The 68092-nt window shown below is 33.2% G+C and overlaps 1 long non-coding RNA gene across 1 annotated transcript; it reads left to right on the forward strand.

Annotated features, from left to right (window-relative positions):
- The first annotated feature begins 24768 nt into the window (after positions 1-24768).
- LOC133199295 (uncharacterized) lies at positions 24769-51060 on the forward strand. The gene is made up of 2 exons (XR_009722785.1): positions 24769-25713; positions 51021-51060. It is a non-coding gene; the product is annotated as an uncharacterized LOC133199295 (long non-coding RNA).
- The last annotated feature ends 17032 nt before the right edge of the window (positions 51061-68092 follow it).

Here is a 68092-nt window from a genome sequence, read left to right on the forward strand (position 1 = left end):
TAAGCTAGATAATACCACCAAATAATTCTTTTTCATTATATCTATGGATATTATCCGTATCAAGGATATTAGTTACTACTGCTTGATACTTCAAAATAAAAATCACACGTTAAAGTCACACAAAATAACATGCAATAAAAAAGAGATCAACCTGAATGCCATTATACACATGATCCGGAAAAAATGCTATCTATCTGGGTTCATGATCGTTTATTTAAAACAGCGGGAGGAGACATAATAATATGATAATAGCGTAACATTAGGCGTCGAAACTGGGGAGATGGTGGGGTTAGCTCTTTTTTGCAATGATATACCCCCCCCCCCCCCCACACACACACTTTTTTTGCAAAGATATACTGTATAGGGGGAAAATAACTCGCGGTGTTAATATTCGCTATATTCACGGTGTTAATAAATCCGTGAATTCAAGAAACAGTGAATAAGTTTTCAATAACCTCCATGTTTTATTTGGAAATTTGGAAATAGACTACGGTAGGTATTTTTACGTGCAGTACATGGTCATTTCAGTAATTACGAGTAGTACTTGTCCTTCAATTATTTTAATTATCACGCTTTACTTTAATTCAAATCAGCAGATAATATCATGTGTTTGTCAAAAAGCTGTTTTAATAGCCAACGTTACATGTTTCGTCAATCCAAACACGTGGGTCATGGGTTTTGATTACCTGTGCGTAACTACATGTAATGTTACCTCGTGTATTTGTTACCTGCATTATTATGCGTAATAGTTTTTATCGACATTTTGGTTTTAAAAAATCACTCAAATAACTATCGAACTTGCTGAAGATGTGGAAGGATATTATTTCGTCGACATACATTAACACATTTATTACCGTCCAGTGGTTTTTCGCCGCGATGTATTATTCCTTTGGAAAGAAGATCTCGGGTTGTACATGCACTCATCGTAATAGCATATAGGAAAGTCATTCGACGTTTATAATCAAGGACTTTTAATAACTGCACTTGTTTTAATTAATCGTCAAGTAATTATTAAATCTAACTATTTTTTTTATAAACCTACCCTGTTGTTCCTGAAGTGAATACATAACGCTGATTAATGCCGCTCTAGCTATGCTATTAATAAATTAAACGGATATAGACAAGGGAGGTAACTGTTATTATATACCAATTCCGCGAATTCAACAAACCGCGATCGTGTCAGAGGAGAGAAAACCGTGAAAATTACAACCCGTGAAATTAATCCCCTATACAGTACATAACACAGGTCTTGAAAGTTAGGGCTTACCTGTTTTTTTTTGGTTTAGCTCCCCCAACCACTTTCAATCCCCCCTTTCAATTTGCTTCCGACGCCTATGCTTGATACATTGGCGCGTTTACCGAAGGATACTTTTTTCGCAATTTTTCTTTATGAAGAAAATTAGAATGTTAGAAAGTTTTTTTGTTGTTCATAACTTAAGTTATCCGACTAAGAATTTTGCACGCCAGCTTTGAACTTTGAAATGATGCAGTCAAAATTAACGTAAGTTTTTGTTTTTGTTTTTATCATTCGAGTCAAGAAAATGGTATCAAGGGGGAAAAGGCAACTAATTTACTGGCATTGAAGTACGGTATTGAAGTGTTTTTGTTCTAAAAGCTAGGTTATGCATATTTATGTAATGGTAAGTAAAAGTTTTGATAAATCATTTGCATGAGTGTTGTGATAATCAAAATAATTTTTTTTTCAATCTATATTAGATGAAATTCCGCGCAAGCGCGGGGAATGGAATTTTTACCACTGCCGATAGAAAAAAATTCTAATACTATTTATTGTGTAGTTTCGACTGACAATTATAAACAACAAGGTTATTAAAATAATTAGTTCAAAGTTACGCAGTTCTGGAACAAGGAAAGATGTAGGTCTCCTCCCTTCCCTTTGAATAGTCTCGGTTGGAAATAACAATCCTAACTCATGTATATTATGTTATACTTGTTATACTATGTTACGATATTGTACTTCTTATTTTATTTCCGTCAAGGATAAAAGCAGGAAATATTCACGTTTACTGATTAATTATAATTTTTTGGTAAAAATAATTCATGTTTTTTATCTCTGGTTATAAATAGCATGTAAAATTCCCTTTACAATCCCGTCTTTCATAAAACAAATACATACAAACGTATCAAAAGCGGTGCGACTTGCAAACGATAGATAATTTATAACAACGTAGCGATGTTTTAAATTTACCTAACTATAACACACGTGACTAAATTTGGGTTCAGCAAGGGTCATACAGGTAATTATCTCTCCTTTGAAAACTTTTAATATATCACGTCCAGCCTATTGTTCTGCAATTTTCGGATGACGACCGACTCCTAGCACACTGAGTGGCTTTGTTTCTTATATGCATTAAAACTTATTTATTGTTATTAAAACTGTGAGATGCATGGATAACTGTTTCATTTCAGTCATCAATTTACACATTTTTCGGGGGCCTTTAGCATGTTATGACCCAAGGTAATGTTTTTTAGGACAAAGGTCAATCGGTTTTGATGTGTTGAAATCATTTCAATAATTCGATAAAGCGAAAAAATCCCATGTACTAAAATATACGTTTATATAAATTCAATATTTCCTTTTGATTCAATTAGATCCTGTCTGAGATATTGTTTCATGCCAGTTTTATAAGAAAGCCTTGATATCCTGAGAGAACGATGGAATAATCACTATATTTCTAGAAGTAGGCACGCAGTATGTCTCGAATGGAAGACCTTCATTTTTATACAAAGTACCGGAAAGTACAATAATTCAATGCAATAAGCAAGGAAAACCCATTCGTTAATCATTGTGCTTTTGTTGCAGATCAAAGCAATTTCAATAATAAATGGTGAAGCATTTTTGCATAATTCAGCAAAGATAGGATTTAAATGGCACCTTACGTTCTATAGGGTTTGAGGATTGCATATTTCCCGTAGATCAGCGCGACATTGAATTTGCTCTTACACAATGTGCTGTTACTTCAAGAAGTGGGTCATCAGAGTTTGACAGGCATGTAGAACTCTTACTGAGGGAAAGCAATTGGGCAGATACAAGCGACTGGAAGGATGCATTATTTTTTCCTTCTCTCTCAGCACAGACAATGATGATCTACTCGCATTTAATCCAGAACTCCTGCATTTACTGCTCGACTTATCTTGTTATTTACTGCTCTTTTGCATAGCGAACGAAATTTCAGACCCCGCTGGATCTGTTGTATTAATATCAAAGGTTTAAATGGCACATGAATCGGAAAAAATGTTAAGTTAAAAATAAAAAAAAACTATTCTTTAATGTTATAATTTTTTCCTTCCTAAGACTACACCGAAAAATCCAAATCTCAGACATTTTAAGACAATATAGAGACATGCATTCTAATAAACACAAATAATCCCAGCATAAAATATTTACTTAAGTTCTCATGAATCCGATATTTTTATGCATTAAATTGTTCGAAAAATTCCAGTTATAATTAAAAGAAAACCACCAGGATATAAAGAAATAATCTATAATTACAAAAATAATAATATTTAATTATTCAGCTTTTTATAAAAATAAAAGAATTAAAAGTCCTTCTGCTGTAAAAATTGATAATCTGCTAAAGAAGATGGGCGTGTTTGGCGTGTGATCTGCAGGAATAAGGCGTACGAAACATTATAGTTTAAATGTCTACGATTTGGTCGGTTGACCACAGCTGGACATACTTTACAAAGTTACGCACATGGAAAAATATTACAATTAGTTTGAAATACTTTGTCAAATTTAATATATCACTCCTCTCATCTTAATAATTACTAAATGTAAAACTTAGTAACGCTTCACAAAAATAATAAACACATATAGGGTATAGTTAAATGCAATTACAAGTACATGTATATATCAAAGTATCAGTAGGATGGAAGAATTGCTTTCGCTTTCGGTGCAACAGAACCAGAATTTATTTTAAAATAAATAAGTACATAGAATTACACTGACACAAGAAATGATTGTTTGTACTAAAAAAAATATTAACGCTTCATGAGGGGATCGAACCAAAAATATTTCTTTTTCATTGAACTGGACGGGTAACGCATACTACTGAGCTATCACCGCTACAGAGACTTCAAGGTTTTTAAAGCGACAATGAAGCACCGCATTTACACATTGAAATTTTTTGGGGAAAAGTTCATTTTTTATCGTCTCTGGGTCTTCTCTCCATTTTTTACAAATGTTTGTTAGTTTCTTTGAATTAAAATGCACACAAATAAAGTGTCAAAATCATGGAGAGATGACCCAGAGATAGCAAATTTTTAGAAATGTAACATTTTGTACTAAATGACTCATCTAGCCAATTTTCAAGTTCTTTTTTAGCAAATCAAAATACAATATCGGGAAAATATTTCCCTTTCCTATTTCACAGGAACCCGATATACGAAAAGAATGGTAAAATTTAATGTGACAGATCAATGAAAATTTCACTTTTCAAGTGCGCCCAGATTCCTGCCGAATGCCAATCAAAAGCGCCCTCGTTCTTTAAATGAAGTTTTTTTTTTCATCGCAGAAGATATACCTTATTAGCAAAAGACTACATTCGCGGTGTTTTCCTGAGCTTGACGGAAATGCCCTAGATGCAATTGAAAAATACTTTATCCCTTTAAAAAATTTGGAATTTTCGGTTGATTAAGGAGTTGTCCCTATAGAATTAACTACCGGAAGCCTGAACTTGACAAGACATTAAGATGCATGCGTAACTCGTAAGGAAATCAATAAAGATTCACGGAGGTACATGTAACTTAAGGCTAAAACCACTCTAGAAAATATATATATCAAATAACATTAACTGTTAACATCCTTTTGACTAATGATTATTTCCACTATTATTACAACCAGAATGGAAATAACATTTTTCATTCAAAATGACCACCACAATCGAAACACTCAATGGTCACAAGTTATAGCTACACACAAAACTCCGGTGAAATCAGACAATGATAAATGGAACATTAAGACTTTTCATAAAATTTCACTCGCACTAACACACATGCACAATGAACAATCAGTCGTTGCCGGCTCCGAACGAACTCGATCTCACATAAGACTACATGTATTTCTAAATGTCACTATTCAAATAACTAATTAAAATATTAAAGCACTTCTTAAATATTCGACACATCATAAAATTAAAAAAAATACTTTTTTCTCTGAGAAGACAATTTCATTTGAAATATCATTTTAGTTTAACAGTATCGATAATAATAATAATAACAAGTATATATTTTTCATTAACAATTGTTTACAATGCCTCAAGTTTGTTACTGAATGTTTACGACTTAGAAGGTATTCGAGTACAACACGAAGAATAAAAAAATGATTGATAAACAAACTAATCTTATTTATACATGTAATGAATAAAGCTTATAATAATTATGTTAAAGGCAGGTGATACATAGAAAAATATGGATGCCTGAATTGGTATATATTTGTTAATTATTTTTGAAGAAAATAATTATAAAATAAATTTCTAAGATATGAAGGCATTTTCAAATTTTTACTATGAAATTTATGGAGATAACGAACAGTTTTCAAACTCAAAAGTCCATTAAACAATACCAATCAGAAGCAAAGCAAACACCTGCCCCTTTTCAAGATTCTACACCTTTCTACAGCTATGAATTTTTGTCACTTTAAATTCAGATCTTGTGAAAATACTAAATAAAATATATATGCCGTTATATTTATTAATTGCACTTAAATAAAGCCGAATTAGGGTGTAATTTTTAAATTTTTGATGAAAGTTTGCATCATCTGTCGTTAAAATTACAAATTGTATATGTCTGAATTACAGGACTCAGAAATATTTAGTCATATGTAATATTCTTGTATCTCATGAAAACTCTACCTTGGGGATAGGGTATCTGATCCGGTTTTAGTGCTTGAGAGAAAAGCTTTTTTAAGCAATCTTTGTGCGAATCTTGAAACAAGGCGTAGTTTTGAGTAAGTCCATAAAATAAATGTCAAAAGGAATATAAAAAAAATAGTTACGGAAATAAAGTGTGCGGTTACGGCACACAATACACGTAGGTCTGAACACACGGGCATGGCATTGAGTAAAGGACAAACAAGAATCATACTCGCCACAACTCTCACCTGGGACAAATTGGCATATAAGGATCATTTAGTGTTGGTTTGCTTAAATACTTTTATCTTTAATTCCCCATATATATCTGTATGAAACTTGATTTCCTGAAAAGTGTTTGAACAAATTGAATCTAACCTAGGTAATGAAGATTTCAAATGTTAACCTTTTAAATCGAGGCCCAGTGGTTTTTAAGAAGACTTTTCCTATATTATATGTATTATTATATTCCGATATAAAATTTTACCAATCACCATTCCCACTTAACATTGGATCCCACCCTACCTACGCAGATCAAGACTGAACAAACTAGATTATAAACTTAAACTTTTTCTGGCCTATTTGGTGGTTCTTAAGAAAACAGGGCGTAGCCACGCATTTGAACAAACTAGAATCCTGATCACTTAGAATACGATGGCGGATATGAGCCGTCAAATTACAAATAAGAGTAACTCTATTATGTACGCAGAAATTAATGACTTTAACAGTACTACCTGTATCATTTTGTACATGTACAGTTTTGTCAATGACAGAACGCATCTACTTGTAATATATTTGTACATGTACACATCCTAAGACAAAATACACTTGAGGCAACTTAACCTTCCATAGATTTCTGTGAACTTAGACGGAAACTGAACAAAAACACGTGTTATGTTTTCCTCTCTCTTTATTTGGATTGGGTAAATAAATGACGTATGCCTGATTTTACATCGTCAGTGATCTTAACTGTCGGACGTTTCCGTCATTGAGGGCACATTTCGTGAGTCTTTATTCAGACTCCATAGTTAATCAGCTGCATCTTTATGTAAAACGTTTATATATTTCGTCCATCTATTTTTTCCTCGTTCCAATGAGAAGAAATATTGAGGAAAAAAAGAAATAGGGTGAATTCACCATGCATCGGACACCCTCGCACTTCAACAAGTTCTAGCGATACCGCTACCGACCGAATGTCATCAAAATGGAACTTAACATGTAGTATGTGGTTAAAAAAAGAATTTTTGACATAATCGTACCCTATTTATTGAGAAAATATCACTAAATACAGATTTTTTCTAAATAAGTCGGAATTCACCATGGATCGGACAATATTCACCATGCATCGGACGTACGATATTTAAACCAGGAAAATATCATACCTTGATCTCGGTGCTTTAAAATCAGTGATATCGAAACATTTTTATCTTTTATTTAAAAATTTACCTTCTAATTAAATTTGAATGACTATTTCGATCCAGAAATGTGGATAGATTTTAGTTGCATCACATCACCTTAGAATGGCTTTACAATGCTAGTAATATGAAAACTCGCGCCTTTGTCTCGTGGGTTATCATCATCTAGTTTACAGAAATAAATTGAGCCCACTTATAGTCGTCATATATCGATAATTTGTATTTTCTCTGAAAATTAAGAGTTTCTATTTTCTATTTCCGTTAAAAAAAAACCAGCTTTATTTGGGTTTTATATGAAAGTGAATACCCATGCATCAGAAAGTGTCCGATGCATGGTTAATTTGTGTCCGATGTACGGTGAAATAAACATACTAGTTAAAAACAACTCTAAAAAAAAATATTATACAAACATTGAAGTAAAATTTTTGAAAAAGTTCTGTAAAATTATCAATCATTGACAAATTTTACGTGGGTCGGACCCGTTCCGTTGACTTCTATTTAAAAGAACGACAACTCTAAAAATTGCAAAATCGTAAAATTCTGGTTACTCCCCTTTGATGATGCAAAATATGACGTAATTTCAAGGCCATTCTTGTGGTATTTTTATCACAACATAAAATTGAAAGTCGGCATCATAAAAAAAGTTTAATTCTTCACCTTTAAGACAGAAACAAGTAAACACACGGGGTGACTCAGGTTCAATGAAAGTTTATTGCTTAAAGTTGTCCGAAGCAAGGTATGTGTCCGATGCATGGTTAACTCACCCTATGAAAACAAGGCAAATCATAGAGTGAAAAAAAAACATATTTCTTACGCAGATCATCAAACGACAGATTTTCAACTGGCGGGTAAATAAATACATATAATAAGGATGCAGCATCATTGTTTCTGGCATATTTAACCAGTAATTTGGGGGCTACGTATGAAGGTTAAGATTTTGCTGTCGTGAAAGTTAAAATAAATAAAATCAAGAGGAATCTAATATAGATACTTTCAAAAAATTCTATAATGGAAACATTTATATTTTGAGAAAACGAAAATAAAAACAATTCCGCTGCATATTGCGATCAATTGAAGTAAGGTACATAACATTTATTTAACAACTGAAATACATAGGAGGAGAACAGAAGAAAATTGAAGAAAATCAGATACAGATGTTTTTGATTTAGTCCATTCTAAGATTACAGATATTCATCCAAATAAATCTAAGGAATGTTTAGTAGCCTCAAGTGTATTTTGTCTTAAGATTTGTACATGTACAAATTTATATTACAACTACAAGCGTTTTGTCATAGAATAAGCTAGACATGTACAAAATGATACTGGTGATACTATTAAAGTCAATTAATTCTGCGTACATAATAGAGTAACTCTTACGTGTAATTTGACGGCTCATATCGGCCATCGAATGCTTTGTGGAAAGTTGTTTGGTTTGAGGTTGGTCGGGAATCTGAAAAGTTTACATAAGGACGGACTTACAACGGACACAATATGATAAGAAAACCCCTTCTAGCCATATCAAATTTATCTGCATCCTGAACGTCGATGGAGATGTAAAGTTTGTTGATGCAGGTCGATGCCGTGGGGAAATTTTGCTCCGAGAATCGTATAACTGGATGAAGGCTGTATCCCAGAACAGGTAGTACAGGACCTACTGTTACAAAGCTGAGCATCTTTTTATTGATACTTGTCCCCGTCTTCCAGCTGCAAAAAAGTTTCTTTTAGGTTACTGCTGTCAAAATCCTGTAATAATACTTTGCCATGCAAGCGATTAGCCATACGTGCAAGATAGAACTCGGATGATTTTAAACTCACCGTATACATCTCTGGTATATCGCAGGAAAAAGCGGTACGCCGCTTCTTCCCGCACCCGTGCGTTAGACCCTTCCTCTGAGAAGCAAACACTATATATGGATAAAAATGTCTGTACGCTTAGTCGAGCTTCTTTCTCAAAAAAGAATTTCAGGGTTGGCTTGGCTTGACATTATACATAATGCAAAACACATGATAAAGTGCTATGTATGTTTATTTCATAGACACCTCCCTTACGGGTAAGGATATGCTTTGTTATACTCACGTATTATGCATCATTTTACATATGTTGAATGATATTTTGTGAACTTAGAAAATTCGATCGCAATCACGCAGAGAAAAAAAACAACATGCATCAGCTTACCAAATGAATATGTGTTAATTTTGTTTGCCCTTTTACGTAAAAACAAAAGACTTTTCGAAAAAAATTAATGACAAATGTGTTTATTTGAACACTTAACATTGAGTCACGATAGAAAATGTTTATCATTTCTCAAACAATGATGCAACATGGATGCAAAACACACACACACATACATCCTCTCACACCCATCCTCCCCCCATTTTGTGTCCTATTGACCGCTGCTGAGTATACTATTTAAAACTTTTTCACCCCGAGTCGTTTAATTTCCTTTTAATTTTCTTTTCTGCTTTTTAAATAATAAATTATTTAGATGAAGAGTTTCTCTGATTGGCTACTTATATTTTTATATTTTTTGCAAGACTGCTGGTCGAGTTTCAGAATCCAAATACTAGTAACCTAATTATATTAAAGCACGTCAAGTGAACCAAGGCCTGTAACATTCACGGCATTGGGGATCATAGATGTGTTTGACGAACAGGAAATAATTATCGATATGAATTGAAAAATACAAAGAAGGAAAAGGTAAACTATATGTTTTCATTTACATATTTTATTTTGTCCTATTTTTGAATTAAAATAAAAAAATTTTAAAAAAAAATGCTTTTTGAGCAAAGGAAAAAAAAGAAACGTCAGAATTGTGAAAATCTTACAGATGACTGACAAATGGATCACGGACAAATTTTGATCAGTAAAGCTTACTTGACTCTGAAGCAGGGTTGAATCAAAACATTTTTAAGATTTTACCTGATAAATTCCAACCCTCTTCATCCCTTTCTGAAACTGATCCTGTGCCTGGGATTCAGTTTCTGCCATGATTGCCGGGAAAAAGTAGGGGATCTCTCCACCTTCAAGAATCCCGAAAGCCGCATTGAATTAACAAAGATCTTTAATAAAATGAAAGTAAGTAAGTGCTCCTACAAAATGACAATATTAATTATTTTTATAACGGACTCAACCCAACATTCTTCATTCATTTGGAAAAAAAACATGATCAGATGACATTTGCTTTCTTTAAAAATTCTTCAATTTTTCCACAGAGATATTGTTATGGTGTATCATTTTTGCAAACAAAAAGATTTTATATTAACCCGCAAAAAATTATGTATTTTTACAGCAACTAAACAACAATAATTGACCTTTATTGGTATCTGGAAGTTTGGGAATACTTACAGAGAACAACACCTGAAGACAAAATAGTAGCTTTTGGCAATAAACTCATCAATTACTCTTAGCTTCGGTGATCCGCTCTCCATCGTATAAGCTTTGACTTTGTCTCTTTCAAGAAGAGGGAGAAAAATTCCTTTCTTGGTCCACCAAGATCAACGGCTTGTTCTCCATAGAAGACAACTTCTATGGGGAATCTGATGTTTGGTAGGGTTGCAATTTCGTCAATTGTATCCTCGAAGATGTTGACACGACTGACAAATTTGCCAGACGTCTCCCCCTCTACCACATCGTCCTCTGAGACGACATCTAATGGTCTCCCTTGTATGAAGTATTTTGGTATGCTTGTAGAATTTTCGTTGGTTCGGCACTGTTTTTTTCTAATAACAATTAAAAAAACCCAGAATAATAGTATGAAAAAGGTAAAAAAAAAAAAGTACGACGAACTGCAATTATTCTCTCTCTCTGTGTGAGGGTGTGTGTGTGAGAGAGAGAGAGAAAAAAAAGAGTGTGTGTGTGTGTGTTTTCGTAAACCCTGTCAATTGGACACGTGCTTTAGACTGCACACGTTTAAATGAACAAGGAAAAATCCAAATGAACACGAAATGGTGGTGTTCAGTTGGATTTTGTCATAAATCAACTAGAAACTGTCCTAGGATGCATCTGATTTCAAAAAATTGAAGTGTTAATTTGACCGGATTCTTGAGATCTGTGTAATGAGTGTGTATAAGATGTGTGTATAAGATGACCACCGATCCATCATTTTTTCTTCTCGGCGAGACTTGCACACATTGCAAGTGCGCATGCTCGTTACATCAAATGACGTCGTAAATGACATCATAATACAGTACCCGTTTCACACTTAGTCATGTACATGGGGACGAAGTCAACTTTGTAAAAGGTAAGTACAAAATCTGTAAATAAATTAAATAAATTTAATGTATTAAATATGGCCTATGAATTGTGTCCATTATGACATTAATTGTATACTCTAGAATTTTCCTACGGTATGTATACATGTATATGCTGTATAATTACAATGTGCATCGTTGCATAATTGCAGTATAAATGGTAAAAACCAATTTACTAAAAGTTATTTTTATTAATGTCAGTAAAAACATAAAGAAATCTTTTCTATATCTACATGTATGTCTCTGGGAAGGTAAACAGGTACATTCCGTATTGAACTATGTACGTTGTACTCGCGGAGAGAAACTATTTCTGCATCAATTTTATTGAATCAACGTTGATCTTTTGCATTGTTATGTAGCACAATATACTGTCAGAAATTTTAAATGTTTTCTTGTGTTTCGCATCTTGTTTATGTGCCAAGTTCGAAGGTTTCATATTAAAAACGAAAGTAGAGTCGGTCACGCCATGAATAATAAGTGATGATGTGTTATGGGCCGGGGAACCATTCAGTCTGTCTGGCTTATATATAGGTACGTGGGCTGTTAAAATCATTGTTAATATTGTGTACATATTAAGCTGTCAACTAAAAATACATGTACGACTGAGGCGTAAACATTAGAAATAATTCCTGCAAGTTTAAATGATGAAGGGGGGGGGGGGGGGGGTAGCTGTCTACTTCTCCCAGGGACATATAATGATATAATTGTTAAGCATGTAGAGGTCCCTGCTTCAACGTGGTCTTCTAGCCCTTGCAAACTGAGGGTATAGTGCAGCTATATAAGTTGATATTAATGTCAAAGACATGCTGTGTATTTAGACGGTGACATGTCACATGCCCTAATTTTTATGTACAAAAATTTCAAAGTATGAAAGATTGATACTTTTCATTTTTATTGACATGCACTCATCATTGCATTGGGGCAGTTTTGAGAGAATATGTAAATATAGCTGTGATGATTCATGAATATGATGCGACTTTTACTAATTTTAAGTTACAGTAATTAATTTTTTTTCTTCCTATTTATCATGGAATTCATGCATGTTTTAAAACTTACATGTATATTATAATACATTTCAGGTAGAAACATTGATTTTGGATGAGAAATTATTAATGTTCATGGCTTCTCAGAACACGGCAGGGAGAAGTTTACGGTATGAATGCAATATTATATAATATTCATTTAATAGTGAAAAGCTACATGTCAGGAAAAAAACAAACACTACCTGAAGTTCTAATGATCTGAGTTCATGATGATGTGTTTGTGTATCAGCATGATCTGTAAACCTTTTCCTGTCATGAATCAGTACTGTTTAACATGTAATACCTTAACGACAGTCTGTCGGCCCAAGACCGGCAAATATTTGGGAGGATCAATAAATTTGAAATTACATGCAAGTCTGTATGTTATCAGTTAATTGTGCCAGTATCATAAAAAAAAAATCAAAGGTTCAGTTTAAAAGACAAAGAACTTCACCAATAATAGTCCAGATAAAAAGTAAAATAAAATTATTTAAAAAGGATAAAAAAAGAGATGTTTTGCAACTGACTGTCATACCGATAATTTTCATCATTTAGCTATTTCCATTTTTATAAACGTGTACAGGACAGATAATTAACACTACACCATTGACTATTGTTGTCGTTGGGGCATACCATGTAATGTATTAATATATTAAACAAAATAATATGAACTACTATAAATTCTCTTTTATGGTGTGCACACTTTTATTTTCAGCAAAACAAAACAAAAAGACAAAGAAGAAGGGGTACACACTATACAATCATGTTTTTAATGGGGTATAATGCAACCACTGAAATTCAAAATGAAGAGACTTACTTCCATTCAGGGATTTTTAAAAAGACTTTTAAAATGAAAAGATTTTCCAACTGCAGAGAATTCAATTATGTTATATGGAATTATGATTGAACGTTTACAATATTTATAAATCCTTCAAAATGTTTCTGTCATCAAGGGTGTCATAGAGACATAAATAACAGAGATTTGTAGCATGTGTAGCTGTTTGAAATCTTGTAAATTTTCTAACTCCCTCCCATTTTAACATGAGGCACTGGAAAATGCAGGGAAAAGTCAATTTTGTTTTTTGGAATATGTTATTAATGTGCATAAATTACTGAAGCTAACATTGGCATTATGTAAAACTGGATCTATTCATTCTTCATGAAAACTCAATCACTGGTCTGAGGCCATATTCCTATAGCCTAAGGATTAACTAGGGGCAATTAAAATAAAAAAATCAAAAACCTCAACAGGTTTTATGATTCTTCCCCTCAAAGTAATAAAAAATGTAATCACACTAGATGACTTTGCTCATCTACATTTCCAATAGAAAGGCCAGAGAAGCTACATTTTATATACATGTATGTATAAACAATATATACTTTAAAAGCAGATCGAATTATATTCCTTTATTTCGACAGTTGTTTGTCGTTAACATTATCATCGAAATTAAATCCCCACATGAAATTTTACATTACAATATAATGTGTAGGGTTACATTCGTAACAAAGAAATTTAATGCCCACAAAACCTTCTCAGATTCAAATCAACAAAATTTTATCCCCACGAAAATTTGTGCTTCGATCTACAGTATATATAACCAACACTTTAATGTGAGTTAAACGTACAGCAGATTGCATTTAGTATTTTTAAGTGCGGTGACTGGAAAGGCACAGTAATTTCAGACCAAACTCAAGTTTACTCATTATGTAGTATTTAGGAACAAGTTATTTGTAAGTGTATCAAAAATAATAAGACAAGACATTTAAATATACCTGGGGTACAACAAAAAATATAAAGGGCCTCATAATCTTTCAGAGGGACTCTGTTAATTAATGTTTGATATCCATTGGCAAACTCTGTAAGCCTGAGTGAATAAATAATATGTTTGTTAATAAAGAGTATCTAGATCTGTTTACAGTTACCACTTAACCAGATTATTAAAATTTAATTTAAAAGGTAAACATGTTGTTGATAGTGAAGAAGTCTGTGTGCCAAGAATATAATGTGTTATTTCAAATGAGCAAGAAATGTTACATCTGTGTATTACTTAGATTGCATAAATTAAGTTTTCTTTATACATTTTGTGATGGAATTAGAAGAAATCTGAAAGATTGTAACCCCCCCCCCCCCATTTTTTACCCTCCATGATTATTTTAATTTCAGTTTTCACATACAAATTGATAACACTCTAGTATATACTGCACACCAAAGAGCTCGGATTTTTTGGTATTTTATGGAGATGGAGACTTATTTGCCCTGGGATCTAAAATTTATTAAATTGAAAATTGAAATCCTAACAGTCTGTTACTGAATTTCAATTAATGCAAGCATTCTTAACAATTGAATGAGAAAATCATATTGTATAAAGGTATAAATAATGAGCTAATCAGATCTATTTTATTTTCTTGAATATCAACATGTTCAACATAGGGTACATGGCATATTTACACCCTAAGAAAAATATTCAAAGACATTAAAGTATTGATGAACAGAAATCTCTACACATTGTTTACTTGAGTGAGAAAGCATGTAAATAAAGTGTTCAACTTATTTATCTTGGACTAAAAACATTTTTAATTTAGTGTATAGAGCATGATAGAGGGTCCTTAACAGCTAGTCCTTGGTCTTCATTCTAATCGGGATCAGTATTCAACTTAACGATCACTTTCATTTTAATCATGCGAATGTGATTTTGACAGCTGACAAGAAAATGTATGAACTGGTTGAAAAACTTTGATGAGGGTGTACAGTATGAGATATGTACATTTAACGTCCTCTACACAAGGAGAGTTTAATTCGAATTAAATGTAAGTTACAGCAGATTAAATTTGGACCACATTCACTCGGAGAATTTAAGGAGGAACAGGGCCTTGAGCTGAAAAAAATCTCGTCAATGAATTTTTTTTTTTCATATTTTGTATATTTTTAACTTAATATGTCCTACACATTTTAAAGTAATTCTGCGTTCAGATTTCTTGACTTATTTAAGTGATATCGCCATACAAATATTGCTCTGCACAGTGTCTGTAAATAGTTTTGGTTCTTCATGTTTACCAGTGTTTACGGGTCCATAACTAAGTCTAAAATGGAAATCTTTAAGCACAAACAAAAAATATGTATGAGGAAATGCATCTCTTCAAGTATTCAGAATATATATAGAATTTAAAATTCTTTAAGCATTTTTGCTATTTCACAATGTATATGGATTGGATGAATTACGTACTTTTCAAGACATCTTCAACGATGAAAAATTCATTTGGGAAATAATTCTTTCAATAAATATTTGAAGATTTACGATTGAACTGAAGTCCTTCTTCATAGTAATCAACTGTAGCAATATCGTAAGGTGAAGATAATTACCTCATTATCACAGTGGACAGAATTGAACAAGACATAAGCGTGGTAAAAACGCTTCATCTTTACATTTTCAGAGTACGGGAAAAACAACTGTGACGTCACAGGAAAACTTACACAACCGAAATGAAATATTAATTCAGAGAATCTTTGCTACTAAACACGTAAAAATTATTTTTGTAGTTCCTGCTTCAAAAAATACATCACGAAGCATTGATTGTGATCTATTTCTATGTTATTAAACTTACCAGGTCTTACCAGGTTACCAACATGTACTTGATTTCACTGCACTGAGAGATCATGTATGACATCACTGACTTATAAGACTGTAGCATAAAGAAATAGACGGGTGGATCGACCAATTTCACAATTTTTAAATATTTACACGATCATTTAAAACTCTTAATTATTTTACATTAAATGTTTAAGCTTAACAAGTAGAACAAAAATTACACAAAAAATGACGATTTTAACAACGTTTAGCACCTACATTAACAGTGACTCAGGGGATGACAAATCCAATTGCCCAATGCCCGTGACTAGTGAATTTTAAGGGTGGGCAAGTGAAATTTTATCAACCATTTGCCCGTGGGCAAGTGACTTTAAAAAATTAAATCCATATGTACTGGTAAGTCATAGACTGAAATAAAGCTAGATACAGGGGCTTGCATGATCTACTCATTATTTGTCTTCCTATTTTTTGAAATATATATAAATATATACAGTATTAGATTATGGTCATGATGGTGGGGCAAGCAAAAATTCAGGTAGGGCAAGTAAATTTTGACCGGGCACTTGCCCTTGGACATGTGCCTAAAAATCTATTTGTCAGCCCCTATGACTATGAAGCAGTCAATTCAATCATGTGATATGTGTCCTGTCTCCCCTTAATGCGAATAATTCAAATTAATTTACTGTGCATTAAATTTCTTTGCATTAACTCCATGTGAACACCAAGCAAAGCTATAATAATTAGAATTAAATTTTGATGCATGCGTAATTATAGCACAATTAAGCCACATGCCATATGTTGATGGTCAGGTACATTATTTGCATGATTAAATACAATGAAACAAATGAAAGCCACCAGTCCTCCTCAATTTTTGGAAATATAGGATTTTTTTTAATATTATGACCTTAAGTTGAAAATACACTATTTTATAAATAATTATATTTTGTATTTTCTATCCTATACATACTAGTCCGGTACATGATTAGATATATTATGTACATGTAAATATATTGATGATGCTTTATCAATGGATAGTAATTATTCGTTTTTATTCCTACATTGATTTATTCAGGTGTGACAGGTCAACAGAGGATGCTTTCTCCTCCTAGGCACCTGATCCCACCTCTGGGATTTCCAGTGGGTCCTTGTTTTATCCAGGCTCTCACAAAGAGCTAGGTTCACTTTATGCATAAAATGGCCCTGTAGATATACCAATTTATTGACTAACACTTTATGTTCCATTTTAAACATCAAGATAAAGTAGAGACTTAGTGCTTTCATTTTCTATTAAAAATTTTCTACTTAAAGCCAAGGTCTTGGAAACAGGCTTCATGGAATTGCAATGTTCCTGAATTTTAAGGAAAACAAGTATATTTGAGTACTTTCACAGAAGAGAAATAATATGAGCGCACCCTCTGATCTAAAAAATAAAACATGCTTTGTAATTTTCAGAAATAGTTTTATCATTTAATAGATGCATATTTTAGATCAGAGGTTGCGCTCTATATTAGATATCGAAAAATAGCTTTAAAAATTGGCTGTTTTTGTAGAATTTTTCAGGATATGAAGAAAATGACGCATTTCATGACGTCATAATGCATTGGCTAGCCAGAAAATTACGTCATTTTTGATAGATACGCAGTCATCAAAGTTTTAAGTGATATTTGATGCATTGTCAATGAAAACCAAGCAGTTTCACTTTTTCTGAAATTCACAGGGCCAAAAAAGGCCCTAAGTGAACCTTGTTCTTTGTATTGTTTATAGATTTTTTGAGATTGATCACTGTTCATTATACATGTATTTAACTTTTTTTACATGTGTATTCACATGTATATCCCTTTGAACTCAAAATTAAAGACACCACAGAGGCTGATACATCTGTTTCATATTTGGATATTTTACTAGATAAAGACATTACCATTACCCTTACAGAAATTTCTGATAAGTGACTTATAAGTGATTTATTCTTTTACTTATAAGTTGTTTATACTGGACTTATACTTCACTGATACATTTAACTTATAAGTGACTGATAAGTGACTCATTAGGATTTTATATGCAAATGAGGTGTTTGACTTATAAGTGACTTATAATTAAGCCAAGTATTAGCCACTTTTGCTTTATGCAAGTATAGTCACTTATAAGTGACTTATAAGTCAAGTATTAGCCCCTCATACTTTATCCAGTATGAGTCACTTATAAGTTACTTATAAGTGAAGTACAGCACTGCCTTGAAGATCTTAATTTAGAACAGAACTTCCAATCATGCAGGGGTTGCATGATGTTCAAAGTTTTTTTTTTTTCACATATATATACATATGCATCTGCACTAAGATGAAATAATCAAGTTAACATTTTATGAAAAAAAAAATTCCCTCTCATATGACATTCTTTGATAATGCAAACTTCATATATTATTTCAGTACACAAACAAAAATGTTGGACAAAAAGAAATCAGTTAAGATTTAATGACCTTGAGGCTTCTTCAAATTTACGAAATCTGAAAGCAACTGAGTCAATTGATTCAAAATTTCAGGCAAAGGAGGTTAAAATGAAAAGATGTGAATAGAACCTACTTGTTGAACCTGATGTGAAGGCATACACAAAATAAATTTAAAATCACCAACAACATCCTTTCACAGAGACTAACTTAGTTTCAAATTCTTGTTGTTTATCTCTGCAGAGACAAAGTTTATGATTGGTTAGCTGGAATACCCACAATGCAATTCAAGAGAAGTCTAGTATAATGTAAAAATTCTAAGTCCACACTTATTCTGGCTAATACCATACAGATCTTCACTTATAAGTTAAGTATAAGTGAAATATTCACTGATATGTGGCTAATCTTTACTTATAAGTGAAGTATTAACAAAATTTGTTCCTCACTTATACTTACTTTGATTTATAGTATATTTTAAAACTTATAGGTGACTTATAAGTTGCTTATAAGTGAAGTATAAAACACTTACAAGTTTCTATTGTTTTTTTCTGTAAGGGTAATGGCAAAGTAACGACTAAACTTTATTATAAACGCGATAACTTTCATTTTTCTATTATTAACAACCCTTACTTATGTAGCATTATCACCTGCATATGGAGTTTATGTCTCCCATTTGATTCAAAGGGCAAGAGCATGTGTACTATGTGCAAACAATTACTAAAATGAGGCAAGCTATTGGCAAATAAGTGTATAGCCAAGGTATACAGGTATAGGTATAGCCAGCATTTTGCAAATTCTGTGTTTGCAGGTTTTGACACTAAGGCATGTCCAACTGACCCAGTTTAGTAAATGAGTGGTTCGGTCATGTCAAATGATCGTGATCTAGACCGACTGGTTGTGTGGATGAAATAATGTTAACTCTCATTTCAGTTTTTCAAATAAATGTTCTATAAACTTTTTAAACAATTTTTTTTTATTTTTCTGATAGTAAACACAGCCATCGCTCTGAAAAAGAAAACTTCACGGCATGACACAATTAATCCTTATTTTTATCCTGGCTGTAATAGACAATTTGCGATCGAAACTGGCTTCATTCAGTATCAATTGGTATGAAAATTATTGAATAATATATATCGAATAATATATTCTTTAATTTATTTATATTTACGGTAATAATTTTTTAAAGTTCCTTATATGTTCTTTAAAGCCTGGTTTCGAACTTTTTTCACTAAAATACCAGGTTATAAAAAGAAAAAAATTTTAAGTTTGGTCGGGGCTAGTGATTTTACGGTCAGGCCTAGTCAAAATTATGGGAAGTAGCCCAACTTGTATAGTACTCATAAAAGAAAATGTCAAACCCTGGTTTGATACAATGACCTTGTTAACAAATATAGTCTACAGATAAGTCAAATGTTTACTGATCTTTTTCATACATAAAGTGTTAGGCCATTATTTTTATACTGAATTGTCTACAGATTTATCCATTCTCCCTATTATGACAAGGAGCTCACAGCAGGATTCCCTGTAACCAGTTGACAGGGGATGCTTATTTCTCCATGACAACTGATCCCACCTCTGATGTTTTAAAGATCTATGTTTGCTATGCTCACAATAAGTAATGTTTCAATGCACCTTTGAGCTTAAATACTGTTTGTAATCTTCATATTTCAGTAAATTCTAATAGATGGGAAACAATTTGTCTTTTCAGTCATGAACATTTTTTTATCAACAAACCCTGTAAAAAGAAGGACCTCTGTTCTACAGCTTGTGGTGGATCATATAACACATGATATCAACCAAGTTTTAAAGAAGGATAGGTAGCCACAATAGAAAGATTTAAGGATTGTGAGAAACCAAATATGACACAATTCAGAATAAAGTCCATGGGAGTGTGAAAAAAAAAAGAATAGTAGAGTGTAATCCTAAGGACTTTCTTCAGATTTCCACAAAGTCAGGAAAATACTGTTGAACTCATGAGTGAGTGAGCGACAAAATTAACAAAACTCATGATTTTCAAAAATTCAAGGAAGATGTGCGAGTTGAGACTAAGAAGGATTTTAGGAGTTTTGATGACAAAGATTCAACCATTGGAAATATGGCTATCTGAACTTGGATCTCATTATTGGTAAGTGAATTAAACATTTATATTAATTAATTATCTTGATTGTTAATGACCTAGCAATTTTAATTACTACCATTTAATTTTAACTAATTTTTACATGTAGCTTCTCACATTGATTTTTTTTTTGAAATACATGAACATATATTTTTAATTTTCATGAAAGCTAATGGACAAGGTGCATGTGTGACTTAACACCCCCCCCCCCTTTTTCCAGTTTTTAGCTCACCTGAGCTGAAAGCTCAAGTAAGCTTTTCTGATCACACATTGTCCAGCGTCTGTCCATTCATCTGTAAACTTTTCACATTTTCAACTTCTTCTCAAGAACCACTAGGCCAATGTTAAGCAAAGCTGGTACAAAGCATTCCTGGGTAAAGGGGATTCTAAATTTTAAAATGAAGGGCCAAGTTTCCCTCCAAGGGGAGATAATCAAGAAATGCAAAAATAGGTTGGGGACATTGAGACATCTTCTTTCAAGAAGATAAGCTTTCTGAGGTAGTATAGATTATAAATTATTCAAATCTTGCCCCCGCGGGGCATGATGGGGCCACAAATTAGGGGATGAAAATTTTACAATGAAATATATAGGAAAAATCCTCAGATATCTTCTTCTCAAGAACCACTGTGGCAGAAAAGCTGAAACTTATATAAAGGCTTCCTAAGGAATATTAAATTATAAATTGTTCAGATCATGCCCCCCCCCCCCCGGGGTAGGGTGGGACCACAATAGGGAATGGATGTTTTACATTGAAAATATAGGAAAAACATCTTTAAAAATCTTCTTCTCAAGACTACTTGACTATTAAAGATGAAATTTAGTTGAAAGTTCCTGAGGTAGTGTAGATTGTAAATTGTTCAAAACATGTCCCCTGGGGGTAGGGTAGGGCCACAATAGGAAATCAAAACTTTACATTAATATATATATACATATATATATATATATATATATATATATATATATATATATATATATATATATATATATATATATATATAGGAAAAATTTTAAATATCTTCTTCTCAAGAAATACTGGACTAGAAAAGATGAAAATTAGGTGTAAGCTTTCTTAGGTAGTGTAGGTTTTAAATTGTTCAGATCATGGCCACTGGGGGTAGGGTGGGGCCACATTTTCAGGGATTACATTGGATAAATCTTTAAAATGCTTAATTCTTCTCAAGAACAACAAAGCCACGATGAAACATGATAATGTAAGAAGCATCCTTTGGTAGTGTAGATTCATTTTTTATTAAATGATAGCCCCTATATATAGGGTTGGGCCACAAAAGACGATCAAAATTTTACATAGGAGTACATGTATATTGCAATGGGGAAAAAATCTTTAGCAGAACAGAAGGCCAAAGTGACCAATAGGTGAGTGTTGTTGCCCATGGGCCTCTTGTTTTGTCAGCCAACTAGCTTTGTTTTGAGTCTATATAATCTCATAAATGCTTTCTCATTCAAAACTTACACAAAGTCTAGAGTAAATATTCATTTAATTAAAAGTAGGGATGAGTATCAAAATGCAAAAAAATTTAATCATGACAATATTTTGACTTGTGTTTTATGATGATGATATATATTGATGCATATCCCTTAATTTTTACTTTTGTTCTATATGTTCTATAGAATATTAAAAAAAATTCCTAGAAGTGTCCACTGTAAAATTGTGAAGAATAAATGTATTCTTCAATCATTATGAAATATGGTTTGTTTATGAATATAATTTATCATGTTTATAGAATCAGTAATCCAAAATTCTATATCTAAAAAAAAAAAGTACATTTGTAAAGTACAGTGAAGTTGTACTTTAAGATGACTTGAATTCTTTTCTGATTTTTAAATTGACAACAAAAAAAGAGATAATCAAGAAACGACAAAAATAGGGTGGGGTCATTAAAAAATCTTCTACTCAAGAACCACTGGGCCAGAAAAGCTGAAACTTATGTGGAAGCATCCTAGGGTAGTGTAGATTCTAAATTGTTAAAATCATGACCCCCAGGGATAGGGCGGGGCCACAATGGGGTATCAAAGTTTTACATAGAAATATATAGGAAAAATCTTTAAAAATGTTCTTCTCAAGAACCACTGGGCCAGAAAAGATGAAACTTATGTGGAAGCATCCTTGGGTAGTGTAGATTCTAAATTGTTAAATCATTACCCCTGAAGGATGGGCGGGGCCACAACGTGTATTACAAGGGGAAATCTGGTAAAGAACGGAATGTTTAAAGCTTCTTAGGTGAGCGATGTGGCCCATAGGCCTCTTGTTTAAAGGTCAGAATCATTATAAATGAACTCAGTCTAATGTACATGTGTACAAGCATCTTTTATGTATTATTTGGAGAATGAGACGGGTTCTGTATCGTAGATACAATTTGGGGGTGGACGAGTTCGTAGCACGAGTCTTTACCCCCAAATTTGTATCTACGATACAGAACCTGTCAAGTTCTCTAAATGATTTGTGACACGATCGATCAAAAATAGCTCCGCCCACTTTATATCTGTGCAGCATCCAAACTGCAGTCAGAGTTCTCTAGATGAGGCCCCGACGGGAAGTACGCATCCACTGCATATATATATTTCCAGGGAAAACAAAATGTTCGGTCAGATTAGTTTTGACAATTTTATGGGGTTGATCTAGATGTAATCGAGTGATGGTCAGTCTTAATGGATAAGATGGAGGATTTAATCGTCATTGTTGTGGTATAGGACTGGAGATTGATCATAATATATTTCAGGGGTTTTAAATTATCGGTTTAATTAGATTTACAAAAAAGGATTTACAGAAAACTCTTCGAAGGAATTTGATGTCGCAGATTTTTATTTTCTAATTGAATTGCGACATTAAAAATGAAGCAAAAGAGATGTGCGGTTGTCTTCAGCAAAAAGGATTTTAAAAAATAAAAACATGGAAAAGATGGACTTGAATGATTTTGCACGTGGAGAGCGGATGTTTCCGTTATTGTGAATTTTCCTTTTCGTTTGGAGCAAAATTACGTGCAGATTCTGTGTGGAATAATTTTTAAAAAGTGATTGAGAAATTTCGACATTTTACATTCCCAAGGAAATACTTTGTACCGGCTATTACTCCCAAAATTTATAATAGGAAAACATAAGCATTTACTATTTGTAGTGACTTTGGATAAATTGTATCAGATTATTTTATTTTTCAACCGTATTTTAGATACAGAATGATTATAATTTAATTATATACCCTGTGTTTTATGGTAGTGTTAAATTTAGATTTCACATAATACATAAATGCACATAATGTAAACCAACTTTTATTCCCGTGCTAGAAATTATCGCGAAGTTTGCGAGAGCCTCATCATCGCAAATATTTCTCGGCGCAAACCAGTCCTTAAAGACTCTGTTTCTATCAAAAATAGATTAAGAAAAGGTTTGATCGCAAAAATTCCACAGCAATACATGGACACTGTCATTATATTCATATGGGAGGCAGGGGGTATCATATAGTAAGCTTATATAACAAACGATTCCATAAGTGGAATGGTTAACAACATAAATAGTGTTGTGAGTATGAAAGAAATTGATTTTTACCCAGGGACCCTTCAACAGAAACAAACCAGAGATCCACTTTTGGAATAGTATTTTGAGTACATTGGTGTGACTCTTTTCGATAGAAATAAAGGTTTATCATTTAGTTTGTTTGACCATTTTATATCTACAGAAAAAAAAAACGGAACCATTGCAAGAAAGAACAGGCATTTATTTATTTCAGACATATATTTATATAAAGATGTTTAAAAGATAACAGATAGAAAAATGAAAGATGGACACTTGGATGTTTGCATTGTCTTCCTGCATATAACAATTGTTTACATTTTAAATTTTATTCAATAAACATTCAAACATGGATTTATAATAAAAAAGTAAATTAAATATACATATGTGTTTATGAGGGCCGGGTTATCAAAAAGTTCATAGACTGAGGCTTTAGAGTTAGTACTATGTAGTCTGAGCTTACAAAATTTATCTGGAGCATAAAACAATAAAAATAAAGGAAAAGTTCAAATTTTAGCTTGATACGTTATTTCCCAAATTATTAGGGCCTAGCAAGGATTTGCGGGTGGCCTATAGTAATCACTCTGTCTGTCTGTCTGTCCGTCTGTCACTCTTCCGTCCACAAATTTTCTGTTTTTTCCTAATAACTTTTTTTATGGTTGCCCAATTAAGATCAAATTTGGTATGGTAGTTCAGTAGGCAGAAAGACATATTTTGATGCTAAGTTTGTTTATGTATGTCCCCTGGTTTGGAGCTGGGTGGTGGGGTAGATTCCTTAACTTTATGTAAGAATGCATTGGCAAAGAGAGATAACTGCATAAGATGTTCCCATTGTAAACTGAATGCTGCTATGAGTCCCTTGAGATTAATTAGCTTTCCTCCTGAAGAAAATCCAAAGCATTATCTTTATCTGTCAAATTGAGATGAATTACCACCTCTATCTGCAAGTGAAGTTTGTTTTGAAGTTAAGTCAATTTGGAATGATATGAACACTCAGATATGTGAATTTAAATATAAATGTTCATACTTTATTTTTGTTAAAATAGAGATTCTTTCATTGAATTCTAAAAACAAGAAATAGATTAAAGAAGATATATTTTTTATTTTTACTTTTTTTTCCCTTTATGTAAATTCAAGAATATTATTAATTTTTAAGGTAGTTGTATAAAAACCCCATTCTATCATTATAAATACTGAAAAAGTTCTTATACATGTTATAGTAACTTTAGAAGAAAAGGATGAGAGAGGTACAGTTAATCCCTTGGGATTAATTATCTAGCCTGCTACAGAAAATTTAGTAGGCTTATCTTTATCTGTCACTTTAAGATTAATGAAAACCTAAAATTGTCTGCAAATGCTGTTTGTTTTGAAGTTAAGGTCAAGTCTTCATGATATTGGATTCATTGAAGGCTGGCATTTTATATAACATAAGCTTCATTATTGTTTAAATATACATCCAATATTAAGTTTTTCTTTACTGCCTAATGTAAACACAGGATGAAAACCCAGGTTTCCCAAATTTGGAAACCCGATGGAAACATACGGGAATCGTGACATCAGTAGTTTCCATATAGTTTCCATTTTATGGAAACCACATAGTGGTTTCCACGTAGATTCCCGATATGGAAACAATCAACCTGTGGTTTCCCGTAAGTTTCCCAATATGGGAAACCCTGGAAACATGCAGTAGTGGTTTCCACGTAGATTCCCGATATGGAAACAATCAACCTGTGGTTTCCCGTAAGTTTCCCAATATGGGAAACCGCGGAAACATGCAGTAGTTGTTTCCACGTAGATTCCCATTATGGAAGTAATCAACCTGTAGTTCCCCGCATGTTTCCCAGATATTGAAAACAAGTATGCTGTGGTTTACACCTATTTTCCCGATAATAGACGTTTTGGAAATGTGTATCAAAAGAATAATTTAAAAAAAAAACTGTTTGTGTAATTCTGTGTAATAAAATTGAACATTCTGTGACCACCGTAAACCCAAATTAAATATTTTTTTTTTAACATTTTAGTCTCGGTAAAACTTATAAAGACACGTGAATTGGAATTAGTAGAGAAGATTTAATGCAACTTTCAATTTTAGAAAAAATCAGTGTAAACTGTTTAGATAAAATTCAATCATTGCGCTAACCCTTGTAATCGCGGGCACCTGTTCTCACGTGCCACAGGTGGAGACACGTGTCGCGAAGACACCTGCGACTGTGTATTTTTGTATATTCTATGTGATTTGAGAGGGTTTTGTACCTAAGGGGAACAATGGGCTGTGGTCAAGCATGTACATACACATAATCTCCGCAAACTCAGTTTAAATTTAGGTGATTATTGCTAGCCATTGATTTGATTTAAAAAAAATAATTTAAATTATCAATAAGATCACAAAATATTGATAAAATAAGGTACATTAATTTTAAGATGTTCAATGAGAGAAGAAAAAAAAAAGAACTGTATTTCAAGTTTTCATTACTGATTAAAAATCAAAATTTCCTAACCGTTGAAAAATTATATATACTTTTCTATCGGTCTAGAATAAATCTAAATTCTCGTTATGTGTACATGTTAAATCATAATTCTTTTTCAAATAAATTTGTAAGTGCATAGATAAATGAAATAAAATTTCTTAATCAGTAATTAACGAATCGTCCTTGTTTGACATCAATGTAAACTTCAAATATTGAAAACATAGAAAGAATTATTAATTATCGACTTTGTTGCCTGCTTAATTCGCAAATTGTTTATGAGAAAGGATGCAGATGGATATATTATACAACATAACAACTAAATTACTAATGTTTTGTGTGAAATTCGTATATCGTCCTCTACAAAGACATTGATAAGATAATACAGCAGAATAATATTCATATACAAAATTAATGAGTGTTAATAAATAACTTATTTTTTTATTTATATCTGTAAACAGACCCTGATGTAGTAAATGTCTTCATTTTTCGCAGGAAATTACAATAATGTTGGTCTTAAATGCATACATGCACGTACATGTATATTTAATTTAGCCATTTTGTACACAAAGACCAATGCTGGCTCTAAATTAATGAAGAAAAGTATACCGGTGTGATATTTATATAACATGATTTTCTTTTTCTTAAGAACAACGTATTCAGAAGAACTGCATGCTAAAAGAAAGAAAGAAAAAAACTCAATAATTTATTAATTGTCTTACACGTAGATGCTTAGCGAAAACTTAATATTTTAAATCGGGTATTGTGTTAAACAGAAGGTTACCCCTTTCAAATTTAAGCGTCCTCCCCTCCTTCAAAAAATGGAGAGAAAATAGTTTCTTTCGATATTTAGGTATAATATACTGATTTGGTGATTGTCAATACTTATACAAACATTTCTTTATATATGCCGTCCATTTCTTGATTTTTATACCCCTACATGTACCATTACTTACTTTAAAAAACTGCACTTAAAACCGTCTACTCAAACCACAGGCCTGTATTAAAGTAATTTCAGTTTGGGGCACAAACTTTACCAGAAAGTTCTTAACTAGCAAACCTTACCAGAAATTACCAGAAAAAAGTTATATATGAACAGGGCGGTACTGGCTGAACGGCTAAAGCCACGTGTATAATACAACCCTGCACATCAACGAGTATACACGGGCATTATTTTCCAACAAATAAGATGATCATATATTGACAAACTGTTACCAGTCACGTATAAAATTCTGAACGCAATGGACATGATTGTAGGTTACTTACAATAATTCTAAACTTATTTTAAATAATTATGTGTTTCAGGTCAGTAGCAACAGTTTCAAAAGTGGGGAGGGAGGGGGGGGTTACTTGCAAAAAAAAATCTGACAAGCCAAAAAAATAAATAAGAAGCGCATAACCATTTACTTTCACCCCTTGCCCCCCCCCCCCTCCGCATTCTACGGGCCGGTGTTTTCCAAATTAGAATACTGTTTTCCCTACCTTTGCTTAGATGAGGGACCTATATACTAGTAAATATAGGTCCCTGCTTAGATTTTGGTTCGTTTTTTCACCTTGTGTTTACTCTCCTTTTTTTTATAAATCAATTTTCAAATTTAATGTGAAAAATTCTGATACATTATAACGGTGTGAGAATTATTTTTAACTAAAGACAAAGATGTTTGAAGTAAAATATATAGCAACTAGATGAGATCTCGTTGCGAGCAACGAGTGGGTCTTCCGTCCGATTTTTGATAAGATGAGATAAGAATTTGACTGGGATTTTTGTTCAAATATAATAATATAAATAAATTGTTAAGACGAACAATTTTGCTTTAATAATGTTTACCAAAATATTGATCATTAAATTGTTATAGATTAAAGACTTTCAGCCGTTCTTGGCCCCTAATGTGAGAGGTCAGCCCCTTTTTCTTGATATCATCTTAAAGCTCTCATGATTTTGAACACTTTTTGTTCAACAACTATTCAGAAATTCTTTTTTGTTTTCGGGATATATGAAAAAGAAATATTAAGGACCGGCCCTTCAAGTCCTAAATGGGGACGTCTAGCAAAAATTCAAAGAGTGCATATTGTTCAGAATATTATTTGAACGTCTTCTGTTCAATACTGTTTATCAGAATATCCTTCCTTTTCAAGACATATTGCGCCAAGGATTATGCAATTTGGCCCCCTAAAGACCCCTTTTTTCGTAACATATGATATCAACATCATGTTATTTAGATGAAGTGTGTGAAGAAGAACTATTTCGCTTCAGTAATATATTACAAAATATTGATCATTAAAGAGTTATTGATTGTATACTTTCGGCGCCTCTCGGCCCCTTATTTAAGGGGTCAGACCCTTTTCCTTGATATTACCTTAAAGTTCTTATGATTTTTTTTACACTTTTTGTTCAACAACTAGTCAGAAATTCTTTTTCATTTCTGAGATATTCGCAAAAGAAGTATTTAGGGGCCGGCCCTTCAACTCCTTAATGGGGACGTTTAGCAAAAAATGAAAGGTTGCATCTTGTTTAGAACATTATTTTGGACATCTTTTGTTCAATATTGCTTATCAAAATATTTCCCACTTTTGAGATATAAAGCGTCAAAGATTTAGCATTCTGGCCCCTTATGGCCCCTAATTATGTAACAAATGATGTAAATATCATAATATATAGTCGTACATTGTTGAGATACACATTTTTGCTTCAGTAATGCATTACAAAATATTGATCGTTAAAGAGTTATTGTTCAAAGACTTTCGGCCCCTCTCAGCCCCTATTGTGAGGGTCCAGCCCCTTTTTCTTCATATCACTTTAAAGCTCTCATGATTTTGAACACTTTTTGTTCAACAACTAGTCAGAAATTCTTTTTCGTTTCTGAGATATTTGCAAAAGAAGTATTTAGGGGCCGGCCCTTCAACTCCTTAATGGGGACGTTTAGCAAAAAATGAAAGATTGCATCTTGTTTAGAACATTATTTTGGACATCTTTTGTTCAATATTGCTTATCAAAATATTTCCCACTTTTGAGATATGAAGCGTCAAAGATTTAGCATTCTGGCCCCTTATGGCCCCTAATTATGTAACATATGATGTGAATATCACAATATATAGTCGTACATTGTTGAGATAAACATTTTTGCTTCAGTAATGCATTACAAAATATTGATCGTTAAAGAGTTATTGTTCAAAGACTTTCGGCCCCTCTCAGCCCCTATTGTGAGGGTCCAGCCCCTTTTTCTTCATATCACTTTAAAGCTCTCATGATTTTGAACACTTTTTGTTCAACAACTAGTCAGAAATTCTTTTTCGTTTCTGAGATATTTGCAAAAGAAGTATTTAGGGGCCGGCCCTTCAACTCCTTAATGGGGACGTTTAGCAAAAAATGAAAGATTGCATCTTGTTTAGAACATTATTTTGGACATCTTTTGTTCAATATTGCTTATCAAAATATTTCCCACTTTTGAGATATGAAGCGTCAAAGATTTAGCATTCTGGCCCCTTATGGCCCCTAATTATGTAACATATGATGTGAATATCACAATATATAGTCGTACATTGTTGAGATAAACATTTTTGCTTCAGTAATGCATTACAAAATATTGATCGTTAAAGAGTTATTGTTCAAAGACTTTCGGCCCCTCTCAGCCCCTATTGTGAGGGTCCAGCCCCTTTTTCTTCATATCACTTTAAAGCTCTCATGATTTTGAACACTTTTTGTTCAACAACTAGTCAGAAATTCTTTTTCATTTCTGAGATATTTGCAAAAGAAGTATTTAGGGGCCGGCCCTTCAACTCCTTAATGGGGACGTTTATCAAAAAATTAAAGGTTGCATCTTGTTTAGAACATTATTTTGGACATCTTTTGTTCAATATTGCTTATCAAAATATTTCCCACTTTTGAGATATGAAGCGTCAAAGATTTAGCATTCTGGCCCCTTATGGCCCCTAATTATGTAACATATGATGTGAATATCACAATATATAGTCGTACATTGTTGAGATAAACATTTTTGCTTCAGTAATGCATTACAAAATATTGATCGTTAAAGAGTTATAGATTAAAGACTTTCGGCCCTTCTCAGCCCCTAATGTGATGAGTCAGCCCTTTTTCTTTGATATCATATAAAAGATCTTGTAATTCTACACAATTTCTGTTCAATATGATTTAACAAAATACTCATAGTTAAAAAGTTATCGTAAGAAATGTCTCTAAAATTCACTCATGATTCGTGTCCTAAATTTTGACCCCTACCGAGCTTCCATACTAGGCACTTCCGGAAGATTTGAAAACCCAGGTGATCAATGGCAACATGTCCTCTATCATCGCTGAAAATTTCAGCGCTCTAGCTTTAATCGTTTTTGAGTTCCATTGCAGACAAGGAGGTCCTCTGAATTTTGATTAAAGGGCGATAACTTCCGACCGGAAGTGAATTTCAAAAAAATGAAAAAAAACGTATAAGGTTCAGACAAAGATACATCTTCCCTGAAATTTTCAAGTAAATCGATCGAGCCAACTCCGAGAAATCTTCTGCACAAAAATTGTAAAGAAAAAAAAAGAATAATAATAATAATAATAACTAGATGGTTCTCGTTGCGAGCAACGAGTGGGTCTTCCGTCTGATTTTGGATGAGATAAGTCAAGATCTTGACTGAGATATTCGTCTATAAAAAGTGAAAGGATGCATATTGTTTATAACATTATTCTGAGCATCTTTTGTTCAATATTACTGATCAAAATATTTCCCCTTGTTCGAGGTGTCAAAGATTTGGCATTCTGGCCCTTTATGGCCCATTATTTTGAACACACGATCAAAGTTTTATAATATATAGTTAACGAATGTTAAGATGAACATTTTTCCTTCAGGAATTTATAACAAAATATTGATTATTTAAAAGTTATAAATGAAAGACTTTTGGCCCTTCTGGGCCTTAATTTGAGGAATCAACCCCTTTTTCTTGATATCAAATGAAAGTTCTTGTGATTTTCAGAAATTTCCTTTCGTTTAAGAGATATATAGAATAACAATATTTAGGGGCCAGCCCTCCGAGTCCTTAATGGGGATGTCTTGCATAAATTAAAAGGGTGTATATTGTTTAGAACATTATTCTGAACATCTTTTGTTCAATATTGCTAATCAAAATAATTTCCCTTTTCGAGATATAAAGTGTCAAAGATTTAGCATTCTGGCCCCTTCTGGACCCTTATTACGTAACATACGATCAAAATTTTATAATATATAGTTGCAGAATGTTAAGATGAACATTTTTCTTCAGTAATTTATAACAAAATATTGATCATTAAAAAGTTATAAATGAAAGACTTTTGGCCCTTCCGAGCCCGTAATTTGAGGGGTCAACCCCTTTTCCTTATTATCAAATGAAAGGTCTTGTGATTTTGAAGTTTTTGTGTTCAACAACTATTCAGAAATTTCCTTTCGTTTATGAGATATATAGAATAACAATATTTAGGGGCCAGCCCTCCGAGTCCTTAATGGGGATGTCTTGCAAAAATTAAAAGGGTGTATATTGTTTAGAACATTATTCTGAACATCTTTTGTTCAATATTGCTTATCAAAATATTTCCCCTTTTCGAGATATAAAGTGTCAAAGATTTAGCATTCTGGTCCCTTATGGCCCCTTATTACGTAACATACAATCAAAATTTTATAATATATAGTTGCAGAATGTTAAGATGAACATTTTTGCTACAGTAATATATAACAAAATATTGATCATTAAAAAGTTATAGATGAAAGACTTTTGGCCCTTCTGAGCCCCTAATTTGAGATGTCAGCCCCTTTTTCTTGATATCAAATGAAAGGTCTTGTGATTTTGAAGTTTTTTTGTTCAACAACTATTCAGAATATTCCTTTCGTTTAAGAGATATATAGAATAACAATATTTAGGGGCCAGCCCTCCAAGTCCTTAATGGGGATGTCTTGCAAAAATTAAAAGGATGTATATTGTTTAGAACATTATTCTGAACATCTTTTGTTCAATGTTGCTTATCAAAATATTTCCCCTTTTCGAGATATAAAGTGTCAAAGATTTAGCATTCTGGTCCCTAATGGCCCCTTATTACGTAACATACAATCAAAATTTTATAATATATAGTTGCAGAATGTTAAGATGAACATTTTTGCTTCAGTAATATATAACAAAATATTGATCATTAAAAAGTTATAGATGAAAGACTTTTGGCCCTTCTGAGCCCCTAATTTGAGGGGTCAGCCCCTTTTTCTTGATATCAAATGAAAGGTCTTGTGATTTTGAAGTTTTTTTGTTCAACAATTATTCAGAAATTTCCTTTAGTTTAAGAGATATATAGAATAACAATATTTAGGGGCCAGCCCTCCAAGTCCTTAATGGGGATGTCTTGCAAAAATTAAAAGGGTGTATATTGTTTAGAATATTATTCTGAACATCTTTTGTTCAATATTGCTTATCAAAATATTTTCCATTTTCGAAATTTAAAGTGTCAAAGATTTAGCATTCTGGCCCTTATGGCCCCTTATTACGTAACATACGATCAAAATTTTATAATATATAGTTGCAGAATGTTAAGATGAACATTTTTGCTTCAGTAATTTATAACAAAATATTGATCATTAAAGAGTTATAGATGAAAGACTTTTGGCCCTTCTGAGCCCCTAATTTGAGGGGTTAGCCCCTTTTTCTTGATATCAAATGAAAGGTCTTGTGATTTTGAAGACTTTTTGTTCAACAACTATTCAGAAATTTCCTTTAGTTTAAGAGATATATAGAATAACAATATTTAGGGGCCAGCCCTCCAAGTCCTTAATGGGGATGTCTTGCAAAAAATAAAAGGGTGTATATTGTTTAGAACATTATTCTGAACATCTTTTGTTCAATATTGCTTATCAAAATATTTCTCCTTTTCGAGATACAAAGTGTCAAAGATTTAGCATTCTGGCCCCTTCTGGCCCCTTATTACGTAACATATGATCACAATTTTATAATATATAGTTGCAGAGTGTTAAGATGAACATTTCTGCTTCAGTAATTTATAACAAAATATTGATCATTAAAGAGTTATAGATGAAAGACTTTTGGCCCTTCTGAGCCCCTAATTTGAGGGGTTAGCCCCTTTTTCTTGATATCAAATGAAAGGTCTTGTGATTTTGAAGACTTTTTGTTCAACAACTATTCAGAAATTTCCTTTAGTTTAAGAGATATATAGAATAACAATATTTAGGGGCCAGCCCTCCAAGTCCTTAATGGGGATGTCTTGCAAAAAATAAAAGGGTGTATATTGTTTAGAACATTATTCTGAACATCTTCTGTTCAATATTGCTTATCAAAATATTTCCCCTTTTCGAGATATAATGTGTCAAAGATTTAGCATTCTGGCCCCTTCTGGCCCCTTATTACGTAACATATGATCAAAATTTTATAATATATAGTTGCAGAGTGTTAAGATGAACATTTCTGCTTCAGTAATTTATAACAAAATATTGATCATTAAAGAGTTATAGATGAAAGACTTTTGGCCCTTCTGAGCCCCTAATTTGAGGAGTCGGCCCCTTTTTCTTGACATCAAATAAAAGGTCTTGTGATTTTAAAGACTTTTTGTTCAATATGTTTTAACAAAATACTTTTATTTAAAATGTTATTATAAGAAATGTCTCTAAAATTCACTCATAAATCACGTCCTAAATTTTGACCCCTACCGAGCTTCCATACTTCGCACTTTCGGAAAATGTGAAAACCAAGGTGCACAACTAGAACATGTCCTCTATCACCACTGAAAGTTTCAGCACTCTAGCTTTTGTCGTTCTTGAGTTTTTGTGCAGACACAAGGTCTATCAAAAAATCAATCAAAGGGCGATAACTTCCGACCGGAAGTGATTTCTCAAAAACTGAAGCGGCGTTATAAACTTCAGATAGCAACGCATTAACCCTGAAAATTTGAAGCAAATCGATCGAGCGATCTCCGAGAAATCTTCTGCACAAAATCGGTAAGGAAAAAAAAAAGAATAATAATAATAATAATAACTAGAGCAAAGCTCGTTGCAAAGCAACGAGTAGGTCTTCCGTCCTGTTTTGACATGAAGTGACGTCAACAAGAGAAAGGAATGAGTTTAGACGTCTCAAGTGACTTTAAAATTACAATTTTGCATCAAAACCTGCAAAATAAGCTATTTCTGGCTACTTCCGGTTTGACCGGAAGTGATGTTGAGGGATGATAAATTTGGTTGGACGCTTCTGATTACATAAATTAACTAATAACATGTCGAAAACGGCAAAAATATGCATTTTTTGACTACTTCCGTTTTGGCCGGAAGTGACGTTATTTGACGACTTTCGGCAATCTTATTCACTTCTACTTGTCATTTTAAGGTATGTCACTCGTCAGCCTTTTAGAAAATTTCGGTCAGAACCTCTTACTTAAAAAATATTTATTACAATTCAATCTTTATAACGTATTTAAATTAAACAATGTAAAATGTTCAACATTCAATTAAAAAACTGCTCAAAAATTCATAAAGAAGCAAGATTTATAAGGGACTATTTCTTGTGGTGGAAGGATATTCAGCAGAAAATTCTGCAAATCTACACATTTATTAAATTTAATATCTTGGAACTTTAGCCTCACATACTTTTACTCAGAGAATATTTTCCGTTATGATATGCCTGGAATATTAAATATAGGTCTCAATTTATATTTTTATAACAAAATTTACACCTTCGCTCAACAAACTTTGCCAAGAAATGAAGATATATTAAGGAAATCGAGATAAAATTTACACAGTTTTTTGCCAGAAAATCGCATATTTTGACCAATATTTCAAAATTTACATCACTGGCTCCAACTTTTTCTTTCATTATTTTAAACTTCTCGATACTTTTGACCAATTAGCACTTAAGTCGTAAAAAGTTTGATACAAGAAAATATTCTATTGACTATTTAGATTTTTAATACCCCAAATATGAGACTTCTTTAGTGCAAAAAGGTCACACAACAATTTACGCGCATTAATTTGCATGATTTGTTCAATGATAAATATTATTCAAACTATTTTACGTAAAATAAGATTATGTTTATTGTCATGGTTACATCTGATAAAATATGACAACGGTTAAAGTGATTAACCAAAGAGTTACAATTTAAGTGCAAAAGGTCAACTTAATTGTACCGTAGCTCAGTTAGATGCACACTGACCCCCTATTTTCTCTGCGATTTTGAGTCATACTATATGAGTACTTATCCAAAAAATACTTCTCAAAAAATCCTTGATATAACAAATTTCACGAGTGACATACCTTAATTTGCTTCTTTGATGTATCACAAATTCTCAATAGTTTTGGAGATATTGAGAAAACACTTTCAGCCCCTGTAGATCCCTTTGATATCAAATGAGAGATCTTGCCTTTCTGCACAACTTTTGTTCTATATCTTTTAACAAAATATTTACAAGTAAAGAGATATTCTTGAAAAAATGCTAAAAACTTTTATATTCTCAATAAGACTATTTTTGGAGCATACCAAGCGTCAAAGTGCGGCACGTCTGGAAAAAATGAACTAACTAGTACATATTTATGAACATTGCTCTATCATTGTTGAAAATATCAAGTTCCTATTTTAAGTGTTTTTTTTTAGAAAAACGAACGGACAAAGTGACCCTCTAAAAATCACCTAATCGCAGAAATCTCCGAACCGGAAGTGAGGTCATTAAAATAAAAAAAAATATCTAAGATTTTTTTTTATTTTCTACCAGACCTGAAAGTTTTCTGAAAATCAAACAACCCGTTTCCGAGAACTCGCGTGCACAAAATCGGTAGGGAAAAACAATAATAAAATTATGCCTGGACATGTTTTTTTATTTCTCTGCAAGTGACCTTGAACTTGCCAGAAAGACCTTTGATCAAGGTCATGACACAGCCTCCGTTCATAAGCAATCTCTGTTTCAAGTAAGAGCTTCCAGTGATTTTCTATTACTAAATCATAGCATGAAATAGAAATTAATTTTTTTCTGTCAGTATCCTTGAACTTGACGGAATAACCTTGGGTCGGTGTCAAGACAAACCCTCAATCTCAAACAACCTCTGTTTTAAGAAAGAGGTTCTAGTGATTCCCCCTTAGAAATTCATATCCCAGACAGGCATTTTACAACTTTTTCTGCCAGTGACCCTGAATTTGCTGAAATAACCTTATTTTAAGTCATCTAAAACCGGCGGACCATAAGCAATCTTTATACCAAGTGCGAACATAAAAAAATTACAGCCTAGATCGTAATAATACAATTTTCTTTGTCAAAGTCGAAGCAAACCTTTTTGTCACAAGCAATCTCTGTATCAAGAATGAGCTTCCAGTGATTCTCAATTACAAATAAATGGCTCGGACAAAACATTTATTCTTTCTCCACTGACCTTGAATTTGCTGGAATGACCTTGGATCAAGACCATGACACACCCTAGGATCATTGCCAATCTTTGTGCCAAGTATGAGTTTCCAGTTAATCCAAAAAGTCATAGCCTGGGCAAACTTGGAGGGACAGACGGGCCCTGAGAGATGGGGTACTGATTAAAATTTGAAATTATTTTTATATAGTCAATTTTTTTACGATCGACGTTTTGACACCCCCCCCCCAAAATGATTGAAAACTTCGCCTCTGAAGGGAAGCATTTTCTCTATTTCCGGGGGGGGGGGGATATACGTTTACTGATGAGAGGAAATTTAATCAACTATCGGTCCTATAAATATGAATGATTGCTTCGGAATATTTGGTTACAATTTCATGGGTCGCCCACGTGGCGCAGTGGTTAGAGCGTTCGCTCTAGAGTCGCGGAGTAAGGAGTTGATCCTTAAGTCGCGGGTTCGAATCCCACTGTGGGACATGGAGACCGGTCCTTTGGATGAGACCGTATAAACCGAGGTCCCGTGTCGCAGTAGGTGCTGGCACGAAAAAGATCCCTCACTGCTCAATGGCCGTAAGTGCCGAGTATAGGATAAAATTTGCAGCTCTCCACTGGCAAGTGGTGGCGTCTCCATATGAGTGAAAAATTCTCGAGAGGGACGTTAAACAACATACATACATACATACATACAATTGGCTTTTATTTTTATTTATACACGTAAGTTAATGTCAGCTAAGAACTAAATTAACATCTGCTATAGACAAAACCAATAAATTTTATAAATAGGGTTATCTACATGTACATATATAAATCTCTATTTGTAAGAAACACTTTTTATAAAACAAATTTTCGCCAATGATATATTTGGCACTCTATTTAATTACCATTTTATTCGGATGTCGATCAACACATTTTTTTTCAAAAACCCCGTAGTGCAAAATAAGCGAAACTGTCCAATGAAGATGTTTAAAAATCCTGATTCCGCAATCGCATCATCTCGGGCGTTTCCGTCAGAGGTCGGAAAAACAACCCCGAATGTTTTAACATTAACGGATGTTAAAATTTTATACAAGATGGAGTCGCTTCCTATTTATTAAGGATAGACGGAGTTCTTTACATTCAATAAAATTAAACTCAATACTCAACAGATAAAATATCTTCCTTCATAGAAGGAAGATCTTTTTTAGTCATTTATTTCAAAGTTTGGGAAAGGGGGGGGGGGGTCTACGTAATACTTTCGAAGTTTTTTTCCGTTAGTTGGAAAGGCCCGAGAAGTTGCGACTGACTTATCTTGCTCTAAAAACATTTTGACAAACCCAAACCACGCAGTTTTATTCCGGACACGTGTACAGTAAAATGAAAAAAGTATATTCAATCCAGTTAATTTGAGGGGAAAAAAATAGTCCGGCATTTTTTCAACCTCGTTCGGTTAATTTATTCTTTTTTCCGTGAAAAAGGAAGGCATGGACGAAGGATTAAATAAAAAATATTTCCAGGTGTACAAAAGCACCCGTGCATGGACTTCATTTTAGTACTACATATTGTGATTGAAGTTGAAAATAATCAACAAATAGATTTACAGAATAGAGAGATTATGATTGATATTGTAAATAAAATTAAGAAAATTGGACGATATTTCATACAGGAACTACCTGGTATATATGTACATGAGCAAATGAGTCTCTCTCTCTCTCTCTCAATCGTATGTTTTAAAACTAACCCAGAAAAGTAATGTACGTAAGTTACAAGTCAATTATTTGAAAGAAAATACTCAATTCTATACGGTAAACGATACAAATAGTTTAATAGTTTAAAGGCTGCCGATTATGATTTTAATAATTGAAATAATTAGTTGTCAAAGTGTATTAATTCAGAATGATAAATTTGTGATATTCAGTTGCTGCACTGAAGTTCACTGGTCTAAAAAAAAAAAATGGGATGGATGACCAGAGACTCCGGTCCGTCAATAATTTTTTTTTTTCTGAAAGCTACATGTACAGTTTTGCAGTTAGATACCGGGGTATTCAAGTGATACTAAAATTTTCCCGGTGTGTACCTTTTCCGTCCAATTGATATTTTAAAAAATATGTTATATGCATTCTGAAATTTACAGTTCTGGACATACGATATAAGTTTATTGTTATCTACATGTATAGCCCGCTACCGATATTTAATCCCACAACAAAATTATGATGTTAGCATACTATACTTAAAAAAGATAATTTACGGGTTTTGAATTAATTATAAAAACAAAATTCATTGCTTTTTTTCTTGAGGTATTTTAGTGAAACTTTACTATCAACCCTGTAATATAAATAGGCATAGTGCAACACAGAAGTCGCTTATGAAGTTCAGACCTTGGCCACGTGACGGAGTTACCTATCAATATTTAATCCATTTCATTGTTTACTTTTCAAAATAACGAATCATTTTTAAAGTAAGACTGGTCACCCTTATGATTCGGAAGATTCTCTTTAAAAGTTTGAAGTTGGTATAATCATGATAAAAACCTGTGATGAAAAAAAATGACTGGAAACATTTGTGTTGAAAACGGATTAATTTACTGTTTCAAAACGCAGAGAAAGCGCAAAGCTTGTGTGTTTAATGGTTATATTAAAGTAACCGCAGATGGGAAATAAATTGTTGGTAACGTTAAAACAATCGAAATATGGAGATAACGAATATTTAAAATTTAAGACTGATTAAATGCTTGAATCCTTAAATCAAATCTAAAATATTAAGATAGTTTATTTGAAAGATTCGATTTACATAAAGAAAATAATATTTTCCGGTAAGTCGTTGTGTTTGTAAATTAGATTTAGAACAACAATGTTTGATGACTGCGCAGTGGTTTACATGCACACGATGGACTGCTTTGACCACAAGCGATCGAAGGAATGGTTAATGGTTGCGTAATTGTAAACAAACACAAAACCTGGCTAGACGTTTTGGATTAAGGCTACATGTATCATGATCAAATTAAAAACAAAGATAAACCAACATAATCTCAAATATTCGATATTAATAATTGTCCATTAATTGTCGTGTTTACAAAATAGACTTAATACGCCGATTTTTATTTTGTTTACGACTGTGGGTCAATGCTAAAATCACACGCGGTGTATCGCTTTAGATCTTCTCGGCCGCGCGTGATCGAGGGATGGGTTACGTAACGGTAAACAGAATAGAATCTGGGGTTCAGATGAATGTAAGAATCACGCAGTTAATGATTGTGAATTATTTGACTCTTAAAATTTTTTTGGCGTTCATACTGTTTGCTTTCATATTTGAACAAAGAAAAGATACTTGTACTTTCTGTTTCTCTCTCTTTCTCTCTTGGAAGGTTCTTTATTTTAAAACACAATAAAGAGAGAAAGTAGTCACCGAATAATCTGAACAGGAACCAAAGAGCACGTTTAAAGCCTAATTTAAAAAAAATTAGGATACAGCGTTGAAAGATATATTATTTATGGCAAGTTTATTTCAGTTATACGCATAAAGAGTTCTTCTTCACTAGCCAAATGAAAACGGGTCCTTGTTTACCGGTCTAGCTTTTTTTCCCTACCATACACAAGACTCGAACAAAATAATATTTTCATGAGACAAAGAAGGTATAAAGGAACAACTTTTTATCGACAGCCATATCGAAATATTTTCTCGTTTTTGAGTTATAAAGCAAAAACTTTCAAGGGCCCTAGATCCCTAATTTAAGGGGCCAGCTCCTTTTTAGTGATGTCAAATAAAAGGTAATTAAATTGTACACAACTTTTATTCTACATGTTTTAATAAAATATTTCTTATTTAAAAGATACAAAGGAAAACATGTGTCAATTTTTGCTCTTTCATGCGTCCTAATTTTTGACCCCTATCTAGCGGCAGTTTGAACGCAGAAATCAAAAAACAAAAACCAATGTTCACAACTTCATTGCTTCTGTTTCTTATATTCAGTAGTATTTATGTTCCAACTTTCGTAGTCTCGGAATATTTGTCTGGAAATTAAAGACCCTAATTTTTCACTTAAAGGGAAATAACTCGAAAGCGGAAGTGGATTTTGGAAAAATATTATATTATTCTGATAGACTTTTGTAACGTCTATAAACTCTGAAATTTTTATTAAAATCCCTTGAGAAATAAGCAAGATATGAGGCATCAAAGTTAACAAGTAGGAAAAAGAAGATAAAAATTTGGCCAATAGCGGACGTTGATGTTTGGTATTTCGGGTAAAAATGAACTTCCAAGTACAAATCTACATATGTTTCTCTATCGTCACTGAAAATCTCACGTTCCTGTGTTAAGTGCTTTTCTTGAAAATGCCCGGACAAACTAAACCTCTAAAATCACCAAATCTCGAAAATCTCCGGACCGGAAGTGACGTCATCAAAATAAAAAAATATATATCTAGATTTTTTAATTCTCTATCAGACCTGAAAGTTTCATGAAAATCGGGCGAGCCGTTTCCGAGAACTCGCGTGCACAAAATCGGTAGGAAAAAAAAACAATAATAAAAATAGTGGAAAAGAAACCTAAGAATAACAGTAAGGTCTTCCGCTGAAGTCGGAAGACCTTAATAAGAAAAGTGAAAAATCAACAATAGAATGATAGAAGGGTCTTCCGCAGAAGACGGAAGACCCTAATAAAAGTGAAAAAGAAACAATAGAATAATAGAAGGGTCTTCCGTTGGAGACGGAAGACCCTAAATAGAAAAAAGTCCAGCAATTTCGTCCACTGATTATTATTGATATCAGGCTAAAAATCGAAATCAAAAAAGGAGGGGGTTCAATAAAGTATCTAAAGCCGAACAAGAGAAAAAAAATCAAATTTTTATTATTCTTGAACCGTCCTTGCTGGTAATTAAATTATTTTGTCTTGATTTTCACAAGTGTATACTAGTCTAACATACCCTGATTCCTTCTACTAACTAGCAATTTTTGACACCGAACTTTTCCATCATCACTAAAATAAAATACTGTTCTGTATACATTTCCTGTAGTTCATTTGCATGCCAAATGCCTATCGAAATTTACGGCAGACCTTCAAAGGACAACAACATTCTTGTCACAAAATAAAAAAAAACCAGCTGATAAAGAGTCATCATACGTTTATTTTGAAGGGCGCAACAGGAAATAAGCTTTGTTTTCTATGCTGCAAAAAATATGTTTAGGGACGTATGGCACTCCCACTATGCCCCCCCCCCCCCTTATTTTCTACGGTCCTCAACTAATATTCATTTTCTGACGCTTCAAATTTTAAACATGTAAACATGTATAAAAGTTTAACATCTTTCTTTGTGACATTATATATTAATCAGAATATTGAATAATTTAATGAGAAAGTGGGGGGGGGGGATAACCGGACATTTTCAGTTTGAATGGGCACTACGTACCAAGCCCCCCCCCCCCTCCCCCCAAGTCAAATAATTTGAGGGGTTACACCAGAAACATAAAATGTCTCTGGTCACACTCAGAAAAACACTTTGTTTTCTATAGTATAATATTTATCAGCAAATTTATTGAGGAGCACCCCCTTTCTATGAACAGGGAAGAACTTCACTCAGGATATGAACTCATAATCACCGTTACAGGGAAATTATATTATATATAAAAACTTTTATTATCCTCTAACATAATTAACGTAAACAGGTTCCGTTTCCCATAATGCATCGCTCTGTAGAGGCTTTAATTTCATTGGTCAATTTTCACGAGGTGCCATTTTTGGAGTTGAGCAAGACGGAGAAGAACTCGGGTGTAAGGTGCAAATGTGAAAAGTTAACGATATTTTCGCCACCCAGTGTCTTTAAAACTGTGAAAAATGGAAAGATCAACAACCAAGGATTAGTGTACGTATATTTTTATATACTTTTTTTACGGTAAATAATACTAATAATGGGCAGAACAAATCTTTCCCATCGAAGACCACATTCGTTTTGACGCCATTTTGAAAAGTTTTAAATAATTTAGTTTACACATTGCAAAAACGGGAAGAGAAACTTGAATTATACAATATTTAGTGTTTTACGTTCAATCATAGATGTATAGATAGTAGACTTTGTATAGCTAGGCCCTATGGCACCACATTTGTCTTTTTCCATGCTGTAAGTTGTATGATAAAGTTTCGCCTTTGTAGATTTTTTTTAATGAAAATGAATGCTTACTATAATAGTTCTCTCTTTCTCTCTATAAATAAATGAAAAGTGTATGAATTTTTTTTTTTCGTTGTTAAATCGGATAAAAATGTTTGTACCGAATATGGTTTCTTTGTTAATACAGACAAACATATATCCGGTTTGAATACATACATGTGTTCTCGGATCGCCAACTTGTTGTACTTTTGGACTTCTGGAACTTTTTATGATGTAACGAAAAGGTAAAAATGAATTATTTCTGCTTCTAAATTACGATTAAGTCATCAATATTTAAACAAAAAGTGTCTGCAATCTCAACTTATCAGATTATTCACGAATGACATTATCATCGATGGAAATTTAAAAGAGAGAGTTCTGACTATTGTAAGCCGCCTTTATTTGGCACATAAAATTGGAAATTATGAAGAATCATCAGAATAATTTAAATAGATTGTCTGTATTAGAGTACATATACATCTTACAAAGTCATTCCCGTACCAAACATTCTAACAAATGCTCATGAGCAGCTCATGAGACTCACATGAGAATCTAGTAAGAAATGTATGCAAATTAGGTAGAATAGGATTTTGCTCATGTGCAGATTGTTAGTCTCTGTTAGGGAGGAAAATACTAACCAAAATGTACATGTGCAAAATTATGCTCACTTGGATGCTCATGAGCAAAAGTCTAATCATTTTCTCACGTATGAACAGCCTTATTTAAAGATATAGCATTGGTAGTAATTTTTCTAAGTTCAGTTTTCTCACGTGAGCAAGAGGTTAGGAAATTGGACATAGTCAAAATTCAGTATTACAGGTAGAACCAAAGCCAAGTCTCATTTCCTCATGTGAGCATTTCAAATGCTCACGTGAGGAAATACAATACTTTGTCACTCTATGTGGTCCAAGCTTTTACAAGCCTTCATTACATTTGCCCATGTGTTAACTATTAATGCTTCCTGATGATAGCATCACAAATAATTGGGGGCCAGGCAGGAATTTCTTAATTTCTTGAGCTTCTAATCTTCATCCCATCAATTTGCAAATGCTTTCCTCTACCTTATAACACAACCTGTTGTGTCCCCCACAGTTGCTTAAAACTAGGGCAGTATCCAATGAGGGGAGCCAGTCAGGATTTGTGCGCGCTTTCAGACCAGTTCAAAATTTCAATCAAAAATGTTTGTGAGGGACATGGAAGTATATACCGGTAGATTTATACAGTAAAGAAATGAAATATGCTTTGGGAAATACATGTCATCACCATATTGAACTGGATGTCAACATTTTAAAAGTTGCAAATGTATCTTATGTCCATGAGATGAGGAAGTATTAAAGATCAATTACGAATGACAGGTTGCAGGCACAATGAAAAAGAAATGTGATATATATTTAGGAAAATTTCAAAGATTTGCTGGTACTAAAGTATGCTGAGAAAAAGGTAAGTGCATGGGCTTTACATTATCCTCCTCTCATTTCAGATTACTAATTATAAAACATAGTATGTTTGTGTGTTAATTATTAATTAATACTTAATTTAGATAGAAATGCAATAATTGTTATCAGTAATCAGTTTAATATATGAACAGGAATTTACATCATTACATAATGTAATTAATGTTTATATAATTATAGTTCTGAATATAGCCAGATCAAACATAAAATACTTAATTTATTGCAAATTCTCTATAGATTCTTTTAAGAACTATAAATATGGTAAGTTAGATTAGGTCAAAGTGTACATAACAGCTCAGTGCAGTAATCTATAATTTATCTATAATGAGATAAGTTGCTTAATATTGATGCATATGTTTTTTTTTAATTGACTGGCCTTTCATGACCAATTGAACCATGAAAAATATAATAACTATAAATTCAAATTTTTTGCAGATATAAGTTGCTGATCAAAAGATCTGCAGATTAACCCTGGCCCCTTACATATAGACAGAGTTCTGAAGTTGGCACTCATTTAAAGGACACAGTTATCGCTGAAAATCACGAATTACAAAATGATCCTACCGCAAATAATTTTCAAAAATATGATATTTAAAAAGGAAATGGAGGGATATTGCTGCATGGCAGTGTGTGTTAACAGGTTACATATACAAGTACATTTACAAGCGGTATACATTTATGTACAAATGCAGGATCAAAATTTTTTTTCAGGTACCAGGTAGCTCAACTTGCCAAATTGACAGTAGTGTATTTCATCACATTTTTTCTTTTCAGAATGTTTGCAGTAATTAATAATTTTCGTCTTAAGTTCCATCCTAATTTTGGGCAACCAAGTTTTGCATTCGGACAAGTCAAAGTTTGAGATCACTTGCCCGAAGGGCAAATGAATCTGAAAGTTAATGTCTATCCCTGTGTCTATAATAATATAACAACTGTTTTACAAACAAGTGATAGATTGTAAATTGAAATAGTTAAGTGTTCAAAAGACAGAATTTTTCATGTGTGACCTGCTGAGAGATTTATTGAAAATGTTCAAAATAATAAGCCTACAAGATGTACAAATATTGATCATTTTTGATAGTATTTCGAGTAATGCAAATGAATCATCTGAGTAACAATCATCAGTTATTGATGGTGGTCACAACATCATAGAAGTCTAATGGTAAAAATAAGTGAATCCTCATTTGTTTGATATTTGTTGTATGATAACGATAAGTTTTTGTTTATTTTTTTCTCCCTGGTAGTTGTTGAAGTTTTGGCCATTATAAAAAATACTTTAAATTTGTTTTATCAGACGTACTCCGACTCAAATTTTGTAAAATGGGTAGGTAAGGTAGGTAGATTTTTTTTTTGACAGTATCTAACAAATTGATATTTTGTCATACAAAAACACAGAATTAGAAATTTATTGATGTTTCATTACACACTGGACAGCTACTAGACAGATTTAATATTTATTGCTCTCAATAAAACAAGTATCTTGGAGAAATTATAAACCTCAGCTTTATAATGAAACAAACTTTATTTCCCTGAAACCAAAAAAAAAAAAAAAAAAAAAAAAAAAAAAAAAAAAAAAAAGAGAAAAAGAAATACTTAAAAAATGATTGGGTAGGGGTGATTTTGATGGATCTTTTGGAGTACATGAAACAAATCATTCTTAGCTCACCTGAGCCAATGGCTCAAGTGAGCTTTTCTGATCAAAATTTGTCTGTCGCCGTCATTGTCGTAAACTTTTCACATTTGAATCTTCTTCTCAAGAACCACTGTGCCAATTTCAATCAAACTTGCTACAAAGTATCCTTGGGTAAAGGGGATTCAACTTTATTCAATGAAGGGCCATATCTTCTTCTAAGGGGAGATAATTACAAATAAATGAAAAATTAATGGCATCATTTAAAAATCTTTTCTGGAACCACTGGGCCAGGAAAAATTAAACTTATTTGGAAACATCCTCAGGAAGTGTAGATCCAATTTTTTTTTAAATCATGACCCCCGGGTGTAGGGTGGGGCCACAATGGATGATCAAGTTTTACATATGAATACATAGGATAAAATCTTTAAAAATCTTCTTCACTAGAACCACTGTATCAGGAAAGATAAAGCCTATGTTGAAACATCCTCAGCTTGTGTAAATTCAAGTTTGTTCAAATCATGACCCATGGGGTAGGACGGGGCCACAACAAACGATCAAAGTACATAGGAAAAATCTAAGAAATTCTTCTATTCAAGAACAGCAAAGCCATGATTTGTCATATTTATATGGTGGCATCTTCAGGTAGTGTAGATGCAAGTTTGTTCAAATCATGACCCCCCAGGGTTAGGGTTGGGCCACAATGGGCGATCAACGTTTTACATATCAATACTGATACATAGAAAAGATCTTTAAAATTCTTCTCAAGACCAATATCGTCAAAATTGATCATAATAGTATAAAAGCAGCCTGAAGTCATGTAGATTCAATTTATTCAAATCATGACCCCCCCCCCCTCCCCAGCAGAATAAAGGGGCCATAACAAGGGATCATAGTTAAACTTATACAGTAAAACTCGTTTAGTACGAACATGGATGTTGCGAATTCACAGATATAGCGAAGTTTTCTTGGATCCCCAGCTAAACAAATTTTACTAATTCCTTATACGTATAAAAGGAATTACAGATATAGCAAAGTAATTTCACAGGTCCCAGTGACTTCGTGATAACCGAGTTTTACTGTACAAAGGATATATCAATAAAAATTTTCTTCTTAAGAACAGCAATGCTAATATGTGTTATATTAAATCAAAAGCAAATTAGAAAGTGTAGAATTCATACACCCCCTCCCTCCCCCCCCCCCCTTCCAAACCACTTTTATATTTAAACTTTTTAATACTGAACTGAATTATGCTTTTTCCTACCCAAAGTGCTCAGGTGAGCAATGTGGCCCCTGAGACTCTTGTTTATTGTTGGTCTAATAAGTGAAATCAGAATGCAATAGTAACTGTACATAATATATTCTTTCAGAGAGAAGAAAACTGACATTAAAGGAGAACCAGTAACTAAAGATGTATGATGAATCAAGATGTGATCATGTGGTAAGTGGTAATTAATTCAATCATAAATAGGCATGTATGACAATTGCATTAAAAGAAAAGAACTTGATTCCAATTTATTAACTGGAATGTTGAACTACCAGCTGCAAACTACAACAGGTTAGGCATAATAAAAAAAAATATGTTTGTTGACGGTTACCCGACCGACCCTATATCTAATAGACTAATACCCAACCCAAATTTTTTTTCGTCATAAAAATCCAGAAGCCACTCATTTGTCGGTTTAACTTTTACATGCATCTTAATCGGTCAAGCATTTGAAATCGAAAGTACTAGAAATAGTTAGTGCAACATGGAATTAAAGAAGAAATACAAGACAGTTTTTTCATTGTGTGGTAGCTGTAAGGCAGTTGGCAAGAAAGATATTGTCTATCGCCCATATGGCAAGCCTAAACAAAATTAAAGCACCACACAATGGTAAAACTGCTTTGTATTTCAACCAATTCCTGTGAATTTGTGTATAAAAATATTCAATAAAATAAATAAAATCCTACCTATCGACTCTTTTTTATTTCAGCATGTAACAGTAAACAAACATATTTTTTTGTTTGGCCTAATGAAATAGTATGGCTTGGAGTCTTTTTTCACTGCTCTATAAAATGTTCTGTTTGGATGATATCTAGTATAATTTACACCATGCAGTGAGGATTTTAGTTCACCCTAGCTAAAAACTGAAGTGAACTTTTCTGATCACCTTTTGTTTTGTCTTTTGTCCATCAAACTGTCTATCCATCTGTGAGCTTTTCACACTTTCAACTTCTTCTCAAGAACCACTAATTTCAACCAAGGTTGACACAAAGTAAGGATATTTTAAATTGTACAGAGGAACCTCCCCCCCCCCCTTCACCCCAAGGGGAAATGATCAACTCTTATAGATATTATTGATATGATAATTGTTGAGCAACTTATAATTTTGTTACCTGTAGACTTTATTATTTTTAAGAATAATGAATATTTGTTTAAGAGTCCCTTTGAGATACATGTATTTGAGGATTCAAGATATCAGGAGTAAAATATTTAAAGAATACTTCCAAATTACTTCGACATATCTATGGTATTCGAGATGTCTGTGTTCGAGATGCCAAAGTTCAACTGTATGGCTATATGCTAAAGTAGTAGATATTTAACTTACTAAAACTTTCTAACATTGAAACATGTTAAATGAAACAAGACAATAATGAAAAATAAAAATTTACTGATTTCTGGCTGGTCAGTATTTTGATGACTGTAATTTCTAAAATATTCAATGAAACACTTTGAAGCTTTAACTGTAGGTATATGTTAACTTAATATACTATAAGGTAATATTTATAAATGAGAAGTTTTGATTAAACATTACAACATGCAGGTATGTAAATTGGGGGTAAAAATTGGTTAATGGCTATCGCCTTAATTTTCAGTGACATAAAACAAGATTTAAAATGTAGTTAAATAATACTAGTATGTGTCTGTACATATGATATAGCATATAGAACTTGTACTGAATGTTGATAAGCTAAATCTTGAATGGCTGATATGTTGGTCGTTTTTGATGAAATTTAGATTATTTGTATGTAAATATGCAATATGAAATTATTCATAAGTTAAGGTATTAAACATGATTAAAGCATGTGTATGCAATGCAACATATGATTGAATCATATTCATCATTATGATGAATTCATGTTGACTTGTATGGATATTACTTAACATGTATGTGCATTGTTTTTTTTTAGGGTCCTGTTCTGCATATGCCATGAGATGATCTGTCTGTCCATCTGATATCACTTGTCCTGAGTATATTTTCTCTCCTCTTAGCCCAATCTCACTCAAATTTAACTCATAGAGTGCCCGTGGATGGAGGGTAAAAAGTGACCTTGGACCAATTATCTAGGTCAAAGGTCAGTATCAAAATACACTATATATCTTTATTTAGAGTCCGTGTCCAGAGCATAATTTTTCTCCCTTGGTATGATCTGGCTTGTGTGCCATGGGAATATGATGGGATGAAGGGTTTTTAGTGATCTTTAACAAAATTTCTAGGTCAAATGTCAATTAATAAGAAAAAAAAAAAGATTCGTAATATCCTTTTCCAGAGCACATTTCTCTCCACTCAACCAAAAGCAGTGTTCTACATGTATGAGATGGTCATATTCTCAATCATACCTGCTTTAATATTAATCTGGCTTAAAACCTTACTATGTAATGTTCATTATTCAGATTTTATGGTCATTAAATTTAAAGACTGAAACTAATCAGTGATATTGGTACATTAAAGGACATTGAGTGATCTTGTCAGATTTCTAAATAATATTCAAGCATACAATTCTTACATCAAATAATAATTTTGTATGAAAATATATTGCAGATCGCAGATGATGTGAAGAAAATAGAAAGGAAGCTGATGTTGAAAGAAGTATAGAGTATTAAATGAAGTTTATGAATGGACTTAGATGTGAAAGACTACTTCATTGTTTACCCAGATATATGATTTTATTTTTGATATCATTTTCAAATAATGTTTTTGCACATCAAATGAATTATTAAACATATGATTTGATAATGCTTTTTCCTTTTTATACATTTTCTTGATAGATTTTGAAAAGAAAACACAGTTTACCAAGGAAATTAATAATATATATTTTGATTTAAACCTGCTGTTCTCTTTTCATATTCTAGACAAGAAGGATTTACCATGGAAAATACAGGGATCCTTGAGCTTCCAGTTGCTTGTCAATCATTTTTCGAAATTGAAACGCTCAACCTACCCTGTAATTTCCATGGTATGGAAACTATTACACCACAATTACACATTGCTTCCCGTCTCAGATAAATAAGGGAATCTTGAAGTGTCCCTGTAATTTCCTTTTATGAGACACCAGATAATTCCACCAAGTTTCCATCACACGGAAACTGCTACGCTCGGATTCCATGTAGTTTCCTGAGTCATGGAAACTTGAGGAATCATGAGGTTTCCTCTAGTTTCCATTCATGGGAAATCTGAGGATTCCATCGAGTTTCCATTCCATGGAAACCACTACGCTCCGATTCCACATAGTTTCCTAGTTATGGAAACCAGTGGAATCTTCAGGTTTCCCATTATGGGAAACTACATGGAGGCTCGGGAAACTTCAGGTTTCCTGAGGTTTCCATGGTTCGGGATACCTAATGGAATCGGAGCGTAGTAGTTTCCGTGGTACGGAAACTTGACGGAATAACCTGGCATCCGCTGCGGAAACCACTAGGAAACATGATGTAATCTTGAGGTTTCCATGTGGTTTCCATATAGTTTCCCATGACGGGAAACTGCTTTTTTCACCCAGTGAAATACAAGGGTATTATTTACAGGTTTTTGAATATTCATGAATTATCTTGAAATTTTAAGAATACAGTTGCTGTTGCTTATTCTTCGTACATTTTTTAATCATTCCATAAGCTGCACCCTTATAATTCTACCCCATGGCGGGGCCCTTGCTGACTGGTCAGTTTTCTAGTCATAAAATAGAAACGACATTATATGATCACCCGGCGCCGGCGCCTTTTAGTCTTATGACGTCCGACAACGTCATTATTTTTCAATGTCTGCTTCTTCTACCTCATACACTTATTTTGATGGGGTTTCCTGGAGCTGAGTAAGGACTTCAATCCATCTTGTTTATATGACTTTACAATGCCATGAACAGCGGCTTCAATGCATACTATTGCAAATGGATTTATACCATGGCAGAGATCCTCGCTTGATTGTGGCAGCATATTTTCTTTTTGGAATTAAATATCTACAACACATGATCGTCATTTTTGACGTGATTGATTTTTCATACCTTGACTACAAATAGGCTTTAACTGTGCTTTCCTTTTCTCTCTGAATCTATTTAGGCATTAAAAACAAGTAATCTGGGTGCATCTTATTTCTCCTTAACCAGTTTAAACATTTCCTAGGTGTATACCAGTTTTTCCAGAGGCAAAACTTTATAGAATGTTGGAAGAGGAAACCCCTTCCCCCGTTTGATGTCATGCTCCTCACTGGCTGGAATTGTATGAATTTTTATACCCCCATAAACAAAGTTTTGGGGGTATATAGTTTTTGTCGTGTCCGTCCGTCTGTCTGTTTGTCTGCAAAAACTTGGAGCTATGGCATTCATATTTCACATGTGTATTCCTTGTGACAAGACCTTTCTTTGGGTACCACCAAATTTGACCTTTTAACCTTGACCTTGGAGTTTGACCAACTTTAACACCAAATAATTTGAACTTTTACTTTTTTCATATCTATTGAACAGTAGATAACAAGACAATTAAACTTGACATATTTATTTTTGTAATAAGACCTTTCATTGGATACAAACAAATTTGACCTTTTGACCTTTCTGTACTTATGAAAAAACTAACTTTGGCTAAATTTGGAACGGTAAGTGCGAGGGCTTTCATACTTCACATATGCAATCCCTGTAAAAAGACGCTTTATTGGGTATTAAGAACCTTGACCCATTGACCTTGATCTTAAGTTTGACCTACATTAAAATACAACCTTGAACATAGTTTTTGAAGGGTTAAAACTAGGGCTTTCATACTTCACATATTAAATCCTTTCATTTGATATCTAGTATCTTGATTCTTTTGACCTTGACCTTGGAGTTTGACCCATTTTAACACAAATTCTAAACTTTTCTTTTGGCCCTAATTTTTAAACAGTTAGCTAGTAGAAATTTCATATTTCAAATATCGATTCTTTTCTGGCAAGACCTTTCATTTGAAACCAACAATTTTGACCTTTTGACCTTGAATTTGGAGATTCCCAAACTTTAACCTTGGCCATAACATATGAACAGTAAGGACTAGAGCTTTCATGTTTCACATATGTAATCCTTGTGACAAGACCTTTCCTTGGATATCAAGAACCTTGACCCTTTGACCTTGGAATAAATTTACTTTTTACAAACCTGAACCTTGGCCATCCCTTTTGAACGGTAAGGGCCAGCGCTTTCATACTGCTCTATTTATCATTCGATTTTATATGCCTCATTTCCGGGAAGATAACTCTGCACTTGACAGAAAAATGTTCAGTTTCTTAACATATCAAAACATGTGTTAAGGTCAGACGAAACGTTCCTCAAAACCTGTTTTGTATATCTTCGTAATGTATGAAAAATATTCAAAATTTTAATAACATTCTCATTTCTAAACCAGTTTCTAAACGTTTTTTTTTTAAATCGAAACACTTAAACATTTGAAATGGGAGGGATTTTTCCCAAAAGGATTATATAAGAAAAACTACCCCTGGTATCTTGCAGAAAAGCCTGGTAAGGTACCTCAATGTTTTGTTAGTAAACATGTTTAAGTAGCAATACTTCAATGACAAACTCTTGGGAAAAAAATATATTATTAAGGAACGTCCCGTCTGTCCTTAAATCTAACATCATTTAGATATAACACACGTTTAGACATAAGTGTTTAGCCGTTAAACACAATCTTATATGAAATGACATATACATGTTTAGGTCTAAACAGTTGACGGAAGTGTTTATTTTCTAAGCGCATTTTTTTTTTTTACATTGTATGGTTATTTACACAGCGGCCTACTCCCAGCTTGTAATATTTAGTGTTATGTAAATGTTTTTTTAAAATAAATAATTGGTTTGAACATATTTTATTGTAATATACTAGTAATTACAAAGGGATTGGGCACAAGTTCTGAAAACTTATAACGCCCTCTTCCTACATGTACATTGTCACAGTTAAACATGCTATATTAATTATTTAGTATTTGCAAAAGTAAACATACATTATTATGTTATAAATATTACACGCAGGGAGCAGGCCCCTTGGTTATTTGTTAAAAGATATAAAGTGAAAAGTATGCACTTTATTTTTTCAGATTTTGCGGCAGCTTTTAAACATTTGTGTTTAGATCAGTACATTTCAGTGGAGTGGGGGTCGGGTGACCGTGGGGGGTCTGCATATATGTACAATCTTTTTGTATTAAATACCTATATGTTCTTATTAGGACTGTATACATTTTTATGGTTAAATTTGAACATTTGCTTTTTTATCCTTGATGTAAATGGAAACAGAGTATCCGAAGCATAATAGACAATAATCATGATAATATAGTACAACATATATTAAAACAACGTTTCTAATATGTGAACAAAAAATGTCAGTGAGCATCCATAATACATGATGTATAACATAGTACAAGAGATATCAGAATAAATTTGCTTTACAATATATGTCCGGAGATAACGCAATTTTTTTTTAAGTATAAAAAAAATATCTTATAATTATCTATTTCTGTTCCAATACTAACTGTGGGATTTTGAAGTATTTCGTCATGCTTTGAGCCTGTATGATTAACAGTAGAAACTGAAAAATAATTTTTGGAATAGTTCTGTTAGCAATAAGAAAAAATCCATTTCGTATGCACTATGTATGCCATCGTCGGTGTATGTACCGGTATGTATTTTATTATTCGATATATAATCCTTGTTATATAATCCTCTACACTTATTTTGTAGGTATAACCGTAAAAATACATAAAATAAATTAGCATACCTGTTTTATTAACTGAACTCCATATGAATTTCACAAAACATTCACTAGCGTAAATCCTAGTTTCGTGGAAACTGGAAACTGTTTACTCGGCATTTTCGCAAGCCAAGGGTTTTCGGTCCGCTACACTCCCCACAAGAAATGTTTGCGGGGTGTGTAGCGGACCGAAAACCCTTGGCTTGTGAAGATATGTTTACTCGGTAGGTCTACTTCAGTTTTAATCAACAAAATCTCTTGAATCCAGGAGCTTCTGGCTTTGCTCCCTAGGCCCCCACCAGGGCTCCGCCCTTGACCCACTGGGGGCCTCGATCAACCCCCTGCCTACTTTTGACGCCCCCTCTAATTGGATCCGCGCCTGAATACCCAAGTTACTTGACATATGACGTCATCGGTGGTAGATTTTAGTCAGAATGATAGATACAGCATAACAAAGTAAAAACATTTTATTTTTGTTAATGTTTACACGTTTCCATTCATTTTTCAGTGAAATGACAGTTGAATTTGGAAGTTTCAAATCAATTATATTTGGCAACTCGACCTAATGATAATCTTTTTTTTTTTTTTTTTTTTTTTTTTTTTTTTTTGTAAAGCATAGGTCTGACATTTCGGATCAATTGCTTTACAAATGTGTCCGAGTGTTTTGATACAGTCTGGACAATCGACTTTTAGTAATGTTATATCTCAGAGGTTGTACAGATGTTATTTTATCTTTTGGTTCGAATAGCCTTTGGGTAGAACTGTCAACAATAAACACCCCTATTCGGCACACCTCGGCCAATTAGAATTATTGGGTTGCGTCGATTTACCAAAAAGAACCCAAAAGGAACCCAAAAAGAATACAAAAGGAAATTAAAAGGACTCAAATTAATATATTATGATATATTGAAAGTTAATAATTTGAATTAGATTATGAATATTATATTATAAGTTAACCTAAAAGTAGGCAAAAACATACAGTTTGTACATTCATATTGTTGTCTGACGTCACGAAATAACTTAGGACTTTTATAGGACATCAAACATTAAATCTGGTCAGATATACATGTATACTTTTATTTCTTATACTAGCTGAAATTAACTAAGTATTACTCTATTTCTCCTTCTGTTTTAGCATATCTTACTATAAGATATTTAATAAATGAAGAAATAAGTTTTATTTTATGACATGTTCTAGGCTTATGGTATCGGGGATTGATGGGATGGGATCGGTGGGGGACCTCCCACCCCCACCCCAATCACACACTTTCCCCTCAAAATATACTTTTAGTTTCAATAAAATATGAAAGTGTTTATTATATATCCATTATTCTCTTGATTTCTTTGAAAGTCCTTTTGGGTCGTTCTTAATGTCCTTTTCGGTCCTTTTGGGTTGCAAACGTATTCCTTGTGGCAAGACCTTTCATTGATAACAATTACCATAACCTTTTGACCTTGACCTGGGAGATGTTCGTTCTTATGAAAAAAACTTAAACCTTGGCTATAACTTTCGAACGCTAAGGGCTAGTGATCTCAATGTATATTATAAATGTAATCCTTGTGAAAAGACCCTTTATTGGATATCAAGATTTCCAAACTGATGAAAATGATTTACCCTGGCATGATTTCATATTTCAGATCTGTATTTCCAGTGAGTTTGCATTTAAGAAAAGTTTTATTTTCGCTAATTTTTTTACCATACAGGGTCATCAGTATTTCACAAACACATATGTTTTTCCAGAAAATTTCAATCATATTTGTTGTCTGGATAAGAGAACTAAAAATAAAATCTTGTCCTGAAATGTAAAAATTACATGCAAATTTATGCTGACTTCAGAAAAATCTAGTGGTCTCAACCTTTTTCTGCATTCATAAAAGCCTATATAAGAAAACTATCAGGATTTATATACAACCTCTGTAATCTGATATACATAAAGCATAAAAAATCTACATGGATATGAGCATTCTATAAATCAGTAAAAGAGGATGCAACCTCATCTGTGGTCTCAATTTTCTCAACCAGAAACATCGTACTATCTAAGTCATCAGTACACTTCCGTGAGAAAAAAGTATTGATTTGGCTTAATATTGAATCCAAATAATCTTCATTTATATTTAAGAATTTATGAAACAGTTTTAAAAATCAAACTTTTCGTCCTTATTTTATTTTTTTTTTCCTAGATTATACCTTATTCATATAAAAAAAAATGCTTTCTAACAATTGTAAATAAAACGTTGTGTACGAGTTGACTTCTGATTTGTGTACGAGTTGACTTCTGATTTGAGTACGAGTTGACTTTTTGTGTACGACCTGGTTTGTGTACGACTCGGTTTGTGTACGAGTTGAATTGACACCGGATATCGTAGTCAGCCGAGGCCGAGGTGAACCGAACGATAATTGCTAGCGCTCTCGAGCGCTAGCAACTACGTTAGTCTATATTTCTGGAATACGCATGCTCAACTTCACGGTTGGGCATTCTGGGAAAACTACTGTAGATAGACTGTGCAATAACAATTTCGTTTTGTCATACAAATATAGATATGGTCAGAATTTACACTAGCCTTTCCTGTCTGATATGTGCGATATACATTTCTTACGTTAGAGACAGGCAATACCAGTCTAGATCCGGATTCTGATTTTTTTTTTTATTTATTGTCGAACCTACACATAAAAGTACAAGAAAAACTTAGGTCATATAATGCCAAGATTCTTGACATCTAGCTTTCCTCACAGTTAAACCACCTTCCTGGGTAATTTCGGCAAGCTCGGAAAAAAAAATCTTTTCAGGGTATGTCGGAAAGACATGTCAGTTTAGTTTTTATCATCTGAAAATACATATGATCTGAAGTTTCGTGTTTTGTTGTCTATTATGCACGTAAATGAACAAAAAGTAACAGTTACTCGGGTCTTATAAAAACGAAGACTGTTATTTCTAAAATTGTAATGAATACCTAGCTTTTCTAATTTACCTTCATTGATTTTTCCGGCAAGTTCGGAAAATCGCCGCAACCTCGGATATGTTTACCGAGCTTTCCGGAAAGTTCCGAGAAGTTGCGATTGCTAAAATACAGTACCACACTGGAATATTTTAAACTAGGTGCTCATTGGTTCTACTGACCTTTTTTTTCACCTCCAATTGAAATTACAGTAGAATACAGAATGGTTAAAGCACAGTTAGGAGTTATGCCATTGCCGACGTGAAGCCCACTCTTAGATTTACCATTCTGAATTATGACCCACCCCCCACCCCCAACCCCCCGACTCAACCCCCCAGTGCTCCAATGTGCCTTCTTATTAATAATTAATCGATTCAGCAAATTTAACAAATGGTTCAGATATCTTCTGTATTTTATTATGCTACAGCGCTAGCTCACCAATCTTTTTAAAAGATAAGCTTGTAAAAACCACGCTTGCTGATTCAAACAAAGCACAATGGAGAAGAAACAGACTTTGGCGCCTATCGCACATTCCTCTGTAATAGAGGAAGAAGAGACTTCTTCGTCACAGATTACTGTTAACGAGAAAACACCTTCGCCATTTACTCTTTCACCATCATCTTCGCCACCTTCAACGGAGGAGAAAGATTCGCCACCGACAGTCACACGCTATGATTCATATAGCAGTATGTCTGAATTTTCTCAGTCCTCAGTGGGTAGTTCGGAAGAAAATGAAGTGCCAAAGAATACTTGTCGTTGGTCAATTGATCTGATCGATAAATTTGGAATAAAAAAAGTGCAAACAAGTCCATTCAGATTGATTTGGGACAAATGGCGTTTATACAAACTGAATGAAGCTGAAATAGCTAGAATTGATACAATTGCCGAGGTATGCGATTTTCGTGGGTTTGATTTCCAGTCGTTAGAGGAGATACCTTATGAAGAAAATATGCGTTTTAGTACATTTGGAAAAGAGTGGTTTTCTTCACCATACTGTGCTGACTTTAAATTGTAAGTATGTTTACAATGTTAAGGACAAAACTTCATGTATACTTATGGGTACTACGAAACAGAGTACACTGGAGTACATCAGAGGACGCTAGAAAAATTAGGGCTGGGACAATACTGAACTAAGCCGATCCTATACTAGGGGTGGGACGATACACAGATCTTGCGATATGATACGTATCTCAATACATTAGCACGATACGATACGCATCTTGATATGATAAATCATAAAACTATTAAAAATAGTATTTTATTTCATTTTTTGTCTTGACATTAACACAACAGGATAAATTACAAGAGGACCATGGGCCACATCACTCACCTGAGTAATGGAACACTTCTAGTGTACCGGTCCCTGTAAATATGGCGCTAAAATAAGTGCCGCCAAAAGCGGTGTACAATATAGATACGATCGTGTGAGCGATCAACAAAATCGAAAAATAAGCCACAAATTGCAAAATTGACCCAAAATTGTGTTCCTTGTGAAAAATTGGGTTTAAAAAACTGGTTTTTAAACACAGTTTTTAAAATGAGAATTAAAAGATTTCATAAAATAACGTACTTGTTTAGGAAGAATAACTCCATCTTGCGTTGTTTAGGAATGTGATGATACCAGGCTTTAAAATTAACTGAAATTTCCACTAGCCATGTGGGCTCCTAACATTTCAAATTGAGGAGCCCACAGCTAAATTTGTTAGCCCACAGTCAGTTTCTGTGATTTAAAAAAAATTGTTCCTTTTTTTGGACACTGGGACAAAAGTAAATACAAATAAAATATGATTGTGTATATTAAATACATTTGTGTGTTAGTGTGTCCGTTACAGCTTGTGGGCAAGATTTAAAGAGAACTTTTGCACTATCATATCTCAGTCTTCACACACTTATGTGGCATTGTAAAAGGACGAACCCTATTCATTTTCAAGTTAATCGATGATATAGTTCTTAAAATATCGCGTTTTTACTACCTTCAAACCCTGCAATTTTATGTATGAGTTGACAATACTCACTTCCGGTAAATTTAACAGGTTAAAATTCGGGTCGTTTCGATAGAGCCGCTTCGGTAAGTTCTACTTTGTATTCGCGTATTGTCATATTATTGCGTATCTTGAGAAAAGTTTGTATGAATTAAAAGTGTCATCTCTTTCACTGAGTACTGTAGATTCCAAAATATACGCGAGGAATAAAATATCGCGTAATTACGCGAGAAGCACTACTCGCGAAATAAAAGTACTCGTTTTTATTTTTATAGTGCTTTAATGTATGTAAAATCTCTAGATAAATCAACGATTCGCGAATTTTTGTTCTCGCGATTTGACGCCCTTGGGCCATTTCGCGATATTAAGTACTCGCGTAAAATAAGGAATCAACAGTAACTGAAATAATTTGATGAATGTCGCGGTTTCAATGCACTACACGTGTGTGTTTACAATAGGGACCAGTGAAATTTAATCTTGAAGTGCACATAATTCTTGAAAGCTATAAATATAAAGTTTCACAAGTTTCATTGACATCTCAACACCAGTATATTGTCATTTTTCACTACAAAAAAATATTACTTCCGTGCGTATTTTCAGATTTGATGCATATTGCCTGCTACTCAGGTAGGTAAATCAATGAAATTTACAGCATACGTGATATGTTTCTGATAGGAATAAGGGAAACTGCCCAATCACGTATGCTTGTTATGACCGGCACGTCGATTTACCCAAATGGACCCAAATGGACACAAATGGAACCCAAATGGACCCAAATAGAACCCAAATGGAAACACAAATGGACCCAAATGGAAATCAAATGGAATATTAAATATATATCATCGTATTATCAAGTTGTTACTTATTTAAAATGATGAAAATAATGAACTTACAAATGGAGAATATTAATTATTCATTTCTAATATTGTAGTTTAAAATACGAATTAATTTTCTATAGTATTCTATACATCGGCAAAATTATTGGTGGGGGGGGGGGGGGGGAGTGCGCCTCCCTCGTGCACCCACCCCCCACCCCCTGGTTTCTACGGCCTTGAAATCTATAAACTTTAATATGAAATACTTCCATTTTGTATTCAATGATATGCAAAAGTTATTTCAAATAGAAAAAAAATCGTATTTTAAAATACAATATTAGAAATGAATAATTGATATTTTCCATTTGCAAGTTCATTATTTTCATCATTTTAAATAAGTAACAACTTGAGAATACGATAATATAATTATATGTAATATTCCATTTGGGTCCGTTTGTGTTTCCATTTGGGGTCCATTTGGGTAAATCGACGCACCCCCCCCCCCCCCCCGATGATATCCACCTTGACTTTTGTTAAAATTTAATCAGTGTTGCAATACATTTTAATTTCTTAACCTTATTTTAAAATTTATATATACAGTATAGTAATACTGGGTACCCTTGATTACTAAGCCTAGATGATTGTATCTTGTTTTACGTCTCTCTTGAGAATTTTTTTCTCGTATGGAGACATTGCCATTACAGTACCCGCATCGTTATTCTTTACAGGATACACGATACGATAGGATACACGCACGATACGATAGGATACACGCACGATACGATAGGATACACGCACGATAGGACAGGATACACGCACGATAGGATAAACGCAGAACACGATAAACGCAAAACACGATAAACGCAAAATACGATAAACGCAAAACACGATAGACCTGATAAACGATCTTCACGATAGGATAAACGCAAAACCTGATAGGATTGTTTCAAAATACGAAACGTTTTTTGACAAGACGAAAAGTTTCCTTTTTAGTAGTTTAATAATTTTAATTTGAAGTAATGGTGCTTTGTAAAAGATACATGTACGTTTTTTTCCGTCAATAAAACTGATCGTCATCAAATTCAAACTGTAATTATTTAAGATTAATTCCAATCTATGATGCAAATTAGGCGATTTTTTGTGTAATTATACAAATGTCGAAATTCCATCGAATCGTTAAATTTGAATTTTGAACGTTTAATTACGGAGATTTTAATTTATAGGTGGCTCAAAAATTCGGTAGACAAGCAAAGTTTTACACCTATGTGCAATAGATTCACGAAACGCTATAAATATATTCATTATTTTAACAAATGAAACCTTAAAAAATTCATAACAAGCATTGATTATTTTTATGGAAGAACTCCATGCAAAAAGTGAAATATTCAGATTCAATATCTTGTGCTAGAAGTCTTAGATGTATCCAAAATCGCCTTTGATAATCTGTATTTAATAATTCAAATCTTACAAAAAAAAATTACTTGTCATAATTGGGGGGGGGGGGGATTCGAAAAAAAAAATCATTATTATTATTTAATGTTAATGCTTTCTCCTCAAAGTTTTTACGACTTTGTTTAAATTTATATTTTATATAAATTAATTTTATTTTTATTACGTTTTAAACACATGACTTGCTGAAATTGCTAGTTGCGTTGACACAGACTGAGCACTGGACTGTGATTAAATAATCTCTTCTATATATAAATATATTTTTTTTTTCACATATCCCGTGCACATAGAAAGTATTTACATATTTCAAGTACATACATTGTATAAAATTATGTATATATGTGGAAGGAGACCGGCCGAAACAAATCGAATTCAATAAAATTAATAAACGTCACTAGATCTGTCATCATCTAGTATCCGAAAAAAAAAATACCGCATTTCCATTCTTTTGTATTTATTCTCTGGTATTTCTAATACTATAGGCATGTAAGATTAAGAAGGGAGCATGCAGTCGTATATCTAAAAAAGTTACAGTGTACCAAGATGTGTAGTATACAGTAGAAATATAATGATAATATTGCCCATCAACAATAATAATATCGTTAGCCTCTTTTGTTTGCTTTTCAAAACATTTCTTTTTAGATCCCCCGCCTCCAAAGAAATGAAATTGCTTTCTACGCATGCCTGTGTTATATAAACATTTACAATAACAGAATTTGTATCACTATAGACGCGTGTATGCTAAGCTTACAATGTATGTGAATATATTTATTGGGTACTTAAACTTTGAATTAAATAAATAACATTGAATTATTACATACTCTTGTATACAACATATTAGAACATACACAAAAAAGATATAAATTAATTTCCACAATACGAAGAGTGGATTTTCGGACTGAATAATTGTAAATTATTGCTATTAGACTTTCTATTAATTGTTACAAAATTTCTTATATAGAACTACATCGGCAAAATTAGACAAAACTTTGTAATAAATTATGAAAGTCTTAAACCCACTTGATGCATAGTCAGCGGGAAGAAGGGGGGGGGGGGGGGTTCTATAACCACTCAAAAAAAAGATCCGATTCAAAGAGCATAAAATAAATAAATAAATAAATAAATAAATAAAAATATATATTGACTTCTTGAATATAGTCAAGAATTAAATGCAATCGATAAACACTAATATTAAATTCAAGGTATTTACTCGTCTTGTGTATAACGGCAGATCCGGGCGATTTTTTTTTACATGTATCTTTGAGGCGCCTTTAATAAGAAAAAAATCGTGCGAAGCAAAGTTCATATTTTTCTGCTAAGAATTATTTAGCATATTCTTCGATTAGTAGAATGTTTCTTTTTTATTTTACATAGAAAACCCGAAGATCCGGAAGTACCACAGGCGCATTTTTTTATTTGATCACACCAATAATGTTTAATACTGTAAACCTATAACAATTATATAAAAGTATACAAATGAACTAAAACAACGGAGTTTGGGGGACAAAACTCACATATATTTTATTTGATTCATTTATTAAATTTTTGTTCTGTAACGGAAGTTTTCTTAGTACAAAATCTTTAATTGTTAATTAAGTGTTGTTCAAACGATATCCAGAAAATAAGAAGATGCATTTCATTGAAACCTAGTAGGATTCAAGGTAAATACCTGACACCAGGTGAGAGAGGAGTTCAGGTATGTCGACGTTGAATACACACGGGCCAGTCATGTAGGGGGAAAGGGGGTGGATTCTTGAAATGACAAGAAGATAGTGTACTGATTAGGCAGGTACATATAGGTGTCAGTTCTCTTGTCACAGAAGCGCTTCCACCTGTCACTTAATTGCGGTATATACATGTATACTCACTTCATTTCCACGTCGAAATAGGTAAGTTGTATAATAAAAATTAGTATGGTTTTGTTTATTTTTTTATTTAGTTTTTGTTTTTACATCTTCTAAATGCAGTAGTCAATTATGAATGGCAAACATATCTATATTATAATACATAATTATCATATGATGAATTGAATGGAGCATGTTCATGTAAAATAAACTGTAATTTAACTTGTTGACACATCAGAGAAACAAATAAATAAAAAGGAACAACAAAACTTGCGCGCATAGACAAAATTTATGTTTCCGTTATGGATAGAAAGGATTGACTTACATGTAATAATAATGCTGATATTTTTTTTATTCATAATTTATTTTTGCACACACACCTACTGCTTTATGTTTCTATAATTATCAAAACAAAGTTAATAAAGGTCTTGCTTTTGTGACTCTGACTGTGTAAAGGAATTATAAATCGATAAATTAAAGAAAAAAATAACGAATGAATAGTACACTGTAGATGGATTATTTCATGTCCAAAAATAGAATTTGACTTTCGATTTACACTCTCTGCTTGGTCACGGTTCTTGACGTTTATTAATTAATTTTTATTTATTTATTTATTTATTTTTTTATTTATTTATTTATTTATTTTCTTAAACAAATATACCAGAGTTAGAGTATTAATTTGCGTTTCTGTTCAACAGTTAAATTAATCCTTAATAAATTAACAAAACGAAAAATGAACTCGGGATACCTCGGGTGTTTCTTCTCAAGGTAAAGATAAAAAGCGAGGGTTTCCGAATGCACACGATAAACGCAAAACACGATACACGATAGAACCTGATAAACGATCTTCACGATAAACGCAAAACCTGATAAACGGAAAAACACGATAGAAAACGCAAAACCTGATAAACGGAAAACACGATACGATAGGATACGATAGGATACACGCACGATACGATAGGATACACGCACGATACGATAGGATAATCGCACGATAGGACACGATAGAATTGTAAAGAATAACGATGCGGGTACTGTACCGGTGAAGTTTCTGGCGCGAGGGGATGCCCCGCTTAGCGGTGCTCTTGTTTAAAATTGGAGTTCTTACTTTATAAAAATCAAATGTCATATGAATATTTAATCAAAGGAAATGAAATTGAATTCATCACTGAGTAAAAGATTCTTTTTTTTTACATGGTAGAAAATATACATGTATTTGCTCCTTCAAGTTCAACTGATGAAGTGACAATAAATAAGATTTTCAATGTTAAATATTTTAACTGTAACATATCTAAAACAGTAATAAGAAAAAAAACGCTTATAATTTATATGAAAAGGTAGTTTGGAGTTATTAAAATTGTATATCTTTCACGTATCAACCATGTACAGAAGAATGGAGGAAATTCGGATTAGGAAAAAAAGATAGTTTTAGGGCTTTCACAAATCATGTAGTACTGTTAAATGGAAAAGATGAGGGATATTTACGAACAACAGGACCATGCTGCTGTGATTTATTTCATTGGTTGGGAGTTTTGAATTAAAAAAGCCTGTGGAAATGTCTGTTTTTCAGTAAGGGGACTAGTAGAATGAATTCGGCCCCTGCAGAATTTTCATTCGCCATGTGGGCGAGAAAGTTATAAATTTTATGAGCCCACACCAAATTTTACTCTCAATTTGCGAGTGGGCGAGCGTTAATTTTAAACCCTGTGATCACATGATCAATTTTTGATGTAATCTCATAAATATTCATGGGATGCGTCACTTGTGTTTTGACGTAATGAAGAAATACCTGATAGGATTCAAAGTGCAATGCGGTTAAAATTGCGATATTTTTTGTGAGAATTACATGGATTTAACAAAAAATAGTTAATCACTAGTCATTGATTGATCTAATTGTGCATCGTCATCGATTTGAAAGGAACAATATTCTGAATATGGACATTAGGAGGTCAGGATATACATCAAGCTGCAGTTAACGGTAGTTCGCTTTTACAATAACTTGCCTAAACTTAGCGCTCAAAATTGGTCATGTCTCGACATTAGAGTTGATTCACCCAAACTTTCCATAAAACTTTCCTTTTCGTTGTAAAGCAAAAAATTCATGAACTAAACCAAAGTGTAAGATAATATATCGGCACGATTCGACACTAGGTTGAATCATAGTAGTGCCTTTTGTAAGCAACAATTTATTTACATAAATTAGCCCAATTTCAGGAAGATTACAGAGTGGATTTATAAAACAACCCCAATTTTAAGAACTATATAACCTAACCCTAATCACTCGATCGGATGGGTTTTGTTGAAGCAAGTGGGAAATTGTAGTTTGTTTACATTCTGCATAGCAGCAGCAAGGAAATAACTGCTAATGTGCAACTGCGTGATTCTGGGGACCGGTATATTAGAAACTTCCCTGAGTAACTTGGGTGATTGCAGTTCTTTACCAGATTCAGACTCTTGTTATACCTATCGTGACCCCCTACCCCCTCCCTTGTAATGATTTTAATACAGGTGACTCTCGATGGCTCGAACTCCGATCTCTCGAAGTGAATCTCTGGTCCCATTTTTTTCCTCTATATAACTAAGCAAATTTACTCCTGATCTCTCGAATTTCTATCGCTCGAAGTTCTCTATCTCTCGAACCAAAACCTGGGTCCAGTTACACATATTTCATTGAATTTTACTCTCTATCTCTTGAAGTTTTGATTGCGCGTGTATACACACTGATCAAGCGTATGATTGAGCCTGGACTTACCTGGAAAAAACAGTGAATGCCTGGGGCTGGCATGGAGGTGTCTATTGGGTGTTTACATAGATGACACTACACCTGTGGGTCGTCCGTGTGTTGATATAATTAATTGGTTATTATTGGTAAATTATAAACCATTTCACAACTTATTTTGACTTGAAACCGAGACGATAATTTTTAGAAAATAAATTTAAAGACGTTCGTTTCAATAAGTTCCCATAGATTAAGAACTCTTATTAGAGTCTACATAATCCCAGTATGGCAAATATTGCACAAGAGATTCCTTTCTGAAGGAATGAATACCGATTAAGAAAAATCTGGTGAACACTGGTGAAGGACCTGATCAAGCCGTGGAATAGCCAAACCTACAACTGCTATCCGGGTTTCATGTTATCATGAAATAAGAACAAATAAATATTGAAACTTCAGGAATTCGTTGTATTTATTCGAAATATCTAATTGTTGTTGATATCAAGTATATTACCTGTAAAATACTTTTGAAAACGTGCAGTAACTTTATTTACATACTTCCGGTATCTATAATAATAGAACATCGATGATCGGAACTGAGAATTCCGGATCTTATTTAATTTCTTTCTCTCGAACCCCTCAATCTCTCGAACTTTTCTTGCGGTCCCTTGAACTTCGAGAGATGGAGAGTCACCTGTACTTTAGTATCTACACTACCCAAGGATGCTTCCACATAAGTTTTAGCTTTCTTGGCCCAGTGGTTCTTGAGAAGAAGATTTATAAAGATTTGTTCTATATATTTCTATGTAAAACTTGGATTCCCTATTATGGTCCCACCCTACCAGTGGCCCAGTGGTTGTTGAGAAGAAGATTTTTAAATGACCCCACCCTTATTTTGTCTTTTCTTGATTATCTCCCTTGTAAGGGGACTTGGCCCTTTATTTTAACAATTTAAACTCCCTTTCACGCAAAGATGCTTTGTACCAAGTTTGGTTAGAATTGGTCCATTGGTTCTTGAGAAGAAGTCAAAAATGTGAAAAGTTTACAGACGGACGACGGACAAAATGTGATCAGAAAAGCTCACTTGAGCCTTTGGCTATTCAAAAGAAATAGTATTTTATTTAATGTTTTTGTCTTGACATTAAATAAAAAATTATTCTATATCAAACCATGTGTGCTTTGAAATTAATACTTGAAGTTCATCAACTTCATTGACTAAAACTTGACAAAAACAATAGTACAGGACAATTGTACATATTACCAAATTTCTATTACCAAGTTGTTTACAAATATGTGTGTAGTTTATCAAAGAACACTGACTAAAATTTCTTTAAAAAAAAAAAATCACATTTACATTATTATTAATTGCTGAAAGTCTGTAGCCAAGTTGAGATTACAAAATGAATGGGCTAACAATTAATATTATACTTTCATGTTAAATACTACAATCTGATTGGTTTAGACACAGTTAACAATCCGTTCTATTACCCTCAGCCGTAGCAACACACGTGGCAACGGGTAACACAACGGTAATGTCACCTGCGTGGAAATTATGCGCGTACGGTTCACCGTAGAATTCTCAAAACGTCAGTTGCGCGTTTGAAAGAACCGGAATAAACTTGACGTCATTAAAAGCTTGTCTCCGATGTAGCTTACTTGAAAACAACAAACGACAGACGAAACTTGCTTGCGAATGCAGAAATAACGAACCCTTAGATGATAAAGGACTCGTAGAGTATCAAATTAACAATAAAGAGGTCAGTAAATCTTTTTCAAAGTAGCGGGGAGGTTGAAAGCTCTCTAAACATGAATGTAAAGACGATCTATGTTTTTTTTTTTGCTGACATCCTTAATCAAGATAAGAAGACATTCAGTATAATAAAATAAATGGTGCCTGTTTTGGAGGGTAACAGTTGAAATTGACACCCCTCGGAAAACCATTGTCAACCTCCGCTGACGCGTCGGTTGACAATGGTTTTCCTTGGGGTGCCAATTTCAACTGTTACCCTCCAAAACAGGCACCATTTATATAATATCAAATGTTCTGGAAACGATACTTTTCTGTGTATAGCACGCTTTGCACTTTTCTTGTCCAATCTTCCGAAGCTGCTTAAAAGTGAAAACGTA

This window comes from Saccostrea echinata, unplaced genomic scaffold (genome assembly GCF_033153115.1).
Source record: "Saccostrea echinata isolate AGI-Se365-2 ecotype Australia unplaced genomic scaffold, CSIRO_AGI_Sech_v1 ptg000033l, whole genome shotgun sequence".
NCBI classification, from domain to species: Eukaryota; Metazoa; Mollusca; class Bivalvia; order Ostreida; family Ostreidae; genus Saccostrea; species Saccostrea echinata.